Here is a 67121-nt window from a genome sequence, read left to right as displayed (position 1 = left end):
GATGTGACAGGTGATATTAATTCATGCATCACATTTGTTTGCTGCAATAAAAGACAAGACATTTGTTTATTATTCCAACTTCATGGGCGACGCTGTAGTTCTGAACCCTTTTTGAGTAACGTTTGCTCAAAAACTGCAGTACTCAGCTGTTAGGAAATTATTTCCCCCTTTTTTTAACTATGTTTTTGAATGAATGGAATTGGTGCTGAATCTTAAGAGGATTTTAAAAATTAATTGGATTTGGTTGACTGTGAGAAAAGTATAGAATAACACCTCACCATTTAAGACAAAAGCAGAAAAGTGTTTATTTAATCCCTGCAGGCTGTTACAGTATTGTTTTTATGTCCATGGGTCTTTAGGGATGTAATGTCACTTTATTTTAATGTGGATAAATGCAGATTTTTTTTTATTTTATTGCCACTCTGCATTTGCTTCCATGTTTCTATTCGGACTCCTGTTTGACATTAATTTCTTATTTATTTTTGCCGTTTGTTTCTCGCAGGTTACTCAACCGGGTTCCTGCGGGCGCCCCTTTCATAAGTCTGTGTTTTATAGTGCGGTGCGTAGACGCTCTGGGCTTCGCCGCTGCTATGACCTCATCTTTCGCCCTGACAGCAAAAATATTCCCGAACAAGGTGGCAACTGTTTTGGTGAGTGCAGACAATTCCTGTGACGCGCAGACATTTTTGAATCACGAGACAAACAGAGAAAGCATTATGTTTAGGGTTGTTTTGTTTCTCCCATTTCTCCCAGTGTTATGGAAACGAATACATATCTACTGGCATGTGTAGTAAAAGCTGCATATTTTCTCTGTTTAGGGCAGTTTGGAGGCCTTCACAGGGCTTGGTCTTATTATGGGCCCGCCGGTGGGAGGATGGCTCTACCAGTCATTTGGATATGAAGTGCCTTTTTTACTTCTGGGAGGTTTCCTGTTGATTATGGTTCCTTTCAACATATGTGTCTTGCCAAGCATCGGTAGTAGTTTATCCTTTTCATTTCTAGTCATCTAATCAAATGTTTTTCTCTTGGATCGTAGCCATGAGCTGTACTTTGTGCTTCTGTGTGAACAGAGTCAGACCCCTCGAAGGGTTCCTTCATTCCACTTCTCACCAAAGTGAAAATCATGCTGATCTGCTTTGTGGTGTTCACTCTCAGCTCCGGCCTGGGCCTCCTGGATGCTACGTTGTCCCTGTTTGCTATGGAGACGGTAATATCCTTTCCTCTCATTGTGAAAAGAGTTTGTTGTGCCTGACGTCAACGAGTCTCTCCCTCTCTGCTGTGTCCAGTTTAATCTGTCGCCGGGCTACGTGGGGCTCATCATGCTCGGCTTGTCGTTACCCTACTGCCTGGCGTCGCCGCTGATTGGGTACATTACTGATAAATATCCTGTGAGTATGAAAGAAAATGGGGTAATTCTGCCAGAATTTTAAGCTTGTCATTTTTGACTAAATCCTGTGTGTGTGTGTGTGTGTGTGTGTGTGTGTCAGTCCCTCAGGGGTTGGTTCATGGTGACAGGAGGGACCACCTCAGCGCTGGGCTTCTGTCTACTCGGCCCCGTCCCTTTCCTTCACATCCCGAGGTGAGCGTCCAACACGAAACACATGCAACTCCACTTTAAAAGAACAACCCCTACAATTTATTTGGACAAAGCGTATTCTATGCTCTTATTATCTGTCCGTTTAGAACGGAGCTACAGCCAGCAGCCTGTTAGCTTAGCTTAGCATAAAGACTGGAAACAAGGGGAAACAGCTAGCTTGGCTAAAGGATAAAAGGACTCTAATTGAGTATTCATCCACTGTGATAATGCTACTTTTACTTATATAACTGTGTGTGTGTGTGTGTGTGTGTGTGTGTGTGTGTGTGTGTGTGTGTGTGTGACCAGTCAGCTGTGGTTGCTGATCACCATGCTTGGTGTAATTGGCTTTTCTCTGGGCATGACTGGCATCGCCACGTTCCCTGAGATCATCGCATGTGCATAGTGAGTGTCCTCGCTGGTCGTAGTGCTAATAGTAATAATGAATAGTTATAGTTATAATAGTTATACTGGGAGTGAATCACATGCTACACTTTGGTCTTTTCTTTGCAGCGATCAAGGCTATGAAGAGACGCTGAGCACTCTTGGGATGGTGTCTGGAATGTTTGGGGCCTTTTGGTCTTTGGGGTAAGTCTTACTCGTTTTTCAGTTGCCTAGAAAATGCAGTAGATATTAAAACAATGTTCTCACTTGGTTCTTATTTGCTGTTCTTTGTTCAGGATGTTTTATGGCCCTATTGTGGGTGGCCTTATTACCCATCACCTGAGCTTTGAGTGGGCAGCTGCAGTCCAAGCACTCTTGGGGTTTCTGGCTGTAAGTATGAGTCTGTGAAGTCGCTATGGTTCAGGTCCATCTAGGTGAGAAAAGGATGCACGAAGCAATGAAAAGGGGCATTCTCATTTTCTGGCATATTTGCAGTCTAATGTGGGATTTGAAGAAAAAAATCTATTTTTACATTTTATGACCATCCCATCAAAAATGTATAATTAGTGGAGAGTTGATGCTTTACACGCGTGGCATTGAAAGGGCGTGATGATGCGTGTGATTGTTACACACACGTTACTCAACGAGCACTCTTGTCCTCAGGCCTTTCTCCTGGCTGTGTATTACCTGTGTCACCCGCCACCAAAACAAAGGTAATCATCAACCTCAAATGAAAATAATCAGGTCAACTTGTCATGTATTAAGATGCCTCATACTGAAATACTACTACGTGGACCCTGTTTCCCTGTTTGACGCAAAACACTCACTTTTGTGTTTGAATTGTAAGCATTGGAGAAGCTGGTCCAGGATCAGATGAAAGCACTCCCCTCCTGGCTGAATGAAGACCCCACCAACGTGTGGAGGGAGGCCATGCTGAACAAAACAACGTCTCATTGTGTCAGCTGCTTGTGGCTATTCGCCTCCAAATTATACAAATTGTTTAATTATTTCTGCCAGGAGAATCATGTGGTGGGTTGTGTGTGTGTGTCATTGTGTGTGTGTGACACACACACAATGACACACACACACACACACGGGCGACCCACCTGTGATTCTGAGTGCACCTCTCCAGCTATAATTAATAGCCTTTAATGTTTTGTAAAGTATAATTTTTTGGCATTGCATAAGTATTTAAGTAGATTTCATATTTTACATGATGATGAATGAATGTAACACGATTAGTCGACCAGTGGAAAGGCCAGACCACAAACTAAATGTGCCTTTTGTTCTGAAGCTCTGATGTATTAACGATCTTGTGATGTTTGCTGCATCACATGACCTGGATTTATGACCAATTTCATTCAAAACCTAATAAAATCTGTGGTAGAATTTACATGATTCATAGAAAGCGATTAACAAAATATTTGGAAATGCAATTGTTTTTTTTAATATAGCTCTGAAGAAGTGACTTATACAAACTTTGTGAATCTCTTACAGGCTAACCAAACTACAATATAACATCTTGTTTTCTATAGCATCAGTAAAAATGTACACGATAGTCTATGCAATCAATATGTAAAATGTACAAGAATTCTTTGAGCAAAGACATTTTATAAACAAATCTTTACATTACATAGATCAACCTGTATTTAGTACAATACAGACTTACTGACTGTTCAAATATAAAAATAAAAAACGGTAAAAACAGTCGATACAAAAAGTGTAAAACGTGAAAAGAAGAGAAAAGGTCAAGACAGTCAAGTTGAAAACAATGACCTCTGTGAGATTATGTGTCGGGCTCAAAGGCACCATTAGTCCGGCCCGTGGGTCTCTTTGGGAGGGGTCTGTCTGTCGATCGGCCTCTCCTCCTGGTGCTCGTCATCACCGGAGCATCCGCATCCGAAAATGTGGCTTGAGACGAAGACGAAGGCGCTCCTGGCTTTTTCACCTTCTTTTTCCTTCTAGTTCTGTAGGAAAATCATCCAATCAGAATTCACTTCTAAAACCATAATACAACACGACGGTTATAAACCTGCTTTTTAAAAGAAACAATTGAATACGTATTAAGAAAAGCGACGTTTTGGAGCCCCATGCAGTGGAACTACGACCCCGTGAATGTAGTCGGAGGAGGAGGAGGATTTAAGCACAGCGAGCCACTCACTTGGCATCAGTCAACTCAGGCTCGGTGTCGGAGAGGGTTGGCTCAGAAAGAAACCGAAGTTCCCCAGAAGAACTAATTGCAGCGGACACCTTGGAACAGTAAGGAAGAAAAGATGAAATGACAGGAAAAGCCACCGTAGCATACATGAGTTCATAGTGGTGTATCTCCATGATCGGGATGATATATCGTCACAAGTAACCTGAAAACAGCCGTCCAGCTCGCGATCATGGAAGAGGAGAGATAAATGGAGCCGATTTTTAAATATAGAAACCGAGAAACCTTATGATAGATGATCATCATATTTAATTTGATTTGATTTGAAGGTTCCACGAGGCTGTACTTGTGAATTGTGAGCAAGAGACAGATTGAGGTGAAATCTAATTTAACCAAAGAGAAACAGGCACCATAGACACTAGAGAGAAGCCCTACACAGCCACACCCACTTCCACCTTTTAGCCGATATACACTGATGAAAAGAAAGGATTCGAATGGGAGGACCCTGCCTCTCCTCACCCTGGTTGGCGTTGCCCTCTCGCCCGGCCCTTCAGACAAGGCCGTGTGCGCCTCAACAGACTCGGTCACCTCTTCATTGTAATCTCCTACGATATAAAATAACCCATTTCAGAATTTCATACACGTCATGCGCTCGGCATCCATCACAAGACATCGCCATTCACTTACTCTCGTTTGCTACATGCGAAGCTAGGAAATATCCCTGCTGCCCATTGGCCAGACGCCCAAACCACCAGCTGTCGTTGTCTTTGTACAACACTTGGATGACATCACCGCGTTGTATGGTGAGCTCATCAGAGCGATTGGCTCTGTAGTCACGGAGTGAGACGACCTGGAAGAGGAAGGCAGCGGGTGGAGAGGTGGCATATAAGAGGGGGCGCTAGCATGCGACTCAGCTGGGCAGCTACGATGGATACTTACTAGTTGAATGGGGGCCGAATCCGTTTCCACGTGGACGCCGGAAGAAATGTAGTCAGGAAGGTTCTGATGGAGAAAAGAACAGAGATGTAATCCTGTAGATTACATTCTAATGTGCACAGTCACATCCATCTGTTTAACATTCAGCCGACAAAGAAAAGAATCACAAACAGCAAATCAAGAAATATACTTTGAAAACTGCTAGACCGTCTATTTGTAATGTGACGCCGCTGGGACTGTGAAAACAAAAAGGCCGACGTGGTGAATTAGCATGGAATCACGAGTCTTCATCGCTCAGAGCGTTCACTGGCTGCCGAATGCGTCTCCTCTCCAAAACAAACTGATCCCAAGATTAAAACCGGTGAATGGAATATAACTGAATAAAGAAGTTCCACATTAAAAAGCAGTTTTTGGCAGATACAGCTGTTTGCTCAGCTTGTTTCACCGATAACTTAAGATACAGACGTCTGATGATTCAAATCCATCATCCGGTAAAAATATATAATGAAAAATGACAGATCTAAAAATAGTGTATGGTAAAAATGTGGCTTAAAAGAAATTCCTGAGAGCTCAAAGTTACTCCCACAACACGGTTACCTTGATTACACAATTCTTTGGGTTTGAAAATATGCTGAAAGCTACATATTATACTTTTAACAGCCTTACCGCCTGCAGTCTGAAAGGTGACGCTCCTTTTAGACGCTGACCGACTGGACTGAACCCACCTGGAGTTACAAGGAAGAAAAAAAACTAAACCAGGCCCAAATATCTCATAGTGGACTGTAACACAATCCAGAGACTTCCAGACAAGTGAGGTGAACCTGCTTCAAGAGACTAAACCAGAATGCAGGAAGTATGATCTAGCTCTACCTTGTTCAGATAAAGTCTAATTTGCCTGCTTCAGTTTCACGAGGAACTGAAATTATTTTTACACTTCTCAGCTAGAAGTACCTGAACATTGTTCTGAAGTACAGTACTTAAGTGGAGTAAATGTATTTAGTTACATCACACCACTGCTGGAGCAGCCTCTTCATTTTGCTCTCATAGTGCACCAGATTGAATCCCGTGAGAAACTATAATCTTGCAAAAATATTTGACCTATCACAGAGCAGCGGTGAAGTCCTTTCGTGGGTTAAAGACAAATAACGGTGTCGATTAAGCCACTCACGGTTTTGGCTGCTCAGAGCTGCCTGAGGGATCAGCTGCTCCGCCAGGGCGCCGGAGAGCTGCAGCTGGGCGTGTGGCGACAGGAGCGACGGAGGTGGTAACGAAGCACCTAATCCCGTCTGGAAAGAAAAGGCTGCATTGTTTGGTTTCAAAGGAGCAGTAATGTTTCAAATTAAACTCATGTTAACGACTGTCCGCTTGATGTATACGTGGCCTCTGGTGAGGTCAGGCCTCCTAATGCAATATAACATCAAGATTGAATTGAGAGTTTAAAAAGTTTAATGTGACAAAAATACACAAGGCAGCCAGGATAATAAAGCAGCTCAGTGAAAATGCAATACCCTTCTGTAATGCTATGCTAATAAAGATTTAAGATAGAATAGATCGAGGTTTTAAGAGGTGGGTTTCCTTCCTCGGCACGTGAGAGGAAACCTCAGAACAAGCTGGTTTGACCTCACCTTTATTTAAGTGCACTACGGTGTGTTTACAAAGGCGTACGAATCAAAAACTCACTGTGCCAGAATCTATCGTGAAGCTCCTCCCTGTGTGAGTTCTGCTCATTCCGTCTGCAAACCAAACACACAGAAACAGAATATCTTCCATGCAAACACAGAGATCCAGATGTAACGCACCACAGCATGTTCATTATATAAGAATAAAAAGATATATATAGTACCTTGCTCATAAGTGTATCCAGAAGTTGAAGACCTCTGATGTGGTTCCTAAAATGATTTGAAAAGGTGAATTTTGACATATATTGAATTTCTGTATTTATATATACTTATCAAAGTAACAGAGGGAGAGTATTTACGGTGAGTACTGAATCCAGTTGCTCCTTAACAAACTGCATTTTCAATGCAAGTCTCGTTACTTGGGCAAATTGATCCATGGTTGAAGCAGCGGACATGTCCTGCAGCGCTGGGGGGTCAGGTGTGGTTCTGGTGGTTTTGGGGACTGTAGAAGCCGATCTGCTCGTAGCTTTTATATTGTGCACGTCCAGCTGGGAAACTGTGTGATACAGCATCACATAGATTGTATTTTAAATGTGTGTATCAACTGAACGGCTTTGCTGACTGAAATAACATTCGGAAAAAACGGCTCTCGTCAGATGTTTTCACGAACCTTTGCGATCGAACAGGTACACGCGGATGGGCTGGCTCTGACCGAAGGCACTGAAGGCTACCATGTTTTCGTGAGGGTGGAACGACACGCCGTGGAGAGCGGTGGGGTAACACAGCTCAGAGTAGACCGCCACGTGGTCACCTGAGAAGACAAGGACGACAGAGAGCTGGAGCCACAGGGCGGAAGGACTACTTTCAAAACCCACAGAAAATGAAGATGAAAATCTCACCTGTGTCTGTGTTCCACACGTATGCCATCCCGTCTTCACTACCAGAGAAGATGAAGTTCCCGCATGGCGTGAAGGTGCTATAGATTCTCTCTCTGTAGTTTGTGGCTCCGATGTACTTCTTTACAGCCAGGCTGAAGGGGCCAGACACATGATGGATATTTCAAATTTGAACAAAGCTGCATGTTTCATATATTCCTCTCCAATCTATCCTGCAGACTCAGCTTCTTTTTGCACCGGGTCACTAAAGCGGCTATATGTTAAGTCACAAAACCAGCAGCGGCACTCAAAATGCAGAAGAGAGGTCACAGCTTCCTGTGAATACAGAGAGTGCTTCTTAAGTCATGTCTTGTCTTATTTACATTCTCAAGTCCATCATCCTCAGGACACTGTCTTTGGCGTGAATGAGCAGGCACCGCCCGTTTGGATGGAGCTGCAGCATGTTGATGGGGACGCCACTGAGGTCACTCTCGTCAATTTTCTGCCGAGACAAAACATGCATTTCTTTCCAACGTCTTTCCTACTGCTAAAATAAGAAATCTAAAGCATATTGTATATGTATCAAACATGACAAATGTCTACTTTACCATCTCTATACACCAGCGATGACATGGCGGATGACGCTTGCTGTCATTTACTGTAGTTTTCCACACGAGGATGAGGCCTGCGTTGTCTGCAGAGAACATTCTCTTTCCTGATTACAACAGATGGGAAACCAGTTATACGAAGGCACGAGTACAACATCCTTCTTCACATCATAAACAGAGAACATCCTTTGCTTTACAATAGACTGTAAGAGCAGAAATACTAAATATAATCCCCCTCAGAAATGTACTTAAATGCACAGCATGCTCACAAACGAACTGAAAATGTACGTGTGTGTGTGTGTGTGTGTGTGTGTGTGTGGGGGTGAAGGCAGCAGCAGCAGCTTATGATTAAGAGATTAGCTATGAACATTTTTTTCTTCTTTTAACTGAGCGTAATACTGGGAGATCTCTCAGGTCCTCAGAAGTAGAAAGCAGCCTACTCTTTCTCTGAATGCCGTTGACTGTGTGGAGTTTGGTTGATGACTAATTGTATATCAAATTCCATCTTGATAGCAATTCTCAGGTAAATATTAAAGCCTCAGAATGCATTAGGTGAGAGGTTTATTTTTAATGATAAGGTTCACACACAACATTGAAAACACGATACCTTCAGAGTCAAAACAGACTGAGTTGATGAAACTGTTGTGGCCCTCAAACTCCTGCAGCAGCTGGCCGTTCACATCGTCCACGTCGAGCCTCCACACCCGTATGAGGAAGTCGTAGCCCCCGGTCACCACCAGGTTCTGGGCTGTGGGGTGGTACTGTGCACAGTACACAAAGGACGGATGAGGGAGCACCTTCTGGGCCGTTGCCTGAAGCCTCTCCACGTTCCACTCTCTGACGGAGGAGAGCAAGACAATGTAATAATGCAAAAAGAATTATGTTCTTTAAATAATACTCTTGGGTCAGTCAATCACCACTACAGCCCAAAACATGCTGTGTCACTGGTAACAAGTGAGCCACTCAATACAAATGGTTCTTACTCCCCCTAGAGGCGCGACAGCAAACAGCTATTACAGCAATTCAGTCCCCAGCAGTGACATCTAACTGTGACATCAACTCTTTCACTCACTCCCGATGAGTAGTGTTTATTTTTCAAGCCAAAAAACTCACCTGACAGTTCCATCAGAGGAGGCAGACAAAATGCTCCGGTCGTCTCTGGACCAGCAGAGATCATAGACTATTTTGAGATGACCACCGAAGGCAGCCAAAACCTGGCCGGAGGGAATCTCATACACTGTAAATGAATGGGATGTATAAATATGCATGGAGGTTTTGGAGCCCTGAGGTCATCCCCAGAGCTGCTCATGTATAAACAGCCAGTTAATTAGCTGGATATTTCTGCTTGGGGTTTTTTTTTACACAGACATGGTGTTGCTTACCTACGACAGGGAAAGCATCTCTGTCGGCACAGGCGGCAGCCAGCATGGTGCCGGTATGAGAGAAGAGCACGGTGAGGCAGCCCATCTGACCACCACGGAATGACTGCATGGACTTGTTTGGAATCCGACACACCTTTAACAGAGAAACTCCGGTGTGTTTGTACAGTCAACCAAGTGTCATTATTTCTGGTTTACATTAACAGTGACATGCCCATGCAGAGAACGGGGACTGTGGATCTCCCGTCTCATTACATTGGCAATCCATAAGGAAGGGATCACTTCACAGCCTCTATGGACAGGAGGAATTGTCACAGTGCTGATGCAGTGAAGAATGAGTAGCTAAGACTAATAATAATGAATAATAATAATTCCTAGTTCCACCAACCTGTCCAGGCAGCCTGCTCCATGTCAAGGCTGGTGGCTTGCTGTCTAGAGGCTGAGTCATGCTTCGCTTGGTGACCTCATTCTGCAGTTCGCTGTAAGAGGTGCTGCCCCTCTCCTCCTGCAGCGCCATCATGGAGCGAATACAGGGGTCCACCTGCAGAACAAAAACCATCTCAGCTCCAACATACGACCCAATCCGCTTGGCTTTACTTTAACCTATAGTACAGATGCAAAACAGAAGACTTCATTATAAAAGATAATAACATAAAATAATAATAGTGGCCATAAAATGGGCGACTGACTTACATGCTCAGGGAGTTTAATGCCTTTCACTGTGATATAAAGGGTGGATGCGTATTTGTCTCGGGGGTACCTCCTCCACCACTCGGCCACCTCAATTGTTTTAGGTTGTCTCTTTGCCCGAGGTGGAGGACGGAAGAGCTGGAGGCGAAGCTTGCTGTCGATATTCAACACACCATTTGTGCCTACAAGCTGAAGGACACAGTGAAGATTGTAAAATAACTATTAATAAGAGCAATTAAAAAAGTATAAAGTCAGACCAAGCCAAACATAATACCTTGAGGAATGCCCATGCAATCTTTCTGAATCCTCGCTCACGCTTGTCAACATCAACATTTGCTCTTGCTTCTTCCATGGTGATGAAGTCCAGGATCTTTACGAGAAATATATATATAGAAAAAGAATGATTGACGGCTAAACTGAAAATAAACAAATATGTCTGAGTGAAGTTTCTCTTACTTCGAAGAGGAGTATAACCCTGGGGCTGTCGTCGTTTTGTTCAACAAAGTAACCGAAGCGTTCGTTGAAGATGATCTGTTCCTGCCACTCAGGGATGATTGATTTGTTTTTCTTGAAGTCAAAAGGTTGAGTCATGATGGGGAGAATGTGGTCGACGTTCTCTTGCTCATAAAACGAGGAGACCTGCCGATGGCTATGAAAACAAGACAAAGACTTAATGTTCAAGCAAATACATGCTGTAAAAATGCAGAAAGTCATAAAGATGGGACAGTAAACTGTGACCATTCAAAGGTTTTACCACCTTCTATTCCCTTTGAAATTACCCAGTAATAAACAGGATTACTGGATTAGTCTGAGTGTCCATTCTCACCAGTCTTCTTTCTTCACATACTGTCCGGTGACTTCATCCACCACATGTATCTTCACCATCGGGTGTGAGATCAGCAGGTCCGACTTGAGTCGATCTGTTTTGTGGACGTACACTCCCAGCACGAGGCTGTCATCAAATGTTGGTTTCTGTGGAACTTCTGCCTCCGTTTCACTCTCTTCTTTGACGACTGAAAAATTAAAAAAATTAAAAAGTAGAATGAATCAACGCTGTACAGACTTTTCAAATTATTTCCTGGTAATAGCGAGGCTGACAATTAACATCCAGTTACCATGCTTTTTCTTCTTCCTTTTCTTCTTTCCTTTGGATTCTGCTTCAGTATCTACGTCTGCATTCTGGTCAGCATCTTCCTCTTCATCCCTAGATGACCAAAACGTATTAAATCTTACTTCAACATGCTGCTAAAAACTATAGCCTGTAGCTTGATTACTAGTAGATATACACACCCGTTATCCGACTGTGTGATCACAGATTTCAGCTTTTTCTTTTTCTTCTTCCCAACATCATTATTAAGCGAAACACCGTGGGAGACAACACTCTCGTCCTCAGTCTTGGATCCCGTCTTCTTTAAAGTCCTCTCCTCCTCCTGTACAATCTGCTCCTGGTATTCATGCAGCAGCTTGTCCTCTGCATCCTCCACCTGATTCTCTGGCTGAGCCTCTGGATCTCCTTTGCCTTTCCCCTTCTTACTTTTTCGCTTCGGTTCCTTACCACCGCCGACATCGTCTGGCTCCAAAGCGACGTCAGACTTGGAAGCATCGGCATCCTGGAGGTTACTTTTGGCATCCTCGGGTACTGGGAGGGAGGGAAGCTCCCTCTTACTTTTCTTCTTGCCTTTGGCTATTGGAGGCTCCTCTTGGTTCCTACTGTTGTTGACATTAACCTTTTCTGCTGTTTCCCTCTCTCTGCGCTCATTCTTGGTGTAGCGAGGGCTGCCCTGTTCAGGGTGATATGTGTTCTGGAGGATGGTCTCATCACCTTCCGTGTCCTTCTCAAGGTTGAGATTCTTTTTGAGATTCTGAAGCTAAAAGAAACAGCAGAAGGGAGAGCAAAGAAATGTCAGTCCATATGTTTCCTTTGATTTCAAACCAACTGTCATTTTAAACTATTACAACATACCGCAATAGTCTCCTGAGTTTCTGTGTTTTTCTTCTTTAACTTTTTCTTCTCTGATTCAGAGTACTTTTTGAAGACTTCATTGAATCTTTCCCGGGTCTTGGCCCGGTCTTCACTTGCACCTGTGAAACGGTGACACTGTCATTAATGCTCGGCGCCCCAACAGAGTGTACTAATACTACTACTACTACTACTGTATAATAATATGACGTTGAAGTACTTTTGCTTGAGTATAAATGGTGAAGATTAAACAACCAAATAGTGTAAACAATAGAAAAGAGTTTAACCTTGATGAACTATATCATTAAAAACAATCCTCATATATAAAATATGATCAAACCCTGAAATGAGGTATTCTGCATTATAACAACTTTTACTTTTGATACTTTCCTTCTGTACTTGTATTGCAGGAGGGGCCTTTGTACGCTGTGATATCACTCATTATACAACAACATAGACAGAAGGAAACTCACCAACCGGCATCCTCATGCAGCGCTATGTCTCTCATGCTGAGAGCAGAAGGGGAGTAAATAATCCAGGCAGGAAGCTTCCATCCTTCAAATACAAAACAGGCAACCCGTGAACGTTAACCGTGCAAAAACGGGCAGCTAGTGTAGCATGGTTGGGTGAAAGACTGTGGAACGAACCCGTGTCGCGTTTCTGTGGTTTCTGTGTGAAGCTGAAGCGGAAACGATCCGTGAAAAGCGACGGAGTGAGACTCTAAAACGTTAGCTTGCTAAGTGCTAACGTTAGCTAGCACAGTAGCAATGCTAACTACATTTGATACAGCGCGCTAGGATTTAGCTTCTTCAACAACCAGCTTGAGTGACCACAAACGCGTTTTTAGATGACGCTGTGGGTTTTAAACGAAGCTGGGTTTTTAACGAAGCTGTTTTTTTTTAAACGAAGCTGGGTTTTTAAACGAGCTACGGCGCGTATTTACCCGCAGTGATTATTGTTCTTCCTTCCCAACTTCACCGACGACGCTGCGACGGTTTCCAAGTCAACCACTTCAGGGATGAGGGCGGGTCGTGGCGGCCATGTTTGTGACGTAGCCGACAACAACAACACCGGCGATGGCTGAGCCGTCTCACAACCGTAACCATGGCAATAACAAGAGCTGTCATAAAATAAACGTTTAATTTTTTACCCCTTCAAAATAGTCTCTAAAAACGGTTTAACGTGACGCAGCTGCAAAAAAAACATTTTAAATTATATTGTCTATTATTTTACCAACAAAGAAAGAGCAAATTACAATTACAACAATTATAATGATACTTTAAAAAAAGAAATAAACAATGTAAGCTAACATAATAAACCACTTTACTTTGCAACTGAATACGTTGTACAAAATGGACTTCCATACATTAAATGTAAAAAAAAAAAAAAAAACGACCTTTACCTGGCAGTCACGTGACGAGCCAGTGGGCGTGTCTGCGTGGAGACGTGTGTGACAGGCACAGGCAGGTGCCGTCGTGCTGCTTTTCCACTGAAGATGTGGCAATGGCCTCTGGCTTCTGTGAAAATTGCTCCCGACTGCTCAAAGAACTTGCTCTCCATTTGAGTAAAGTTTGGCGAGAGTTTGAGCAAAAAGTAAGGGAGGTTTTTCGGGAACTTTCTCGGTGCACCTGCTGCTGCAGGAAGCCACCTGGGAGGAGCTGTCTGCAGGGGAGGACGCAGGAGCTGCTGTCTTCACGCCTGCTGCATGGTAGGAACAGTGTTTCCTTTGTTGTAGACAGCTTTCTGTGTCGTGGAGGCCAAACACACCTGTACATAGTAGTATTCATCATTCACCTGTTTCGTCTCTTAGATGATGAACGTCCACTACTTGATCAGGAAAGTCTACGAGCACTGAGCAGACTTGCAACCTCAGAAGACACTGATCTACAAACTACTGCAGCCATGTGTTATTTACATCTCAGTCATCATCGTGAGTAGAACTAACAAACATATGAGTTTATGTTGCTCGACTGTCTTCATGTCTTGCAGATGCGAAGGACGGGACTGTTGTTTGACGGTCGCGTTCACCGTGGAGATAAGCTCTCTATCGAGGGTTTCATGCAAATGTTGAACTGTATTTTTCTTTTGTCCAGCGTTTGCAGATAATTCCCAGCATGCGTGTGCTTTATTGTCAGGTTGACGTCATAATACATAGATTTATTTTTGAAATCCTGCAGTATGATACACAAGCCCATATAAAGTATGATTTGTATTCCAATATTCTCTTTTGTGAGATCTCTGTATTGATAAGTACAGGTTATCCAGCTGTATGCAAACGTAGGACCTCATGCTATTCTGCATAAACGTGGCAGTTGACAGATTCCTGTGTTAACTTTTTGCTTTGTCTTTCTTTCATTTTATTATTTTGTATGTGCTGCAGTGAAATCCCCCTTACCGGATGCCTTCATGGAGCCAGTCATGTCCTTACTTCTATCAGCGGATCTCGAGGTGCAAAAGACCATCTCTCTCTCCTTAGTCAACCTGTTAGTCAAGAAAAATGGTAGGTAAGAGATAAAAAATCAAGGTATTTAGGGTATTGTCTTTTGTGGATTCATAACCCTCAGAGCCCGTCTTTATTAAAGTGTTTTAATTGTTTAAAAACGTAATGCATCCACATGAAATCCCATTATCTCTGGATCAGATGGTCATATTTACTGTCCATGCACTCTTGATTTCAGTGTGCAAAGAGTTAGTGATTGAAATGGGGATGCTGGTGCCCATTCTGGAGTTGTTCCAGTCCGGTGATGCCACCGCTCAGTGCCACTCGTGTGCCTGCGTCACCATGTTGGCCTCCTCAGGTTCGTACAGACAAGGAGGACCTTTATTTCAAGTCTTAAGGAGACATTTCATGTTCATTTTCCAGGCTTATACCTTTTTTTTGGGGGACAGGGAAACAAACTGTTTCGCTCCGTCTTAGCAAATTTCAATGGAATTATGTTGCTAGGCAACAGGTTGGGTCCATGTTTACTTCCTGCCAGTTTATGTAATTTGCATCCACTGCAACCAGAAATAAACTGGGAACAATTTGTGTGCATCTAAAACTGTGAAATTGTCTATTTATTGTGTAGTTGTAACGTCACAACCGCACAATAAATCGGCTCATCTAAAAGCACCGTTTCTGAATATGGGCTGTGTGTATTTCTCCTTGGATTGAGGTTTTTTTTAATCCTTTCACAGTATTTCTATGCCACATAGACCTGCTTTATAATAGAATAAAGACTCACTTTGTAGGATATGGGAACGTTTAATAGCAGAACAAAAGCATAACCTTTTTGGTGAAGTTGTAGTAGTATAGTTTGACAGTGCAAAATGCATTTGGTCAAATGGAGAAAAACAGTGTAATCATGTGTGACTGCAGAGACACAACATGCCATTGTAGTTCTGTCTGGACCAGCTGAGCACACACGTGGAGTTTTTTTTCTTCCCTTTTAATACAGAATCAAACTGGGAAGCTATCATGGCGGATGGAATCATGCCACTGTTGGCTTTAGCGAAATCCTACGACCCCCAGGTGCAGCAGAACGCCACCTGGGCTCTGTCACATCTCGCACAGTCAGGTGGGGTCATTTTCATAAAAACCAGAAGCAGCAGTTATTGTGTTTTCAGTGTTACTTTGCTTCAATAGGACGTGGAAATAATTTCAGATTGGTCAGCGAGGATCTTATGCGAGGCGGGAGCCATTCCCGTCTTTGTGCTTCTGCTGCAGTCCTCGGATTCAGAGGCTCAGTTCTACAGCTGCACCGCTCTGTGCAGCATCGCTGCTGTTCAGGAGAAGCACCCAAAGCTGCTCGCTACTGGGGGTCATTTTTTGTTAAAGTCTCTTCTGACCCTCGTGTCTTCCTCTGTGCAAAAGGTAAATGTGAACGTTGGTGGCTGATGAGTTTGAAGTTGAATCAGAAACGATAAAAAATCTATATTTTTTCAGAATTCAACCCAGGCATGCAGATGCCTACACATTCTCTCAAAGAACGGTAACTATGAGCAACGGGGCCAGAAATGGATAATATACCCGAAGCAGAGTCTGTTTGTCATTTCCTTTGGTGTGTTTAGTTCTGATCCAGGAGCAGCTGATGGAGCTCGGCTGCGTGTTGCCTCTGAAGGCGCTACTGCAATCCTCTTCTCCTTTGTGGGCGGAATCGGCTATAACGCTGCTGTCCGCGCTGTCGGCACACCCACCAAACAATGTACGATTTCCTACAAAAGTGTCCCGACAGCATGCACACAACTGCTCTGTACGTCGTATCCCTGATAATGTTTCCGGTTTAATCCAGGAAGTCCTGGTGAGTGACGGCCTGGTGGAGGAAATCGGTCAGCTGCTTCATCGTCACACAACCAGCTCCGTCATATTCACACACAGCTGCAAGATAATCACTGACCTGTGTCGCTCCAGCACGGGTCAGCAGGTACACCGAGGCTACAATTATTGATTTCATGTCACATGTTTGGAGTAGATACACGATGTGTTTGTGTGTCGTGCTTTAGTTAAAAACATTTAAAGTGGTGTTTAATCCTTGTCATGTAGGCTGTGATGGAAAGTCTGTGTTTACCAGGACTCCTCAGGGCCCTTCTGTCTCCACCCCCCTCAGATGAGATCTGGCTGCATGTGACGTCATGCTTGCATCACCTCATGACCCGGGGTGAATGATGAATTAGCTTTTGTCCTGCTGAATTTCTAACAGATCCCTCTTTTGTATGACATTTTGTTCCTTCTATTTCAGATCAACTTAAGTCCACCTTATCGGTGACAATAACGTCGGAGCAAGTTTCAAGACTCGTGAAGTTGTCGGGACAAACACAACCTCCTCAGGTGTCATACAACAGCGCGTCCATCATTGGCAAACTGGAAATGACTGGTAATGTAAAGTATTGACAGAAAACATCACATAATGTAGTTTTAAAGTCATTAAATATTGTTATATTCTGTGTTTTCATACTATCCACTTAGGGGAGGTAGTCCAGTTATTGAGACCTCACTACGCCGCCATGTTGGAGTACCTGTTGGCGTTCCTCAAAATGAACGATTTTAAGTTCCAGCAGCTTGGCATAGTTGCAATATCCAACCTCAAGAAAGGTTTGTATTTGGCCTCCCCCTACTTATTAAGCACCCGAGGGTACTGCAGCCAATTATGCTATCATACTAGATGTCCCTAAGCATATTTGAACAAGTCAGGCATCGCAAATTCTGAGCCTGCTTTGTGCCTTCTTCCCTCGACAGACGGAGACTTCTCCGCTCTGCTGGCTGGCAGTGAGCTGGAGGCTCAGCTCTGGAAGGTGCATGCGCAGACGGAAGAAACCAGGCGGCTGCTGCAAACCATCCAGCCTCTTTCTCCATCTTCTGTAAACCCTCCGCTTCCTCAGAACAAACACTGAGAGATGTTAACAGTGTTTCCATTCATGCATCGTGTGGACAGGCAGCATTTTTATATGGTGTTTTAATTTTTATGTTTACAGTCCACAAATTAAGTGAAAAACAAGGCGAGAGATGCGACATAGTATCAACTTTAATGAAATATGGCATATATTTGAACAGCTTAACAAGTGATAGTTATAGGCAATACATAAACTATAGGATCAAATATTGACGATCCGATACATTTTTTTTTATATGCTTTTATAATGATAATAAACTCACTTGAACTCTATGCCTCAAACTTTGCTTTGGTAAGTGCAATAAAGGCTTTGTGCATCGTGTCTCTAAAACAACACTCACAAAACTGAAGCAAAGTCTTTGGAACTTAAATTCCTTAGCAGCTTAGAAACATGTGATTGCTATACTTCACAAAACCAAAGGGTAAGACAGGAAGTGGACTTTCGCCGACAACCTAAACTCTTGTTTGTTCTTGCAAACAGCCACTTGAGCCATCCTTATTCCACAGTGACAAAACTGGGGAGGGAAAAGTGCATCGATTGCAAGAAATATCACGATTAAGCAGATAGCATATGGCTAACATATGTTGTGATTGCTAGAACGGCTATTCCTAGTGTTTCACAGAGGCAACACTCACCCGCAAACTATCATCACCACTGTCTACACATAGTCGTTATTAGTTCAGAAACCTGCTGTACTGCAGAAAGTAATAAATACGTTGCCCAATATTTGTGCCACTGGTTACACGGGAAAAAGTGACCAAATGCTGACGTCCTCGGTGAGAAGCGAGGCTGTGATCTTCCATGCTCTATCAAGGTGCTGATTTGGCTGTACTGCTGCAACTCCTGCGTCTCACGGAGAAATCGCAGCTCTCCGACAAAGTCTTTCAACGTCTGCTCCCACTCTGCAGGTGATCAGATGACCTCTGAAGAATGCCCAGCAGGGAGACAAAAAAAGAAAAAGAAATATTAAATCAAAAGTTGCAGCGCAGCTCAGGAGATGAAATTAGTGATAAATGTTCAGACTTTTCCTTAAGGGGTATAGTTTACCGGCAAAGGAGAGGCCGTCCGCAGGCACTTTTAATGATATCAGCGTGACGAAGACCTCATAATAATCATATCTTGGAGGCTTCCAAACTTCAGTGTTTGGACAGCTGCTCTTTTTTCAAGGCTTATTCACAAGACTCACACAGCTCAAAGTTCAAGATGAATGAATGGTCTGAACTGTGTGGTCTGAAAACACTGCCATGCCTCTAAACAGCTGATTAGGAGCCCACATTGAGGCCGATGGAGCGTGTCAGTAAGTGCTACATCCATAAGTCTAGCCCAAACCTAAAGTTATCCGAATCTGTCTGGTGATCGGTGTTAATGCCCCCCCAACCCGAGGACAAGGTTCTCAGGTGATCTGCCTCACCTGCTCGTTGGTGGGCTTGGATTTCCTCCAGGCCGGTGAGGGTCCTGAGGGATCTGCGTTCTTTGAAGGCCACAACAGGTACCATGTCCTCCTCATCTTTCAGCCCCAGCTGTGAGCTTCTTGTCCCCGCTGGCAACTTGATGGCGACTTCTATAGAGCTACTGTGCACAGGCTCTGTGTTTTCCTTTGGTTGGGCTTCATTTGGCAAAATCCTCGCCGGTACAGATTTCTGTGTTGAAAGGGATTAACCAATTTGGCATGGACAGGTTCTTAGAAATGGAGCCGTTTAGTTATTAGTGGATACTGGATGTGCGTCATAAGAGCCCTGGGGCCATGTACTTTTACAAAAAAAAACAGTAAATGTCACCGTATCTGGAGAATCGGTCCTTCTGGTTCTCCGCATGATCTCCTCAAGTCGCTGGAAAAGAAAACCGCTTTTATTAAACTCTCAGAGTAGTCTCAGTGAAACCATTCAGGCTGAGAGAGACACCCTCTGATATAATTTATTGTTATGAACACAGATAATGTATTGTTGTATACATATATAGTAACCTATATGATGGATTGCAGGTTTGATTATTTAGAAACACCGTCTGAATGTCACCTTCTTCCTCACGAGGCGTGCTGCATCCTCTTTCTGTGCGAGTGCTTCTCGTTCTTGTTTCATTTGCTCTTCCTTTGCCCTCTCTTTGGCTTGTTCCTCCTCTCTCTACACAAACAGGGCAAACTGTGATTGATTGTTAAAAATAAATGAGAAAAAAACACTAAAAGCTCCCACAGGGACGCCTGTGATTGCAGAAACGGTCCCTTCTGTGAATGCCTACATGCACTGATGCACATGTTTGCATTTCCCACCTGTTTTTGCAGAAGGGCGGCTTCCCTCATCGCCTGAGCTCTTTCTTCCTCAGCTCGTCTCTGCTCCTCTTCCTCCCTTCTCATCTTCTCCTCTATGAGACGCTGAGCCTCGGCCTGCTGTCGCTCTCGCTCCTCTGCCCTCCTGCGTTCCAGATCTTCACATCTCCGCCTGAACGATTCATACATTTAGGTCCAATAACCGTGAACTGCATGTCTCTGCCTCATAGGTAGGCATTGTTACCTTTCAGCCTCCTCTTTTTGCAGGCGCTCCTGCTCCTCTCTCTCCCGTTGTAGTCGGGCCTCTCTTCTTCTTTCTGTCAGGAGACGTGCCGCCTCCTCTGGGTCTGTAGTCCCAGCTGAAGGTCTAGAGGTGACTTCTGGAGGCTGTGGAGCTGTATGAGGAGGCGTTTGAGGAGGACCTGAAGAGAAATAACAATTTCAAAACATTAAAATACCACTTTAAAAAGAGCACTTTTAGTTTGAAGCATTTATCGAGCTTACTTCTGTTTATAGCGTCTGTCTTTTTGTTGGGCAGGTTTGAACATGGAGCCTTCGGTGGATTTTCGTCCCTCAATTTCACTCGCTGACCTTCAGCTGATTTCCTGACCGGCCTGGAGTTACCAGGAGAGAGGGCAGAACTACAAACGGAAACATCCTCCTCAGGGACCGATGGGAGCTCGGGCTGCAGCGGGGCCGAGTTCTTGCTGTTTGATCTTCGGGGGGTCCTTTAAGATCCAGTAGAGAGAGCAGATGTCCCACTTTGTTCAGATCACTGTTACCGTCATGTACAGTGGATGTCTTTGAGCACTTACCGGTCAGGTGAGGGGGACGTCGTTCTGCTCTGTTTCACTTTGGCTGGTTTCACACTGGTGGCGACGGCTGGAGATCTGATAACTGAGTTCTTCTTTTTAGCATCAAGCTCTCTTGCTACTTTGATCTAAACCAATTAGAATAAAAAAGAAACAATTATCATATTTTTTTTTTTTACATGTTTCTCCTCTTTCAGTCCAAACATCGGAAAAAGTAAACACTGAAAAATTGACAGCTGGGTGATCCAAAGGAACACCTAGAATTACCTGTGCCAGATTGATGCTTCGTTGCTGGCTGTTCTTGGGGCTCGGGGAGGCAGATGGCATGTGGTGGACTGAACCAGACTTGTGCTGGGGTTTGGGAGGGGTTTTGGTGGTGGTGGTGGTGGTGGTGGTGGTGGAAATCATGGAGTGGAATGAAACTGCACGGCGACAAATATGAACAACTGAGCCAGTGATTTGTGCCATTATTATAGGAAATTGGATAAAAAAATATGACAAAATGGTAGAAACAGTGATGGAATTGTGAAGCAGCGCGTAAACAGAGAGGAAAATGAGCAGTTGGTTAGTTGTAGTAGTAGGCTGTCTTACAAAAGCACCACAAACAAGTAGCATTGCATTGCCATAATGTTAACGCAGGATTCTGTTAGCATGGAGGAGAGTACCTTCTTCTCCTGACTGACAACCAGCACTCTTGCTCCGGGCCAGATAAGAGCATGTGGGGGTAAGCAGCCGACTGACCAAGTTCTTCTCCCATGGTGACAGTGGCAAGTGACGTGGAACTATCCATATTGATCAGCATAAGGTTTTAAGTGCAGCAAAAACAAAGAAGATAAGGCACTCCAAGAACTGTTGCGTTAAGGCAAGTTACATGGAGAACAGATACGGTTAAGTATGGTGTTATGATGTTCTAAAAAGTTAAAAGAGAGTGAAAAAAGAAAGCACATTGTCCTCTACTAACCGTTCTTGATGGGTTTCCTTCCTCTCGGGTTTTGACCGTTGCTGACATGGACCCTTTGGCTCTTCTCCACCGTCTTACGCACTGCAGACTCATTTCGTTCCTTAATTTGGGAAAACAAGCTTCAGAGTCAGTGTTACTCAACCCAGAGGTTGGGAAAGCATCAGTTTCACTAAACACGTTGATTTCTACACTCAAAACCCACTTTCTCCTCCTTCAGCTTCTGATTGCGCTTCTCTTCCACAGCGGCACGCTTCATCTCCTGTTTTAGCCTCTGGCCCAGCACTTTCTTCTTTCGCTCCTGCAGCTGTTGTTCATAATATTGCCTGGCCCGCTGCTCCCGCTCCAACCTGCTCTGTTCCCGAGAGGCTGAGGGGGAAAAGTGATCCAGGATAAATTGATTCCTGCAGGTTAGTTTTATTCGAAATAATGGACAAGCCATTAACAGCGTCACATACCAATTAACCTCTGGTGCTCCTCTCTTCTTTCCCGTGCAGCTTTCAGCCTTTCATCAATATTTCCTCCATTGGCCACTGGAACGCCAAGATAATACGTTGTGGTCACTGGTTTGATGCCATAAATATGCGATTATCTTTGCAGAATGAAGGAGGTTAGAGCTGTATCAAACCTGCAGATGCTCGCACACTGGCCGTGTTGCAGATTTGGGCAGCCTTGTCGACAGAGGACAATGTTTTCTTTGGGCGTGAATTTGGTTTGATATAAACCCCATTGTCTAAAAGTGTGGGGGAAAAACAGCAAGTTATACGGTTATAAAAACAATATAGCGATACGTCTGACGTCTTCCAGGTTTCATTTTTGATCATCTGAAACTCAATATTTTCTATCTGTAAAGAATCTTTTATACCAAAAACAAATCAGCTTGAAAACGTTAGTAGCTAGTATAGTACTACAAATGGTAGCTACTGAGGACTGGGATGGCCTTAGGGTCAGCTGCACTTGAAAGAGCCATTATAAACTGCTGCCATTTAAAAGGCGAAGAGAACACGCTAGCACCTGATCAGTCCTCATGGAGATGAAACAAACAAACAAAAAACATCAAGACAGAGAGGCAAGACTGATGGGCAATCACATGTATACCTTTAGAATTAAATAAGGATATAATATGATTATGCTGTGTGTATTATGTCCACAGATGCTCCTATTTCCTTGTGTTTATTGAAGCCAATCACAGAATGCTAACGGATTTCTCAATGGAAATCTGTATATTATATTCCTGCGTCATCAATGTGATCAGATGATCCTGTGTTTTGTGATCTAGTCGTTCTGGCTTTGCCTCAAGGAAAGGCTGGTTTTTGATTAAACACCATACACATCGTTATTTTAAGAACAAAAAAGCATAGATGAAAAGCTACTAACCTCCCGATCTTTCAAATCCATTCTTCTTCTTCTGGCTCTCGATGGTACGAGTAGAAAGGGGTCCCTGCGATGGAGGGATGTCCCTGTGTTTGTTCTGCACAGCCATGCTAGCTTTTGAGGCTGGAATGCCAATGCTCGCACTCTAAAGCCCCCTCCTTTCTCCCCTCCTCCTCTTCCTCCTCCTCTTTAGAATTTCTATTTCAAGATGCCTTTGGGTCCTCACTTTGCAAGTGGGCTGTGCAGAGTACTGCCCTCTGCATCAGCTGCTTGTTGGTCTGTGCCTTATTAACCAAGAGAGAAGCATGAAAACAAGGCATCCAGTTATCCCCCCCACCCTGTAGGTTAGAGATACATTAGGAGGTTAGACAAAATATACTCCTGTCCCCTTTAAGGCTATGGATGTCTGGAGGGATTGTGTTCCTCGGTCAGTCACATCTATAAAAAGGCAACTCCCCCTTTAAAGATCTCACCCTTGTGTGCTGCTCTGCTTTACTTTCACATGAAATAGCTGTGTCACTTTAATGCCCCCACCACACTGGCTGCTGGTTGGATGGATGTGGGCAAAGGGATGCAGCGTTTCATGGAGACGGAAGAAATGGAGGCAAGGCTGAAGCCTGTCTTCATGAATAATTACCATGACAACTGTGGTGTTATATTCAGTGACATACATTGCTTGTACATGAACTAGCTCTGATGGAGTCGGTGCTCTGAATAGATGAGGCAACAATTTGATGTCTTTCTTTTTTTTTGTACTCATCCCTCCCTGATAAATGATCTGGTATGGCCACTAGATGGGGGTCTTTCTTCCTGGAGAACAAGCTGAAGTCTTTGCCTTTGAATGGCTTCAGCTACATTCACATAAATCACCTGTGAGCGAATTAATGATATCTTTAAGTATAGCCAAACCATTGTTTTTAACAAAGTTGTTTCAACAAGAATGGATTTCCATGAAAATGTGTAGATTCCCAGAAGATTAATGCCACCAGCAGGCCAAATCTTTCACTTATCCAATGAAGTACATCACAATTATAATATACTATAATGATGAAGAGTTTGGACATAATGCTGGTCTCTGTTACTGGTTTCCATCTCCCCAGAGGGGCCTGTTGCTCAGAGATACATCTATGGTTTTCCTACTTTCCCGGAGTCTGAAACTAATAAATGCATTTAACATAATCATGACCCCACAGACATCCAGGAATTGAGTGAAACTAAGCACGTCTCTCTCTTTTTGAAACACCCCCAAGCAGCTTTCTCAGGGTTGAATGTTTTATTTGTCTAAGTCAATGAATAAAACCCTCTTTTCCCCGGGGAGTGCATCAGGACAGACATAGGTCAGCCACAGTGCTGTCTGTTCCCCTCTAGCACCAACCCACTGTCTAGTCAGCAATGCCCGGCCTTGGCCTTGTCAAAGTGATCTCCCAGGGCACGTTCACTCTACTGTGAGGTCTCACCGAGGGTGGGACGCTGTATAACTGCCATCCTCTGCTGTCTGCATCCCGCTCCTGCTGCAGTCTCTCACCGATGATGCCGCCACACTCCATCCAACCAAAAGGCACCTGCACATCTACACTACACCTGCCTGCATGCCGGGGTTGCCCTCAACCCCAACATGTGCTGGCACCCATAGAAAGGAAACACTACGTCCCTGCCTCGCCAGTTTGAAAAGGATCATTAACATCTCCCTAAAATGCCTGGTCTAGCCTCTCAATGCCATCAGACAAATGAATAACAATGAAACTCTTTCCACCTACTACAACGGCCACAGCAAAGCAACTCATTCTGCAGAGATTATAGATATTTCATTGAGCAACCGTCTACGCGAACGGTGACGGCTAATGTGTTAGCTAATTAAGCTAACTGCGAAGCTACATAACGTAATCTTTCTTTGTGTCGTTAACGTGAGACGTTGTTTCCGTAGAATGTCGGTAAAAGTACACGCAGTTCTCTGGGCAGTGTAAGAAACATGTGGCGTTAACCGGAGAAGTTCCTTTAGCATTAGTCACGTCATGGCTAACATTTACCCGGCTGTAGAGCTAGCTAGCTTAGCATGGAGTACAGTATAATGATATGATGACATAGCTGCAGTAGAGGCAATTTCAAACCATATAATAAAATAAACAATTAACTAATTGATTGTTAGGAAGTGCCTGGGGTCCCTTGAGGTCAGGCCCTTCTATCCCCCCCCCCCCCCCAACAATAACAAGGCCCTCTGGCTGTGTTTCAGGGATGAAGCTCGCCAAACTGCCTCATCTGAGAGTTTTGAGAGAAGTGTGTCATAATGACACAAGACACCGCTGTCAGCTGGTGAGCCCACAGAGTCACTGGAGCACAAACAAGATGGTGATAACCGGTCTACAACCAACAGCCAAAAAAGGCCTTTGGACACTGGACCTACATGGGATAAGATTGCATGGTTGGTATCAAGTCATTGTGTGGTTCACCCTAGACGACATTGTCAAAGGTGTCAGTTTAAAGGCTTGGTTGCTTGCTCATGCGTAGAACTATTTTTTATTGCATAAATATATATATATATTACATTTTGTTATGCCTGATTTTGCACCAGAGACGTCTGAGAGTCTACTGACGTGGATAATGCTTGCACAGAATTGTTTTTTTAATCAAGTTTATTACTTTTTGTTCTTTATCAAATCAGAAAAGTCAACCATGGGACATTGGTTTAGTTGCTGCTGTCAACTTCAAAGTGTTTAAAGTTGCCATTCATGATAACACCCATCGGAGAATACAGTCAGTGTATTAGACTACAGGGGCAACTCGTAACTTTGCACCATTGCTGACATGGTTTCCCGGCCATCCTGCAGGAACTAGGATCTCCTCCACCCCTCGTAGCCGGTAGTGAATCATGTAATTAAGGGCAGAATCCCTCAGCAGAGTGGTCAGGTTGGTGTCACTGAGAGTATCACACACTTCCAGCTTAGCGGGCAGGAAAAGGTGGATCCTCTACAGTTCTAGGTGAAGACAAGGAAAGCAATTGAAGTAGTTGTATGAAGTAAAACATGATGTTTAGTTTGAAACATATCTACTCACTATCGGTTTATATATGTATCATTCAACGTAGAAGTTTAAAAGGCTAAAAGTTCCTTAAGTGTAGCAAACAAAGATATTTTTACAATTTAATTATAACGATAACATATTTCTCTGTTTTTCCCTCAAAGCTAAATCTATTTCTTTTGTTGTGAACAGCGATACCTCCACATAATGAGGATGCCACATGCAACCCTGACTGGAGCGCTTAAATAATTTAGAGCCTAGTTTCATCGGATACCAGCAACTTAAGACTTTGACGTATGGTTTACAGACTGGCTGTATGTGTAATTGATGAGATGATGAGTCGTACTTCAACGTTCAATATAAGTTGCGTTGAATAGAAGTTGCTAAAGCATGCCTCAATTTAGTGAAATAATGCAACATAATCCATACTTTTAACACTGGGAAACAGAGACCAATGTGTACAGCACGTGTGATCAAATGAAAAGGTCAGTTTTTAGACCTTAAGGCTCAAACCTGAAGGTATTTGAAAACACAAGGCGTTGCAAATAGGACGGGACACCATTTGGTGATACCGTGACAAAAAGCAGTGTGTCTGCACGAAGACCCAGTTTGGATCCGCACGCTATGAAAGATTAAAAGGGAGCATTCTTCCAACTTGTGAAAGAGATACTGGATCTCAACGGGCTTTTTTTACCTGGTTAAATAAACTAGGCTGGCCTGACATTTTGTTTAACTCCATTACATTCTATCACTGTTTACATGGCAATTTATTGATTACCTCATGTTCACACATTTCAAAGCTTTTCCATGATGTCGGTACCAATATATACGCACACACTTATGCTTTACAATGATGACTCAAGATGCACATTACTCCTTCATTAGTTTAGTTAAGATGAGGCTTTTTGAGCTCTATTGTGCAGAATCACTATGACTATTACAATTTATCCATTGGATTAATGGGATGGCCTCTTGTCTTACGTAAACATTGTTGGTTGGCTTCATCCTCTTCAAGCACAATTTAAGACTTTTAAAAAGTTTCATATTTTCTCTTGTTTTGTGCACAGCCAATGCAGATTGGCAGACTGCTCACAGTGACGTCTCTCAGCAGTCCCTAGTTATAGTTACCAGTCTCGGGTTCAACACTCATGCACTATTCATTGGCGTATCACATCACTCCTGCCCAACTTCAGACTTGGACAAACCCAATTCTTTTCTGTGCAACTTTACTTTGAAGCCTTATTCCCTGCCGCTGTGTAAAGGTCTAAAATGTTTACGTAGTGTTGCTTCCATCTCGGAGACAGAAATAAGTTGCGGTTTCCGTTGCAGGGAACCTCTTGGAGCTACTCAGAGGAAGGAGAAAAGAGCATTTTTTCTTGTATGGTATGTATTATAACATTGTATTATTGTGTGAGAACGTCAAACAAAGATCAACTGTAACATGCAAACCTTTAGGCCTCAGTGTTCTGCAGCATACTTGAAAGGGACTTGCTCAGGTTAATTATTTGCTCAGTTGAAATGTATATATATATATATATGAATGTTTTTTTTCATTTGGATAACAAAATAAGCAGAATCTTGCATTCAAGGTTTTTTGCTGTTTGCATGCTTTTTGGTTATCCTTAATGTCTGCAACATGCAACTTATAAGGGGGTTTCATTACTTTGCCGGATGCTGTGTTCTGACTAAGTTCAAGCTTTGGGACATGTGTTTAAAATGTATGGTGCACAGTTTAAATGTGTTCCACTTTGTTTTCTGGTTGTTTTCACTGTTAATCGCAAATTTGAGCATGTAGAGAAAATGTAAATAAAACAACAACTTCATGTCAAAATAGGTCATTTTTAGATTAAAACGGTGTTTCTGTGGAAGGAGCACTTTGCAGACTTATTATTTTGAGTATATTGTTTTTCACAATGCATGTGAAATTAATCCTATTTAATTGATGTATTAAGGTCAGCTGATTTGAATAATTAAACGCCCCTTTTGAAGGCTAATCAAGGGCTTAGTAGCATACAGACACCCCTCTTAACATTACAGCATGCATGCTGTACTTTAGTTCTGTCATGGCACTTTGAAATATGTTTCCTCAGTCAAAGGTTTTGGTTTTGAATACATGTGCATTAAATATTTTAAATGCTTTTAATAATTTAGGCGTTTTCCAGTTGCTCTTGGATCCTTTTGTGGATTATTATTAATTCTAGCTGTTGGCCTCCTTCTGTCTATAAGACGTTGGAGTGGAGTTTCATGTTTTAGTCTGTTGTGGCTGTCAAGACAGAAGAAGTGAGATTTGTAGAACATGCATAGAAAATGAGATTAATATACATAAAAATAGTTTACTTGTTTGGTTGTTAAGTAATGGAAAGTTGTTACATGTAATTACATCAGCAAAATCTACCCCTATGTTTTCCTCATAAAAGAGCAGATGTCTGTTAAATTGTGAATCCCTTTATGTTTCTTTCACAGAGCACACAAAGAATTGTTTTGAACCATGAAGCGCAGTAAGCACCGCGGACACAAGGAAGACAGAAACGGAGGTATCACTAACTAAGATGGATGACAAATAAGACAGGAAATCCTGGCTGATATTACAAACTCCTGTTGGCTTACGGCCCACGTCAGCCCACTAAAGAACATTTTGTCAAACTCATGTTTTTATCAAGTTGTTGAGCTGTAAATGGCATCATAGCATTTTAGGCCCTTATTAACCATCTTAAATCCAGAATGTATTACCTTCTTTCTGCTTTTAAATGTAGTGTATGGCGGTTTCTTACATGTCAAAGCTCCCAGGATGTATATTTCATGATGAAACACACAATAAAACACAATGTTTGAGCAACAACATTGTAAGCTTTTCATACGATCTCCAGATGAGCCAGCTATTCTGGAGACGGAGGATCTGGATCGTCAGGGCATGTTCATGGGAGGAGGCCCAGATCCAGACACCATCTCACTGGCCTCAGTCACAGCCGTCACCACCAATGTATCAAATAAGAGGCAAGCCTGATTCTGTAGTTTATTAATTTAAAAATTAATTTAAAAAACACAAAGGAGCGTTAATCATGTGAATCTGATGAAATAGTATCTGACACCTCATCTTCTTACAGATCAAAGCCAGACATAAAAATGGAGCCAAGTTCTGGAAGACCAGTAGATTACCAAGTAAGAGCAAACTTACCCATCATTTTATCGGCCCAGTTTAATTTGTCTAGTGTGCGGTGATGAATTATTGACTAGTAGTTGTGGAATGTGTGAATGTGTTTGTATTTGTGCAGGTTAATCTCCTTTCTTTTGTCTGACACACTTGATTTATAATCATTCACTTAAAAAAAAATCACTTACTTGATCATTTCCAGATCAGCGTGACAGTGATTGAAGCCAGGCAGCTGATCGGACTGAACATGGATCCACTGGTCTGTGTGGAGATTGGAGAAGATAAAAAGTACACCTCAATGAAGGAATCCACCAACTGCCCATACTACAACGAAGTGAGTCTGCTATGACGACATATTGTATCGACATTCATTTCAGTTTGGGGGAGAAAAACGTGCTCTGTGTCTAAATATGATGTCCTAACATCACCATTGCTAACTCTTTTCTCCTCCCAGTACTTTGTGTTTGACTTCCACGTCCCTCCGGATGTCATGTTCGACAAAATCCTGAAGTTGTCTGTAAGTTGTTTGATTCACAACAGCGTAACATAAAAGGGATTCATATCATTTTCTTGTCTGCTGCAAGACACGTGTATTTAATGTTTTATGTCCCTGAACCAACCCTTAGGTAATTCACTCCAAAAACCTTCTGCGTAGTGGAACACTGGTTGGAACTTTTAAACTGGATGTTGGCACAATCTACTTCCAGCCTGGTAAAGAATCGCTGCAGATCAACTTCTCTCATCATGAACTATCAATCGATGAATCCGTCTTCTCGTTTGTCTTGCAGAACACCAGTTTTACCACAAGTGGGCCTTGTTGTCTGATCCTGATGACATCTCAGCGGGTTGCAAAGGCTACATTAAGTGTGATGTTGCAGTTGTGGCCAAAGGAGACACCATAAAGACTCCACACAAGGCCAACGAATCAGATGAAGATGACATAGAGGGGTAACTCGATTTCTATTGTGCACGGTTCTTTATTCCAAAAATATAAATTGTCTCTGAGTCGACTTTACAAAGAGATTGCTGAGCTTTTTTCAGAATTTAAATCCAGTATTTGTGTTGATATGGTGATGAGTACATCATCGTGATTTATTTATTAATGGTGCATATAAAAAAATCCTGCTACATTTGTTTCAGCTCAGATGTTAGTGTCTTGTTTGTTAGCTTATTTCACGTGCGTGCCATTTCTGCTTCAGTAATCTCTTAATACCAGAGGGGGTGCCTGCAGAGCGACAGTGGGCTCGTTATTACCTGAAGATCTACAGAGCCGAGGGACTCCCCAGGATGAACACCAGCATCATGGCCAACGTCAAGAAGGCCTTCATTGGAGAAAATAAGGACCTGGTTGATCCTTATGTCCAAGTACTCTTTGCCGGGCAGAAGGTGAGTAGTAGTGATGATCCGAACCATGCATTGCGCTCTGTTTTTGTATCTGATTCATCTCGGACAGTAGAATCCCTGAGTTGTGTTGTTGATTGTAACGTGTGATTACAGGGGAAAACATCGGTTCAGAAGAGTTGCTATGAGCCTATCTGGAACGAACAAATTGTTTTCACGGAGATGTTTCCACCACTGTGCAAGCGCATGAAGATCCAGATCCGTGACTCCGATAAAGTGAATGATGTTGCTATGGGAACACACTTCCTGGACCTACGGAACATTTCCAATGATGGGGACAAAGGTGATGTACCATTTGCACACGACAATAAGTAGTGCCATTCGCTCCGTGATTAGCTAATTATCAGATCCGAATGATGTTAATTCTTTACATCTCAGGGTTCCTTCCCACTCTGGGTCCTGCCTGGGTTAACATGTACGGCTCCACGCGTACCTACTCCCTGATGGACGAGTATCAGGAGTTAAACGAAGGGCTCGGAGAGGGAGTGTCCTTCAGGGCCCGTCTGCTCATCAGCCTGGGTGTGGAGATCCTGGACCCCTCCTCACCTGACATTTCCAGCTCCACTGAGGTCCAGTTGGAGGGAATACCCAACATCTCAGAGGTGGGTCCCTGTTTGGATGGGCAGCCATGCAGAGGAGGCCTATTGTTACTCCTGCTGACAGGGCATTGTGCTGCAGTCGTGAATTATTAATTGTCTTTATTTAGCCCACCTGGTGCATTATTAACATGCTGTTTGCATTAATGTGGCTTCTTTTTTGTTGGTGGACAATGTAAGTCACACAGCTAATCCAGTTGAGCACCCCGGGATCATAACTCCGAGTCCTCGGGGACTCAGTTCTCACTGTCCGACAGCTTGTATTACAGAGCCGTCACTACCACGTTGTTTTTTTATATCATAAGTGTTTTTTACAGCTTTCATTGGTGAATTCAAGTGTCTTGTTTGGTTTCTAACTTTTACAGCGTTTACCCACTTTTCACACTTTATTGTCTACTTCACAGACTGCTACCGGGAAAGTTGAGGAGTTTTTCCTCTTTGGGTCTTTCCTGGAGGCCACAATGATTGACAGAAAGATTGGCGATAAGCCCATCAGCTTTGAGGTCACCATAGGTATTTCCATTACCTCTTCTTTTGTCTTACTTAATGTCTCCCACTGACCCGTCTTAAGCCTCAAATCTGAGTCTGAATTAACGTTAAAGTGTTGTAATTCATGTAAGCAGGCAGTGTTTGAGACCAAGTAGTATCATCAGGAGTTGAATGTACATCATATTTAAGGGTGTGACTGTTAACATTGCTGCTGTGTGCCAGGTTACTATGGAAACGAGATTGACGGGGTTGCCAGGCCAAAAACGCAGGGGAAAAGGGGGGGAGGAGACGGTGACGAGGAGGAAACTGAACTGATCCACAACTCCAGTGAGGATGAGCTGGATGAGGACGGAGACCTGACTTCAGTGGCAACTACTCCTCCCATGAAACCTGTCATCACTGACCGGTCAGAGCTAAAACAAGATCCTGTGCAAATATACATATCTTACTAAAACAGAAAGATTATTCAGTAAATCTTCACATATTAGTCTCTTCATTCTGTTAGATGTGCTTCAATCAACATCACAGTTTAATCAGCTCAGACTTTCTTTTGAGGAAATGTGTTATTTGCATCCTCAGAAACTACTTCCACCTGCCGTATTTTGAGAGGAAGCCATGTATCTACATCAAGAGTTGGTGGCAGGACCAGAGAAGGAGGCTGTACAATGCCAACATTATAGACAACATTGCAGATAAACTGGCAAGTCATGTACTTTACCGATATGTCGTTTTTTTAGTATTGGCAGTTGAATGCTGACTTCTTGCTGAATGATCCTAAACATCTTCTATTGCTGCCACAGGAGGACGGACTGAATGACGTGCAAGAGATCATCAAGACAGAAAAGAGCTACCCTGAGCGCAGACTGAGGGGCGTCCTGGAGGAACTCAGCCAGGGTTGCAGGTCCGTAGCCACAAACGTAAACCTAGCAGTCGTGAACGATGAGTCTAATAGATCAGTATGACCTTTGACTCTGACTGAGCTCCACTTCTTTCAGTCAGTTTCTTTCGCTGGCAAACAAGGATCAGAATCAGTCTGGCAGAACCAAACTTGACAGGGAGAGACTGAAGCTGTGCATGTCAGAAGTGGTATGTCAATTCAGGGGGGAGCTGTGTATCGTTTTTTTTTACTTGTTGATTGTTAATATCGGCACCGTCTTGCTGAATGCTGGGCTGTTTCTGGGTTTTTAGGAAAGCATCGGCCAGCAAGCTAAAGCGATGAGGTCACAGGTGAAGAAAAGCACAGTGAGAGATAAAATCAAGCTGGCTCAGAACTTCCTCACAAGGCTGCGCTTCCTGGCAGATGAAGTGAGATCCACAATATTACGTCTACCGTCCACAAATGCTTTTCTTTGTTGCACATGCTTGTTTCCTTGTGGTCATTCCATGTTTCATTGAGCGTCTTTTTATTGCAGCCTCAACACAGCGTTCCTGACATTTTCATATGGATGATAAGTAATGGGAAACGCATCGCTTACGCACGTGTTCCCTCCAAAGACATCCTTTATTCCAGTACAGGGGAGGAGACAGGAAAGGACTGTGGCAAAGTCAAGACAATCTTCCTGAGGGTGAGTTTATGCAAAAATGTAGGAAGCTAATCAATCAAATGGCAGTTGATCCAATCTGACACGTATTTTGTGCATTGCATCAAATCCCCTTTCACTTTGTGTGAATGATTAAATCATTTATTTCCCCCTCTTGTAATAAAGATCCCTGGTAAGAAAGGCTTTGGGCCTGCTGGTTGGACAGTCCAGTCCAAGATAGAGATTTATCTGTGGCTGGGTCTGACCAGACAGCGCAAAGACTATCTGAGCGGTCTACCCAATGGATTTGAGGAAAACAAGTTGTCCAAAGGACCTGGCATGCCATGCTCACCTCCCATCAGCCTCACCTACATGAGTAAGACCATCAACCAATTCATCCATCTTAACTGGACGCTCATATAAAAGCTTCCCGAATAAAATGAGATTTCCTTTACAATATGTTAAGGTGGTAATCCTTCAGAACTCCTGGTTGCTTTGGTTTGGTGACACCTGATTTACTGGTGTTCATGTGGTTCAAAGTTATAAGTGCTAATTCATTAATGTATGCATGTGTGCATCTGTCAACAGTGAAACAGATCTTCCAGCTGAGGGTCCACATGTACCAAGCTCGCAGCCTGTTTGCTGCTGACAGCACAGGTCTGTCGGATCCCTTTGCAAGAGTCTTCTTCTCCACACAAAGCCAGGTCACGGAGGTGAGCACGCTCCAAGAGCTTTTTAGGAAAGTCAACTCCCAGCTTAAGATATATTGAACGGCACATCCTGCATTTATCGAACGTTCTCTTTCCTTTCCAGGTCCTGGCTGAGACTCTGTGCCCCACATGGGACCAGCTGCTGGTCTTTGAGAATGTGGAGTTGTTCGGAGAGGCCAGCGAACTGAGAGACGACCCTCCAATTATCGTCATTGAAATCTATGATCAAGACACAGTGGTAAGGGTTGTTCTGAAATAGAGATGCCTCTGTTTTCCCATTCAGATGAATGTGAGCAATCAGTCCACCTTCACCCAGCTTGTATTACCAGATAGCAACTGTCTCACCGTTCTCCTCCACCCGTATCATCCTAGTAATTTAAGAGTCTGCCTGTCTTTCATTTGAAACGTAAGATTAAACGTGTCACTTTATGAGTTTGTCGTTAGCAACGTGATATGAATTATCTATCTGAAAGAATGCTTTTGCTGACTGACACTTCTATATTTGCTCCTGTCAATAACACCATTGTTTTGGATGACCCTTTGGATAAGTAGAGTGTGGATTCTGATGGCTTGATGTACTGTAGACGCACTGTAATGTGCAGAGTAGATTGTTATGAAAGGCATGCAAGAGGCATAAGATACGTCCATAAGGAGAGATGAACTTATACCTGATGCATTCCTTTAAGTGACATTTTGTGCTTTTTGTATGTGGCCAACAGAGAATTTCAAATCTTCATAACCACTAACTGCAAGAGAGAGATTTAATATTATATATATATATATATTAAACATTGAGTAATACTTCAATGATCTTTTCACATAAATACATATATCTGTTTTGCAGTCACTGGTTATTTTAGGTATGTTGCTTTTGTTTATTTTTTTCTTTTGGTCTCTTATCTTCAGTGGGTTTTTTTTTAACCAAGTCTGCCTAGAAACATGTGCATCTCAAGGCATGTTTCTTCCTGCTGACAGGACAAATCAAATAACTCACGATTACACCATCATAACATGTTTTATAATAAAGCTATTGTAATATGAACACCGATGGATTGGGTATGTTAGGCTCTTCTTTCAAATATTCAAACTGTAATTCATGTTTTAAGGTTCAAACATGAATTATGCTTCCAGGGTAAAGCTGACTTCATGGGCAGAACCTTCGCCAAGCCTGTGGTCAAGATGGCGGATGAGCACTATGGTCCCCCGCGCTTCCCTCCCCAGCTGGAGTACTATCAGATCTACCGCGGGAACTGCTCCGCCGGAGAAATGCTGGCAGCCTTTGAACTACTGCAGGTCAGCCTGTGTGATACTGTTGTTCACCACACTCAAGTTGTAATTATGTCGGACTAAGTGATTTATAATTCTTCCGTGTGTCCTCTGTTAGATTGGCCCCAATGGGAAAGCTGACCTGCCTCCCATAGACGGTCCCACAGACATGGACCGCGGCCCAATCCTGCCTGTCCCTCTGGGGATCAGACCAGTGCTCAGCAAATACAGGATTGAGGTGCAGATTTAATTTGAGCTTTTAACAGAAAATAACAACAACACAACCACTGACGACCCCCATCCCTCAGGTTCTATTCTGGGGCTTGAGGGACTTGAAGAGGGTGAATCTGGCCCAGGTGGATCGGCCTCGTGTGGACATTGAATGTGCTGGAAAGGGAGTACAGTCGGCCCTCATCCCCAATTACAAGAAAAACCCCAACTTCAGCACCCTTGTGAAGTGGTTTGAAGTGGTATTTAATCATTTTAATTACTTTTTTAACATCATCTTTTTAAATTAAAGTGTTTACATGACATCCAAAAAAGTAATTTCTGGGAAATGATTCTCGTCAATCGAACTAATTGGTTGATTTTGTGTGTCAGGATTTGCCTGAGAATGAGTTGCTCCACCCGCCACTGAACATCCGCGTGGTGGACTGCAGGGCTTTCGGCCGCTACACTCTGGTCGGCTCCATCGCTGTCACCAGCCTGCGAAAGTTCATCTACAGGGCAACAGACAAGCAGGCCAACAACTGGTCCACTACAGGTACGGACTAAAGCCTGGAGGCATATTACATTGTAGTGCATTCATTTTACATTATTGTTACGAAGGAACGACATACGGTAATCCAAATTGAGTGAAGACAGTATCCGTTTACACCTGAAATAACTGGCAGTTATAGAGATAAACACATTCTCATTCATCTTTCAGAGGAAATAATTGTCGTCAACTTGGAACCTGAGCCTGGTTTTAAGAAGATGGACACTGTGGTCAAACTAGACTCTGTAAGTTCTCTTTTTTTGTCAATTTTGTGTAACCTTCATTCAGAGAGTAAGATCCTGTTTGAATATTAATCTACATAGAGGACACAGTTAAAACAGGCAGCATTTCCATACCAGAACCCTTTCAAAGAGTCAGACATTATGCAATCTGCTTTTCTACCTAGTGCTCTGATGCTGTGGTCAAAGTTGAGGTAAGCAAAGTACTTTACACTTAATTAATCAAAATTGAAGGATTTTTTGTTGTTGTTGCAAATCTTCACTGAGAGCATATTTAATGCATCTTGAATAAAAAGGACGACGATAAGGACGGAAAGGGGAAAAAGAAGAAGAGGAAGAAGGGCGATGAGATTGAAGAGGAGGAACTAGACGAGAGCATGTTGGACTGGTGGTCCAAATATTTTGCTTCCATTGAAACTTTGACAGAGGTCAGTAACGGGGGGGAAAAACGGCTATTTTGACTCTTCCTTGCTTTACTGACTGCAGTAGATGATACAGTTGAGCTACAGAGTATGATGGCAGCTGACATTAAATGCTGGAGAATGTGGATGTTGATAAATCCAGTTGATAAATGACTTTCCCGCAGGCTCTCAGGGCTCAAGAAGCTGCTCTTTCAGATTCAGAGGACAAAGATGACGCGGACATTGCTGACGGCGGAGGTAAAAACCAGATCGGCAAACAAGACACACACAAGACGTTGTTGTGTCTTACTTACTTTGAAACGTTGTTTTATGATCCAGCTTGCTTGCGTGTACCTTTTTGTCAACCGTAAACCAAGTGTTAGGTCATAAATGAAAGCGCCACACATCTAACCCAAAGCCACAGTACAAGCATGTAGTTACCATGTGTTATAACCTCACTAACTCTGATTGTTGTTCTCCTCTACAGTGCTGTAGTGAACCATGTAGCCCTCCTAGCCCCAGAATGCCTCCGTGTAGATCCTGACATGAATCTTAAATTTCCATACGTGGGACGACCGCTTTTTTTCTCTCTCACATATTTGCATATTCGTTGTATGCTTGCCATGAAAGTTGTCAATGTAGAATTACAGACAGGGCAATTTGATGAGTATTTATTTTCGTGATAGATCTGAAACGCGTTTGATTCTGTGCTCATTAATGACATGACAAAATATATCATGTATGCAAATTCATTATACACTATATTATATGGTGCATATTAGTGTAAATATACTTTGACATGACTTGACAGTGGATGATGATGACAAGAACCAGTCACGTCTTTACACAGCCTGGCGGATCCTGCCCCCCCCCACCAAGTATCCCCACTGAACTCTATACTTCACTCGTATACAGTTCAATGGCATGCTTGTTGTGTACACAGCTGGTTTTGGCAACTTTCATGTGGAATTCATGTCTCGAGTGCTTTGCTCCCCCCCCCCCCCCCCCCCCCTTCACTCGTCCCCACCGCTAACCTGTACTCAGATATCAAACCCGATGACTCTCCTGTGAAAGGCACCAAGAGAGGAAAAGGAAAGAAAGAAAAGAAGAAGCTGGGAATCGATCACTTTGAGAAGAAGAAGCCAAAGCTGGATGAGCTGAAGGTACTCTACTCGTGTGTGTGTGTATATATATACATATAAAGTGCCACATTCTGAGAAAAAGATACCACTGAAAACCAATTGTACGTTTTGTTAAATGTGTGCTCTGAAACCAGGTGTACCCAAAAGAACTGGAGAGTGAATTTGACAGCTTTGAAGACTGGCTCCACAGCTTTAATCTGTTTCGGGGAAAAGGTGGCGATGACGACGACCAAAACGTGATGGACGAGGACAGAATTGTTGGAAAATTCAAAGTAAGAACCAAATGTTTACAGTACAATACATATTTTCTTCTTCTGTTACATCAATTGTCTGTATAAACCATTGACATGTATTGAAAACGAGTCAATAGTCATAGATTTCTCTTTTTGTTTAGCTAAAACAATAGTCAATTGCTGGTTTTTCCAATATATTTTTTTTGCAATATAACAATTCTTTTGTTTGACGGTGTCCCTTCAGGGCTCTCTGTGCATGTACAAAGTGTCGGACGACATGCTCAGAGACTCCAGCTTCGACTCCACCATGGGAATGTTCCAGAACATTCCTCACAACGACCCCATTAATATCCTCGTCCGCATCTACATTATTCGGGTGGGCTATGTGTTTCTGCACTTGAAGGATTTATAATTGTCATTATACAATACAGGACTGCTGAATGCATTTTTCTTTTGGTAGGCAACTGACCTGCATCCAGCTGACATTAATGGGAAGGCTGATCCATACATTGCAATCAAACTGGGAAAGACAGAGATCAGAGACAAAGAGAACTACATCTCAAAACAGCTGAACCCTTTGTTTGGCAAGTAAGTATGAATGTTTAATACGATCATTACTAACTGTGTATGGTCTTACAGGGTTGGACTATATTATGCACGTTCTAAATGTCCTTAAAAACCGGACAAATGCTGTTTCTCTCATCCTATCAGATCCTTCGACGTGGAGGCCACGTTCCCAATGGATTCCACACTCGCGGTGTCAATTTATGACTGGGACCTGGTGGGAACCGACGATCTGATTGGAGAAACTAAACTTGACCTGGAGAACCGTTTCTACAGCAAACACAGAGCCACGTGTGGTCTTTCATGTAACTATGCCATGTAAGAATCAGAAGACCAACCACACACACACCATTGAATGGAGTGTCCTAATCTATTTCATTAACAATGTTTGTTTCTATCATGACTGCGTTTGCTCTTTTCTTTAGCCATGGTTACAATGTGTGGCGGGACCCGATGAAACCGACACAGATCCTTGCTAAGCTCTGTAAGGACGGCAAACTGGACGGGCCTCACTACGGCCCTGGAGGGCGAGTGAAGGTGGAGAACCGGGTCTTCATGGCGCAGACTGAGATAGAGGATGAAAACGGTGTTAATCTCACTCAAATCCTTCTGTTTCTCTCAAAGGAAAAAAATACTAAAGTCATATTTGAATGATTAAACCGCCTTTTGATGATGTTTGTCAGGTTTGAAGAAGCAGACAGAAGAACATCTGGCTCTGACCGTCTTGAAGCACTGGGAGGAAATCCCACGGGTCGGCTGCAAACTGATCCCAGAACATGTGGAAACCAGACCACTGCTCCACCCCGATAAACCAGGAATCGAACAAGTATGTCAGTCAGTGTACTCATGCTGGCTACACTTCAGCTAAGTACACCTTTTAATCATCAATCAAAAAAACAGAATGCATGGAGTGCTGCTTGGGTGTGGAAAAAGGTGTCCCTCTGGTGCTCTTCAGTTTGGGGATCCAAGTAGAACTTTGAAGAAAAAAATATCTGAGGCACTCAGGAAGGTAAATGATAGAAAGCCTTTATTGGTACAGGGCTAATCTGATTAGATATCAGATTTTTACCTTCCTGAGTGCCTCAGATATTTTTTTCTTCAAAGTTCTACTTGGACACCTTTTAATGAATTCATACTTTATTCCCTTGTGTTCCGTTGCTTTTAGGGGAGAATTGAGATGTGGGTGGATATGTTCCCCAAGGATATGACTGCACCCGGCCCCGCTCTTGATATTTCACCAAGGAAACCAAAGAAGTATGTTCTAGTTAAAGCTTTTACATACACCACATATATATGTATGGCCAGCAGCCTTCAGCTTTTATCTCAATACATGTTTGCTTTAAATAAGGAACTGTCATTTTTGTTTGTGTCCAGGTTTGAGCTGAGGGTGATCATATGGAACACAGATGAGGTCGTTCTAGAGGACGATGATATCTTCACTGGCGAGAAATCAAGTGACATATTTGTGCGAGGGTAATTATCCGCCCTATATGTCTTTACATTTTGGGGCACAACTACACCCAGACATAACACCTTGAAACGCAGAATTATCTGATTCTTTTTTCCCTCCTGTAACAGCTGGTTGAAGGGGCAGCAGGAGGACAAGCAGGACACAGATGTCCACTACCACTCCATCACCGGGGAGGGCAACTTCAACTGGCGCTTCGTCTATCCCTTTGACTACCTAATGGCTGAGGAGAAGATCGTGATCTCAAAAAAAGAGTCCATGTTTGCCTGGGATGAGACTGAATACAAGATCCCAGCTCGTCTGAATCTGCAAGTGTGGGACGCTGACCATTTCTCTGCAGATGACTTCTTAGGTGCAGTAGACCGTGCAATTAAAACAAATGCTGCTTACGGGGAAACAAAAACTGTGTGTTGTTTTTGGTTGAGACATGGATCTGTCTATTAACTCCTTGTTTATTCCACCGTGCCAGTTAATCTTTCTTGCATTTTCCGAGTTAAACGATGTCCGTTTTACAGGTGCAATCGAGCTGGACCTGAACCGTTTCCCGCGGGGCGCTAAGACTGCCAAGCAGTGCACCATTGAGATGGTGACAAACGAAACGGAGATGCCCACGGTCTCCATCTTCAAACAGAAGAGGATCAAAGGCTGGTGGCCATTTGTGGCCAGAAATGAAGATGACGAGTTTGAACTCACGGTAGGTCAAAGTTATCACCATCTACGTCTAAACAATTGACGTTGCATCCCTCCTCACTCCGCAGGTCTGCAACCTGCTGCATATATCCTACACCTGGAACACCTCATGGTGACTGAGTGTCTTTTTGTTATCTTTTTAGGGCAAAGTGGAAGCAGAGCTGCACCTCCTGACAGGAGAGGAAGCAGAGAGGAGCCCAGTTGGTGAAGGACGCAACGAACCAGAGCCGCTGGAGAAACCCAAGTATGAAGGATGCTCTGCTGTCACCCACAGGACCGCTCTTTTGATCTATGTTTCTCAATGAAATGCCAGGATACAAACTGTTCAGCTGCGTCAAGTCCAGCTTAACTAAAAATGACAAAAGCAGGTCAGAAATAACAAAATAAATACTATGATAAAAAAATGATAATAAATACATGAATAACATTTAAACAACCCCAAAAAAATGTGAATTCTCAAACATAAACCGAGCATAACAATATTATAAAACTATTATAAAATGACATAACAAAATAATAAACTGATTTCCGGAATATGAGGAAAGACATTTTTAAGAATTTACTTCAACCAAGTTCTGGACTTAACCTAGGATCTTCTTTCTTTACATGGTAAGTTGCTGTTTCATCATCTCTTTTGTGTATTTCTACCTAGAATCAGTTGTCTAAATACTGTAATTGTTTCTCTGTCTTAACCTTTATTGTGTCCTAGTTCCAGTAATGTCGGCTATATTTAAATTTGGTTTAGAAAGAGAGCAACAATAATGGTCCATAATGCTTAAAGTCTTTGTGACTGAACATCTGTTTTTGTCCTTGCAGCCGGCCAGACACCAGCCTTCTGTGGTTCCTCACTCCCTTCAAGGCCGTAAAAAACCTGGTCTGCCATCAGTACAAGTGGCTGACCATCAAGATCGTCACTGCTCTCCTGCTGCTGGCCATGCTGCTCCTTTTCCTCTACAGCATGCCCGGTTACATGGTCAAGAAAATATTGGGAGCTTGAGATGTTGCTCAGACAACCCGTGCAGAAGGTTGTCGCTAACAAAATTTGACATCGTCTTACCTCTAAGCAGTGTGTGAATATGAAAATAAAGTATCTGAGAAAGATCGAACTGATCTTAAAGGTCAGGTTTGTTAAGTCTATCTTATTACAATACGCATGAGTCCATATGTACGTTGGAAGGGTTATTGGTGGCTGTAATCGTTCCTCCTCTCCATACTGGGGCTGTGAGTTGATGCCTTCCTAACACGACTCCACTGAAAGAATGTGGGACGAACAGAATGCTTCTCAAGGTTTCTTTATGACCGGTATGGACAAGAGGAATGATTATGATGATTCTCAACATACAAGCAACCTTTTCAGTCCTGATCCCGACACTACTGATACATGCATATCAGGGCTCAGCACATATCAAATGTTTTCTCTTCATTCGACCTCTGTATAAGGAATACGATGCCTTATGTGGAGGTCTTCCCTCCGGTGCTATGGGGTTCTTTGTACGACCCTCCTTCTGTGTATTGTAGGTTGTTGATTGTCTTTGGCACTTTTTAATTGTGTTTACTTCTCTGTGCTCCACCAGCCGTCCAGACATCGCCCTCCTCTGGTTCCTCATCCCGTTCAAAGCTGCGAAACACCTGATATGTGACCAGTACAGGTGGCTGACCATCAAGATCGTCACTGCTCTCCTGCTGCTGGCCATCTTGGCTCTGTTCCTCTACAGCGCGCCTGGTTACATGGTGAAGAAAATGATGGGCGTCTGAGCTCAAACCAGCACATGATCACTTTTTCCAAGGGTGTGCGTTCAGCAATAGGTTTTGTGAATGTTTTTGCAATATACCATTTGTCAACACATTGCTAGTGTTTGGTGTGCAGTTTTTCTTGTTTCTAGAAAGTGGGTTTTCTTTATTCCCATTAAATTAATGAATTAATGCTCACCTATGAGTAAGCTTGTGTTGGAGTTCATGACATCTCGTCATGTATGTGTTTATGTATGATATTTCACATTTGTGCATAAATTGACATCTGAACCATTCAGTTTTCTGGTTGTCCCGTCTCTTGTCGTTGTTTGTGTGCTATGTATGTGAATGTGTTTGGAAACTGAAAGAAGACTACGTACTGTACGTTAGTAACGTATCCTCAGTTATGAGTCTGCATGGACTTGGGAACATGCGGACTCGGTCTAGTGGCATTTCAGCTCATAGAATCAACTAGAAGCAAGCTTTCTTTTTTTTAAATGACAAATAAAAGGAATAGATACAACTCAAACAGTTACTTGGTGACATTCAAAGTTAAATCAATCCAACCCTGTATTCATTTCAGTACAATACATCCAACTGATTCTTGTGGTGCTCTAAAAAGTGATGATTATCTTTTATTTAGAAGTCAAAGGTTAAAACGCTAAAAAGTATTTTTCTCAGTTAATCACAACATTACAAAAGACCATTGTGGTTTGTTGCCTTTCAAACTAGTTAAGTACATTATTTCATCAGAAATCCAGTGACTGCAGTCGGGAAAGGCCTTGAGATTTTTCAAACCTGGTTGAGAGGAAATGATCATTTCCTCGGGTTGCATCAGTACTTTGTTACCGCGCCACTTCTGACACAAAGGTTGCATATGGAACTAATTGATTTTGTAAAATTAGATTATCACATTTCTAACACGGTGTTTGTCTCTGTGCTCCACCAGCCGTCCAGACATCGCCCTCCTCTGGTTCCTCATCCCGTTCAAAGCTGCGAAACACCTGATATGTGACCAGTACAGGTGGCTGACCATCAAGATCGTCACTGCTCTCCTGCTGCTGGCCATCTTGGCTCTGTTCCTCTACAACATGCCTGGTTACATGGTGAAGAAAATGTTGGGCGCTTGAGATGTCTGCTGGCTTTTTACTATATCGCACACAAAGAAATCATTTCACTTGGAAGTTGCCCTTTTGTTCTTGATTTTTTTTTGTTCTGTAATTTGACAGAAGACAACAAATTGTAGAATATAAGAATCAGAATGGCTACAGTAGAAAATAAGCCAAGCTTATTCTCATATTGACATGTAATCACTAAAATCCATTACTGCAATGTAGTGGTGCAAATTTGTTATTATTTCACAATGACATTGACTTTTATCTGGCTTACATTATTATTATTAGTATTATTATTGTTGCTCTTGTGGTTGTTGTGGTTGTTGCAAGGTAAAGCCGTCACCTTTGTGCTGATTTCTTGTGAATCAACAGTTTGTCAACAGCGTGCAGTATTTGTCTGACATTTGACTTTGTGAATAAAGTAAACAACTACAAACCTTTCTAATGCTAACGTAATCTGTCCAGTCATCTGTTCACCTGTACCTGCCGCATAAAGCTCTCCAGTGTTGCTCCGTTGCTTGCGACCTGTCAATCAGAAGGTATATCATCGAGTTTACTCTAAATGGAATATGGGATATAAATGGATGATTTACAAAAAGGATATCAAGATGTATTTAAGAAAGCATGAATCTAAAGATTAGGACCATAAACTCATGTTTAAATTACAATGTTTACTGAGTGAAAGTGATCACACGAGAAGTTGCATCGCTTTCTCACAGGCTTATATACAATCTGACGTAGTCGCCCTCTAACGGCCGGTAGAGAGAATGCAGCTTTAAAGGTACTTCCGCGTTGTCTTGAATGGCGGGAGAAACCAACCCTCTGGTTGGTTGATATCAATTTCGCTCGCGATGTGATTGGCTGTCCACTTTGGAACGTTCTGGTCTCAATGAGCTAACTTCAAACGCTAGAAAATCGCGTTATACAGGAGCTAGACAACGTTAGTGACGGGAGGCAGAGCTGGTTTGACGCGGTTTGCAGTTTAGATTGGATTTTGTAAGTGAAAACTTTTAGCGTGGTATCCCTGGAACGTTTGTTAGCTCGGTTAAGAAGTGAATAGCATCCAACACGGGACACAACGGCAGGCAAAAAGCAGCTCTGACTGACTGGTATCCTTCCGCGGTTGATTGGCGGGTTACCTGGCACAGGTAACTGCTAATCTTTGTGTTAAGTAATTTAAGCTACCCCGACTCCCCGAAACAACTACAGGCAGTGATACAACCCATTAAGGTGTTCATTCGTGTTCAATTACTCGCAGACGGAGCAGCGTAAGGTTAATCAGAGATAGTTCTTTGGTGTAACTTTCCCTGCCCTCTCGTTGCAGCTCCCAACACACAACCAATGACGCTCTGCTGCCATCTCCTGGTCGTCAATGGAGCCAACAGTCTGCTGGTTAGTTCTTCAGATTTTCAACCTTCGTGTTCATTTTGCAATGTGCTATTCGTAGATAAGATGTATGTGCTTGGTTTGGTGTCCTAGCTTTCAACGACTTGACACCGGTAGCCCGACGAACGCTTTGTAGTTTGATTAAAAATAAATAAAAAAGTAGCCGCTATCGTGAAAGGATCGTCTCCTCAAGCTGTCCTTCCAACAGGGGACGGTCGAGTTGGCAAACAACCGTTTAAAAGTAATAAATGGTCCACGATTGCTCTGGAAACCGTCGGCCTTGTGGTTGAGCAGGAAAAGCGTGTCTGGAGGATGCGGGCATCGATCCCGCTTCCTCTCGCTTGCTGTGTTCTCCTAATTCCGCCAAAGTAAGCCCAAAATTAGCCAATCACGTTTCTTCCCTTGGGCTTACTTTTGACCAATCACGTTTCTTCCCTTGGGCTTACTTTTGACCAATCACGTTTCTTCCCTTGGGCTTACTTTTGACCAAATCACGTTGTCCTACGGATTTCGTAGGAGAATCTTTCTGCTGTATTCCTTGGCGTTGACGTTCCCGATAGCTTCCAAACGGTAAGTTGTTGTAATGTGCCGTCATATTGATGTGTTTAATAAGTGTAGGCACCGTACAGACTTTGGCAACAAATTTCTTTAAAGGACTGCCATTTTATAATAGCACCTGCTACACAACACATCGATTCTATAGCACCTGCTAAATAATGACGGTAATCTATGGGACAAAAAATACATTATTTTAGCCCTAAACACAGACCATTTGAGTGTTGACACGTTTTACAGGGTTCAGAAAGTGCGGGAGACGTGGGTTCAATTCAAAGAGTATTTATTTGGAATGGAAAACTACCGGCGACGGACCTGAGAAGGAAAACAGATTTCATATTAGTCCAAGGAATTTCATTTCACAATACTAAAATACTTAAAACTACCAATATATAAAGAGCAAAGGGCATAACGTGAAATACAATAGATAAAATGGCTACAACAATAGGACAGGTTACTCACACAGGGAGATTCTATCACAGACCCCACCACCACCACATGTGCACACCAATCACTGCAACCACTTCAACTTACACTGCAAGGACAAGCAACCTACAATCCAGTGAAGTGACCACTACCCTTCACACCCATCACTCTGCATGCAAGGAGGGGTGCATATCCCACGATGACTCCCCGCGGATCACCCCTCTGCCTATAGTTCTGCCTAGTTCACTAACACATACCTCTTCAGCACAGGACTACAGAGCTCAATCTGGATCACCCCAGGACAGTCACACCACAACTAAATATACAAAAGGCCTCATTAGTTTTCCCATAAGGCAATATAACACATCGTTCTCCTTCAATCTCCCTTACCTGCATAGACCTGCAACCCTGCCACACAACCAGGCCTCAAACGAAGAGGCACCAATTGCCCACACCTGTCCTTATAAAGGCGGGGAGCTACCTCTGGCCCCGCCTGACAGGGCGGTGCTTTGAATGTAGATGCCAGCCCTCACATATATAATCGTTTGGCATGTCTATGTGTGTGTTTCATTTGCTAGGCATGCTAGGGACACGCTGGGATGAGCGCTATCGCACCCCTGGAGTGTACACAGGCAAGAAATAATTCCTTATTCAGCATGAGAGAGAGAAACGTAATTAATTTGTTCTTAAATAAGACTATTCATTATTAATCAAATGAACCTTTAATGTAATAGATATTATATATCCACGAGGCCAGAGGTATCAACATCGGTGGATTATCCATCACCGACCCCACGATCATGAGTGCTATATTGCTTACAAATATTCATAATACTCTCTATTTTCTGTTTTGTTTTTGCAGGTACTACTATACTACTAATCAATCCATTTATTAGGGAGAAGTCATTGGACCGAATGGGGTCGCTGGGTGGGACAAAGTCCAGGATCTCGCTGCTTACCTGGTGGGTCTCCGTGAGGCATCTTACCTCACTGAACCGCAGGTGACCCAGGTCATCCAGCTGTGGACAGCTCTCCCTGACTGTGACAAGATGCGGGTCAACTACCAGCCTCGTCATCAGGAGCGACTGCCACATGGCCGTTTTAAAGCTCCCAAGCGGTCTGGAGTCACGCCGGGTGTGGAGAGCGTTAAGCGCTGCTTGATAGGACATCCTGGGGGGCCAGCTCAGTGGCCCAGCACCAGCCGCTTGGTGGAGGCCATGTGCAAAACGCTGTGCACTTTGCACAAGACAACCACCAAGAAGGCAGGAGTTTCCACCCCCAGATGGTCCAAGATTCTCCGCGACTACCACCACATCCGGGATTTAGTGCTCACCTGTCCAAGGGTAATGCAGGGGACAAAGATCCAGCTCTTTGAGATTAATCAACGGACACTCGTTCAATGGTAGGTCAGGCACATTATTTAATTCAATTCAATTCAATTTGATTTATAAGGCGCATTTTTAATGCACAAAGCAGACTCAATGTGCTTCACAAGAGGTATACATAGTTACAGTAAATACAGTTATATAAAAAATCAATTAGGAAACAATCATATGCATGACATCTTCACCACATACACACTTAAACTCATACATGCACACCCATTCACACATGGACGCATGCACACACACAGTTGCTGTTTAACAAATGATTTACCACAAAGTGTCTGAATAGTTCTCTATTGAATACATATCTAACACAAATGATCTTCTCTCAGGTTTCAACGCCATAATAAAAATCAGGAGCTGAGTGTCCTTTCTCAGGGAGTGGCTCCAACCAACCCGATTCCTGTGGCACCTGTCCAGCTTCCACCACCGAAGGAGCAAGTGCCACCTTCTGCCCACGTGCCGGACATGGCAAATCCCTCGATGAGTGGTTGGCAGAACAGAGAGCAGCGAAATAAAATCCTGTGAATCTGTGGTCCCTGGGCAGGGAGTTGTATATATTGTATATACTTGTATATAGTGATATAGTGTAGGTACTTTTGTGTGTATATAGTGTACTTGTGTGTATATAGTGTTCCTTTATGCATACAGTTTTTTCTGAAGTGTGCGTTCATTTTTAATACTTGTTTGTTTTACATCTTGTTTTCCTAGAGAGAGAGAGAGAGAGAGCACAATACTTAATATTTTGTTCAGCTACATTAAATCTGATCAAAACAACATTTAAGACTCTGTGCATCATTACAAAACTCCAATACTGTCTCAAACTTTGAAGACACATTTTATTGTAATTAACAGAAACAGAAATAAACATAAGTAATTGATAATTGTATTTATTGTAGCGCTGTGCAGATCGCTGGTTGTGCAGATCGCTGGATCGAATCCAACTCACGACAGGTGACGGGAAGACTACATAACTCAAAACGTCAAATAATGCACAGGAATATCGCCAGAATATTGCTGCACGGAGAAATATATTTACCGTAATTGCATCATTATTTTTTTTCCCGTATTTATTTCCCGTGTTTTTCACTTGCGTGGGGGGCTCAAAGATTGGCCCCCTTTCTTGTTTTAAAAAAATCGTATACAAGATCAGTCAGTCAAGTGTTGCTGTGAAAACGAGTCCCGGCTTTTCCCGTTGATTTGTAGGATCCGGTTTGGGTGAAGGGGACTCCGCTCTGCCGCTGCAGTACCGCCGTCGGCCCCAAAACAATCAATAAAAACCAGCAGACGTTTGTTTCTTTTCGAAAATGAGGAACGCTTCACGAATTTGCGTGTCATCCTTGCGCAGGGGCCATGCTAATCTTCTCTGTATCGTTCCAATTTTAGTATATGTGCTATCGAAATAACACGATAGTTCAATGGTCCTACGAGATATTTATAGGGGTCTGAGACCCGAGCCGCCTTTGTCATGGTGCCACAGAGCGTAGAGACCAGAACGGGACAGAGACCGGGTTCAGGGGCTTCATCTAGACTCAAACAGGCGGTTTACAGAGATCGGGGTGCCGGGCTGTGAGTCCTGTATCTAAAGTGGAACCAGGACCGGGTGTGATCCACATTAGGATCCGCCAGCCCTGCTGAGGGACACACGGGGGCTGATGGGAATTATATGCAAATTAGTTGTTACGTCAGACAGCTAGGATTGGTGGGCTGGAGCGGAGAGACCCAGATACTTCCTCACAGCTCCTCGTCCGGCAGGCCTCCCCCAAAGTTCCTGTTCAGGGTCGGGGGATTAGGGAACCACAACCAGGACCGTTGGATTCGAGTCAAAAAGTCACTTTTATTTTAGTTTTTTACTTCATGACGGTTCTTCCTACTTCCTGTTTTGATCCAGAGACTGCGGGTGCAGTTCCACAGCCTCACCAGCAGGTGTCAGCGTAATACGTAATATTCCGTTATATTGTATGCGGAGAAATCGCCAAACCATACTCCATTAATAAATCTCTTGATCTACGATTGTTTTGCGTTTACATAAACAGCTCTCACCTCGACAAACGTGAATTGGGATTTTATTAACTCGGGAGTTTAGACTCGGAAATTCGGCACTCATCCAACACACCACTGAGCTCTCATATTAATCATATCACAACTTTGAGTGCCCTAATTCCCTTGTGTTTTAATAATGATCTGTTTCTGTATTTAAATTAATGTTCTTGTTCCTCTGTATGTTGAGTACATGTCTGCAACGTTTCTATATTTTAATGTCTTTGTTAATAAATGTTGGGAGAAAACCTCTCTTACTTTCCTTGTTTGTTTTTTATTTTGTCCCAGTTCATTTCCGGCTACAAGATAGAAACGGATATGAATTGAACACGTCATTCCGTTCAAACGGTCTATATTTAAAGGCTACAGCAGTGTGAGACACAATAAATAAATATCTGGTAGACGAACACGACGTTTAACAGCACTTCACCTTTTAAAGTGGCGTCCCTGTGTGCCCAATACAGATCCATGTCAGAGCCGGGCTTTTACTCCGAAGGATGTCACCGGAAGTTTTACTGTCTTACTCTGCTGTTTAAAAAAAATCGTATACAAGATCAGTCAGTCTGTGTTTAACAGCATCTCTTGTCTGATTGTTCGAGTGAAACAGAACTCCGTTCAAAAATAGTTGAATTATAAAACAACCTGCTGCTTTACAGTCGAACCTGATCGTGAAAACCAACTGGAGGACTTCCCTGAACCGACACCAAGCTGCTCTTTAATTCGGCGGGACTTAAGTGTTGCTGTGAAAACGAGTCCCGGCTTTTCCCGGTTGATTTGTAGGATCCGTTTTGGGTGAAGAGGACTCCGCTCTGCCGCTGCAGTACCGCCGTCGGCCCCAAAACAATCAATACAAACCAGCAGACGTTTGTTTCTTTTTCAAAATGAGGAACGCTTCACGAATTTGCGTGTCATCCTTGCGCAGGGGCCATGCTAATCTTCTCTGTATCGTTCCAATTTTAGTATATGTGCTATCGAAATAACACGATAGTTCAATGGTCCTACGAGACATTTATAGGGGTCTGAGACCCGAGCAGCCTTTGTCATGGTGCCACAGAGCGTAGAGACCAGAACGGGACAGAGACCGGGTTCAGGGGCTTCATCTAGACTCAAACAGGCGGTTTACAGAGATCGGGGTGCCGGGCTGTGAGTCCTGTATCTAAAGTGGAACCAGGACCGGGTGTGATCCACATTAGGATCCGCCAGCCCTGCTGAGGGACACACGGGGGCTGATGGGAATTATATGCAAATGACTAGCACGTCAGACAGCCAGGATTGGTGGGCTGGAGCGGGGAGACCCTCTTCACAGCCCGAAACGCCGTTTCTCAAACTTGTAGTTTATTTAGTGTCAGACAGAATGGATCATCTAGATCTGGATCCATGTGGATTCTGGTGTGAAGCTGCTAACAAAGCTAGCTTCATAATTCAAGGTCAACTTTACAGCTAAGTGTTGAAGTCATCTTAGTAGCTAACTAGCATTGGTAGCATGGTAGCAACCTGTCAATCAGCAGGTAAGCCCCGCCCCTAAAGCATCCCCTGCTTTCTGGTCTGGTGGACTCTAAATGGACCATAATGTAGGCCTACTAAATTAACGTCATGCTGGATTGAAGAAGACTTGAAACTAGAGATTGAGACCATAAACTCATGTTTACAATGTTTACTGAGATAATACATCAAGAGAGAAGTAGGACCATTTTCTCATAGACTTCTATACAACCAGAGAGGAGTCGCTCCCTAGTGGCCAGCAGAGAGAATGACAGTTTAAGGACCTCCAGACCCTGAAGTTGCTGTCTGGTTTTGACCAAATGTATCAATGCATTGTTTGTGTAAAAGCTCTTTCTTTATTTGTTGTAATGTTTTTTTGTCATTATCATTATTTATATCATTTATTATATGAATATTGTCGACCAACATCATGAGAAGATGCTACACAGCAGCCCTGAAACCAGTTTATATGAAGACGTTTTAAGGTGGACGTCATTCCACCTTAAGAGAGTCCACAGAGTCTTTCGCTGACCTCCCACAGCTTCCGGGCCACGGCGTCATCCCTGGCCCAGGGAGTCACTTCCTGCACATCGCAGCAGGAGAAGTACCGCCCGCTCAGGGGTTCGATTCCCTCCTGCAGGCAGCAGTGCAGCGTAGTCTGGGCCCCGGTGGCTGGGTCGAGAAACAGCAGCCGGGCCACGGGCTCGATGAAGACCTTCTGCCACAGGCCCACATGCCGGGACAGCTCGGTCCGGACCACACCTGCAGGACGGGAGAGACTCGTTTAACGCCACCTAAGACCACGCCCCCTTCCTCCAAAGATCCCCGGGACTGGGTCTGCAGGATTCCTACACCTTCTCCAAGGTCACATTCAAGCACCTTGCAAGCATTTCAAGGTGCATTTTCATGCTTTTCCAGCACCTCCCAGCTGTGGTAAACTACATACGTGTATAGATATATATATATAATACATAATACTCAGTATTCAGTATCTTCAACTGTAACTTTATTCTAAATCCAAGCACTTTTCAAACCTTGAAAACACCACACTACAATTCAAGTGTTTTCAAGGACTTTCCAGCACCCGTACCAACCCCGAGTGTGGGTACCTGGGTGGACGCTGTAGCAGGTGACGGTGGATCCTTGGAGCCGCTTGGCGAGCTCGTAGGTGAAGAGCATGTTACACAGTTTGCTGTTGCAGTACGCCTGGAAGAACTGCCAGCTGTACCTGCCGGTTCCCAGATGTTTGTTCACCGTCAAAGCCTGAACAAACAACAACAACAACAACAACAGGTTAACACTAAAGAAAGAGTAACTGGCTGCATCCATGGTGTGTGATTGGTTTGTTCCAATCAATGTGAGCGAAGACAGTGAAGGTAAAGTTGACACACCTCGATATGATCAGCTTGTTAACTAATACTGAAAGGACTTTTAAAACGCTGGTTTTCTGAATGGAGTCTGGTTGATGGGTGCTAGGCTACGCTAACATTGTAGCTGCTCCATCAACACTCCAAATAAGGTCATCTAGACATAAATACAGCAGAGACCTTGTTGTTTGGACCACAGAGAGTCTCTGGTTCCTCCACATAGTCTGGTCTGGTCTCTGGACTAATGTGAGCTACTATCTATACCCCTGGGGGACCACAGACAGTGTCTGGTTCCTGACCCTGAATGCATCATGTTGGTGTTTCTGAACGTGGACTCGTGGTTCACCTGCAGGTCTATGTGGCCCCAGCGGTACGCCATGGAGGACAGGGTGACCACGCGGCCCCCCCCTGCCTCCTCCAGACGCTCCAGCAGCAGGTTGGTCAGCAGGAAGTGACCCAGGTGGTTGACCCCGAACTCGATGCCGAAGCCGTCTTCTGTCCGCCCGTCGGCCACCAGACCTGCAGACACATTTACGTTTGACTCGTTGCACCTGAACACAACATCACCAGTCCAGCCAGCCAGACAGGCAGAGACAGCCAGACAGACAGGCAGACAGACAGACAGGCAGGCAGACAGACAGGCAGGCAGGCAGACAGAGACAGCTAGACAGACCGGTAAGACAGAAGGACAGACAGACAGACAGACAGGCAGACAGACAGGCAGACAGACAGACAGACAGGCAGGCAGGCAGACAGAGACAGCTAGACAGACCGGTAGAGACAGAAGGACAGACAGACAGGTAGAGACAGACAGACACACAGAGACAGAAAGAATGGTGTGTGGTTGTGTACCGGCGTTGTTGATCAGCAGGTCCAACCTGGACTCGGTCTTCAGGAAGGTCTCTGTGAAGCAGCGGACGGACTTCAGACTGGACAGGTCCAACTGCATGAAGACCACGTTGGTACTTCCTGTCTCCTGGAACCAGATCAGCCTCAGGTGAAGACCACGTTGCATGTTTGCTATCAGCATGGTCTCCTGTCAGAGGGTCTTGCTCTCGGATCCTACCTGTTGTATGTCTGCGATGGCGGCCTCGGCCTTGTCCCGGTTTCGGCAGGCCAGGACCAGTCTGGCCCCCCTACGGGCCAGGTCCAGAGCCGTGGCTTTCCCGATGCCGGTGTTCCCTCCTGCAGGAGCAAGGCATCACAACGTCATGGCCTGGAGCCACGCTGGTGGTCCTGTCCTAGTCCTCCAGACTATATATATATATATATATATATATATATATATATATATATATATATATATATATATATATATATATATATATATCTTTTTTCCGTGTTTTTCGTTTTATTTTTTATTAATTCTCTTTGACAATGTTGAAATGTATGTTTATGGAGGAGTCACAATATACCACCCACTCTTTAAAATAACAGCCTTGGACCCCCTGACTTCCTAAAGTCAGCGCATCTGTCGGTTAAGTTTCACTTTGAGTTGTGAATCAGTTCATTTCTGAACGTTTCTGTCGACTCATTCATTATTAACCTCCTCGTGTGTGTGTGTGTGTGTGTGTCAGCCCCGCCCCCCGGTGAAACCATATCCACACACTGCTCAGAAACTCACCCGTGATGATGACGGTCTTGCCGGTCATGGACGCGGTCCCTCTACATGTGGATCTCCTGAAGAGCGTCTGTGTGAGGAAGACGTATACTCCCAGCAGCAGGACGGCCAGCAGCAGCAGCGCGGGGAGCATGGTGGCGAGCAGCGGGTCTGGTCCCCGAGAACCCCCGGCTGCCTTTTATGAGACTCACCTGTTGGACCGGATCCCCCTGGACCCAGCCCCTAAGACAGGGGGATCCGGTCCGACCAGTCCTGCACGGTTCTCACCGTCAGAGATGACGTTAAAGTGAAACTCCCGCTGCAGCGTGAACTCTCACCCACTGATGCAGCCTTCAAAATAAAAGCCCCGGCGACACGTCTACGTGATATCACCTGGAAATGGAGGACAAAAGAATATATTTAATTGTATTAATACTTAATCATTGTGTACATGCATTAATGATATTACATTGATATAAAATCATATAAAATAAATACAAAATAAAACGTCAATTCAAATGTATTTTATTCTTATTTAATATTGTTATTATGGTCTTTTGTATAGCACTTTTAAAAAAACAAACAAAAAAACTGTGCAATGTAAACACATAAAACAAGGAATTTACTGCCAAATATTTTTGCCAAACACACTTGAGAGTTACATAATATAATGTTTCATTAATGATATTGTCCTGAAGTGGCTCGTGGATAGATTGATATTTCCATAAACATATTAAAGTCTCAAATCTAATGTTTAACATCTGGATATATACAACAAAACTAAATAATTATATATGTGCAACACGTTTCTGTTTGGATGAAAATACACGTGAATTGTGTGTTTTTGTAACGGAAACTTAATTAAATCAACTGAAAGAAACTATAAGGAGATCTTCATCGTCTTTGCTTCATTAAGAGAAGTAAGACCAGGATCCGGGTCCGGGTTCAGGTCAGACCACAGAACCCTTCGCTCAGCTCCCACAGCTTCTTGGCGGCGGCGGCGTCTCTCGCCTTCGACTCGATGTCCGTCTTCGGCGCACACCGCTGGAAGTAGTGGCCGCTGAGGTGCTCAATGCCTTGCTCCAGGGCACAGTGGAGCGTGGTCTGAGCTCCGGCCTCGGCGTCCCCGGAGAACAGGAAGACGATGGGGGTCAGGCAGGTCTTCCACCAGCCGCTGGCGTGACGAGCGATCTCGGTCTTTATAAATCCTGGATAGAGAAAACAGGAAAGAGTTCACATCGACATGGATATGATCGATAATGCTGTCAAAAGATTTACATTTATATTTATATATATATTCACGTGTGTCAAAAACATTAGAATATAGATATTTTTTTATATTCTATAGCAATATATTTAGTTCACATATACGTGAGCCCATGGCGTCGAAAAATAAATATCCAATTAATTGTAAGAAATGACAAAAACAAAATATTTACATTGTCATATACTAATTAACACTCCATCAGATTTAGATATAGTGAAATCAAAACATAAGACGTCCAATATTTATATTTAATAAACTGTCTTCAAACATTACAGCGTTATGGAAGACTAATACTGTCAGACGTACATAATTAGTAATAAGTAATAATGAATGAATTAATAAAAGTGTCAAAATGCTCATCTTAAGGATTTCCAGCACCTGAAACCTGTCTATCATGTGTCATTATATAACATACATTTCAAGCACTTTCAAGCACTTAATTCTTAATCCAAGCACTTTTCAAACCTTGAAAACACCACACTAAAATTCAAGGGTTTTCAAGGATTTCCAGCACCCGTTCCACCCCTGAAATCTTAGATTGTTATTTCCGCAGTGGCTGGTTCGATTCCGCCCGCTGACCTGGGTGGACGCTGTAGCAGGTGACGGCGGTGCCTCGCAGCCTCGCGGCGAGCTCGTAGGTGAACAGGACGTTGCACAGCTTGCTGTGGCAGTACTTCCTGAAGAGCTCGTAGACGCCGTCGCCCGAACTCACGTCCCTCTTCGTGGTCAGACAGCCGAAGTCCACGTTCCCCATCTCGTAGGCCTTGGAGGCCAGGGTCACGACGCGGCTCGGCCCGCTCGCCTTCAGCCGGTCCAGCAGCAGCGCTGTCAGCAGGAAGTGACCCAGGTGGTTGACGCCAAAGATCATGCCGAAGCCATCCTCCGTCCTCCCGCCGCTCATCAGACCTGAGAACATGGTTAACTGTGTTAATGCGGCTGTTGAAGTTCAGGTGCGAGTCCAGGACTACACCTACATTTCAGCATGTAGATATTGAACAGAAGAGGCCCCAGAATGGAGCCTTGGGGAACTCCACATGTAATTTTTGCGCGCTCAGATGTGTAATTATCTACATGAGCTTCATTTGCATAAAAATGTATGTCAATTCAGAAACATGTTTAGCTTAGCTTAGCAGAAAGACTTACATAATATGGACATTAGGTGGAATAGGAAATAAAGGACTTTCTCTAAAGTTTATCTTAACCCCCCAATGTCAGAGCCTGACTCCACCTACTGCATCATTTAGAAAAGCAAGCTAACATTAGCTAGTAACCGGTGTAACGTTAGCATGGAAACATGGTGGAATTAACAAGCTAACATAAGCTAGTAACAAACGGACGTAAGTGTGCAGTTACTCTTTAATAATAACTCCAATCGTTAGCATAGCGTATCGATGTGGTTGTTTTTGTGATGGACATGGCGTCGTGAGGACGGAGGCTCACCGGCGTTGTTGATGAGCAGATCCAGTCTGGACTCGGACTGGAGGAAGTCGTCAGCGAATGAGCGGACGGACTGCAGACTGGCCAGGTCCAGCTGCATGAAGACCACCTGGCGGTTCCCCGTCCCCTGATCCCGAGGAGAAGCAGACGTTTGAAAACATGATTTACACCCACAGGAGAACTTGCAACACTTTGTTTGTTTGTTTTCTTTTAAACCTTCACCTGGATGATTTCCTGGACGGCCGCCTCAGCTCGCCGTCTGTCCCTGCAGGCCAGGATCACCCTGGCCCCCCTCTGGGCCAGGTCCATGGCCGTGGTCTTACCGATGCCGGTGTTTGCTCCTGGAGAGGAAGGACAGGTTTTTATTATTTGGATGGATTTCCAGGACGTCTGATTGGACACGGTGCATTTCCATGCTTTTCCAGCACCTTCCAGCTGTGGTAAACTCCATATTTGTACCAATCCAATCCTCAGTATTCAGTCTACTTATTCTGTCACTTGTTCATCACATTAAATGAGATGTTATTGTCCTCTAATCAACCAACATGATGTTTGGAGACAGCTTTTTACAGAAGGACCACAAATGAAAGGAAAACTAATTCCACTAACAGATCCACAGAAATATAATCACCAACTATTTTCATCATCTGTTCATCATCAAAAGTCATTTTTCATAAAGAAATGTCAGAAAATGCTGTTTTCAGTCCCTCAAATATGGAGATCTTCTTTTCTCTGTTCTATCATCACATAGAACACACATTTCAAGACCTTTATTCTAAATCCAAGCACTTTTTAAACCTTGAAAACACCACACTAAAATTCAAGCGATTTCAAGGATTTCCAGAACCCGTACCAAGCCTGTCTACCAGGATCTTGGTCATGAACCTTGTGCTGAGGCTGTTGAATGAGCCTTGAATGGAGTGATGAGGTCCTGGATTGGGTTCTTCTGTGGCCGAGCGGATGATGTTTGTGCGTGTGTTCGATGCTCACCGGTGACGATGGCGGTCTTCCCGTGTAACTTTGCAGCACTTTGACATCGGGGCAACTTGAGAACGGTCAGGCGAAGTAGAAGATAACCTCCGAGCAACAGAACGGCTGACAGCAGCATCATCATCATCATCATCCTGACTGGAGACACACGGTAACGCGTGGCAGTGTGTGTGTGTGTGTGTGTGTGTGTGTGTGGACTCTGTCTTGGCGCAACTCGTTATCAGCAGCTCCAGGCCCTCCCTCCCTAAAACGCCTTTCCTTCCACTCAGCTGTTATTGCAACATACACTTCACATGTTCAGCGTCCTGCACCAAAAGATCTGAAAACAGCAAACAAGCTGACATTTAGTACCTAGAGTAGAGAGGACCAGTATTGGTACTTCAGAATAATATCACTCAAGTAGAAGTACAAAGTAGCAAACAATATCACTTTCACCAAAACAATAATATTCAATCTGAACAAAATAGGGTAAATTAAGAAACAGTAATAAATCCTCAAACTTGCTCAATTAAGTCGTTTCAAACATTGAAACATTGAAATTCTGTCACTCACTTCCGTCTGAAACCCGAACCTTTACTCTCTGCTGCGAATGCAGGAAGCGTTTGCTGCCCCTAGTGCTCCGGTCTGGACTTTGTCATGTTTTCACTAAGTGGCCCCGCCCCTGGTGGTCTGAAGGACTACCAGGAGGAGGGAGGGTCACGGACCCCCGGGTCTGGGTGTCTGCAGATAATGTTCCATTCCATTCCATTCCATTCCATTCCAATGAAGGTGAAACATTCTGTGTTACAATACTTAATCTACTTTAGTGACATTTGAACCATTGAATCCTGAGATTAAAGCACAAAGACGTTCCAGACCTGTTGGACCTGGAGATCTGGAGCATATCCAGGTCTGGGGAACCACATCTGGGGCCAAGTTGACAATATGTTGGTGTTAATTTTTTTTTTAAAAACCCCACAATGAATAAATCACAGTCATGTGGAACAACATCAGAAACCAGACTGTTTTCACACCAATTTCATCTCGTTAGTCAGATATGAACGTCACGTCAGCGCCCCCGTGTGGTTCACATCGGCCATTTATTGCTGTGAACTGGATTCTGGCAGCAGGACACGTTTATAGAAGGAGAATAACAGCTTATTTTGTGATTAACCAATGTTCATATTAAAACATTGGATTTTGTATTTGAGGATTTTACTGACTCTTATTAAGAATTATGCAATTTTACTTGCTTTTTTAAAATAGCTAAAAACTTTCTTTTAAAATAAGTGTTTAGCTCATTTTATGTCTATATATACTGTATATCTATATATCTATATATATACATACATATACACACACACACACATCATAAAATTAGCTAAATACTTATTTTAAAAGTCAAATTGTAAGGAATGTTGGTATTTTCCTTGATTTATTATTCATTCAAATGTTTATTATGAGAAGAGCAAACAAAAGCAAAAATTTAAAGTATCTGCGTTAACGTGAGTGTATCTGAGGACCTCTATGTTAATGTGAGTATTTTCTGATTGTGGATTCAAACAAAAGCTCTTGAAATCGACGAATCAAGCACCGACGGGATGAACACGCTGTATGGCTGATTTCCAGATGAATCAGTAATCAGTAACTCCGGGGTTAAATGAAACTGCTTTGGCTTCGTGAAACATCCCTTTAATGCGTTTTTGGCATCAGTAGTTCACAAAAACCACAAATTATATATATATATATATATATATATATATATATATATATATATATTAATATTCTATACACCAACACATGACTACAAAATGTTACAAATATGTAATTTTATATACATAAAATTGAGAGAAATAACAGTTTGGAGGGATTAATAATAATCACATTTTTCTAAAAGGGATACCAGTAGAGGTGTGTCATAAAATATGATTACATAAAAATTGAACATTTATCATTTCTGTACAATAAAGAAAGAAAAGAATTTGCCTGCTGTGTGGTTTTAAAAACGTAGTCTCGTTTCCCTGCGAGGACCGAGCACGTCCTCGGCATTTTTCAGGCTCTATTTCCTGTAAAGTCTCAATTATCAAAAAACCCCCCCAGCGTCTCTCTGGCCTCCTCACAGAAAGAAAACAGAAGATGCAGCTCGGTGCAGGAAAGAAAGCGGTTTATAATTCATGCAAGCTGATTTATTTGTCGAGCTAGAAAGTGATGAAGGTTAAAAGTTGGCTTAAAACAAAAAAGAAAGCAAACCGGGCCTCTATCAACAGGTTTGGCTCCTAAAATGGAGTAAAAAAGGTATTTTGTTTCCCCACATAAAAAAAGGAATAAAAGCTAAAAGTAGTCCGATCACTGCACACAACCGAGGTCGTCGCTTGATATAAAAGAGATAAAAACAGAAACAGGAGAAACCAAGCACGCCTCTTCATCCTGGGGAAGAGTGTCCATCGTGACTTCAAACAGGATACTCCCAGCAGCTTTGGAAAGGAGGAGGCTGGAGAGACGATCCCCATCCCGAGAGCCCTGGCAGACGGGGCCGGTGGGTTGGGAGGTGGGTGGGGGGCGGACGGGTTCATTGGACGACCTCAAAGTAGTGCAAGATGGCCATGATGTGCTGCGGCATGAAGACGTAGCCGGTGTAGACGGCCATGCCGGCCACGGAGATCAGCAGGGAATCTGGAGGAGGCGGCGTTAAGGAGGAGCAACAGGAAATGACGGGCCAATCAAAACGTCTGCATTCGGTTTACACACACACAAACACTTTATTCAGGGTTCCTACCTCTTTTCCAAAGTCAAATTCAAGCACTTTTCAAGCATTTCAAGGTGCATTTCCATGCTTTTCCAGCACCTTCCAGCTGTGGTAAACTACATATTTGTATCCAATAAAACCCTCATCTGAATCAAATGGCTTCCGTTTCATTAGGTTTCTACGTTTCTTACAGAAATGCACCCTGGGAGTTGTAGGCGACTTCTCTCCTCAACTATTTAGGGCAGCGTCATGTATGTTCAGGTAAATGTGACTAAAACATTTGATTCAAATAAAAAGCGTTTCTAAGAATAGCTGTAAGAACTGTAATGGCATTATCGGGTGTTTGTATCGGTGTCAGCAAGAACCCAAATTCAAATTTTATTCATAATGTCATATCACAACAGAAGTCATCTCAGGACACTAGTTAGGAAATGAGTGCATCCCTAAAAATTCTGGTTACAGATAAGAAGTGTTGTAGCCCGATTGTCAGCCAAATGAACCGGTTTATCGCAGAATAATATCCAATATGTCTGAGCAGCTGAGGGGAATTAGCTTGTAGAACAAACACACAGCCGACCCTCAGGGGAGACACCAACTGTAGGAAGACCAGCCACCATGAACCAGAAAACACCCAATTATGAGCCGTTTTAAAGTTTTAGTTGAGCAAATATATTTATCATATGCTTATATTATTTATTTATATTTTATTGTATTTTTGTTGTTGTTTACCTCATCTCTGCTAATGTGTTGTATTTGTGAATCTGACTATATTTATATTATGCTGTCAAAAGCACTTTGTATACAGTTGTTTGTAAAAAAGGTGCTATATAAATAAAGTTATCTAAAATAAAACTACAATTTGGCGTAAATGATGTCGACTAGCGCGCGCGAGTCACCTGACTGCGGAGGAGGAGCTCCGCCCCCCTCGCGGCCAGCTAAACCTCGACACCGCCCATCAACTTCGAGCACACGCTGAACTCCGTTGACAATTCTGCGTATTTAACACGCGAGGCACAGCTACGACGATAGTGACGTTACAACGACGTTTTCACAGCACCATCCGACCCATTAATACCAAGTATTTAACTCGGCACGTAAACATAAAGCCATTAGTGTTACACATAAGAGTTTTCTCCCCCTCCCCTTTCTTCTTCCGCCAAACAGTTCGGCGACAAACTTGCCGAGAAATCCAGTCAATGGCGCAAATCCTCCTTCAAAATTCTACGGATTTACCCATCCTTTACGTACACGTTAATCCACGCACATATCTTTTAACTTTTAATGAAACTACACGTATGGCCTCTTAATTCGGCTTCATTAAAAAAAGTTAAAACCTTAGCGTGTGATTAAAAAAAACACCTTAAGTGAAGTTAGAGAAAAGTGTAGCGCTGCTGGCGTTCTGGCTAACGTTAGCACCATTAGCTTTCGCCTGTTTGGCCGGCCCCGAAGTAGCTTCATGCGGGCAGAAAAGGATACTGAACACCGTCCTCTCCCAGGGCTCCAGCATGTAGAGCGCCGTCACCAGGATGTACTGGTAGTAAAACCAGGACAACTGCTTCCAACAGTCTCCCAGGGCCATGGCTCCAACTTCACGAACGCCGACGACTTCTCGCCCTTACTCCCGGTCGGGGGGTCTCTTGTTCCGGGTTTGCGTATGACGTCTCATAATAAGGTGTTCGTCTTTAAGCCAATCGCGTCGGGGCGCAACGGCTCTGACGCAGGCGAAGGGGGTTCCAATATCCGGATTTCAAAATAAGAGTGTTTAGAGTGAAAACGCTTGCGTTATCAATACTTTTTAGTTTTCTTTCTTTTAAAAAAAAAATGAACCAGAATCTTTGACACACGTATCCTATAATTGTTTAAATTCTTGACTTGAATGTACTGGAACTCTTTTTTAGTCCCAGATGTATTTATTTTATTTTTTTCCTCAATGTATTGTCAGTCAATTTTATGTGGAGTACATGTCTGATCTGCTGTATATGTTAAATTATTAAATAAAGTTAGTTAATTATTATATATTTCTGGCTCGTGGTTTACTATTTATATCTTCAGATAAATAATAATAAAACAAAAATACATCAAGCCTTCAAAAGAAAAGCACTCAAGTTTATTTACAATCTTAAAAAAAAACAAAAACAAATGTCAGCCGGCTGGTGATACTTTACTTTAACCACGTCTATTAAGCAGCACTCATTAAAACATTGAACGAGTGGTTTAGAACTCCATATAATGTAGTTGTAAGCAGCTTATAAGGTCACTTTTATGTGCTTATTATTAAAGGGATGTTTTGTAGTGTTGTTGAATGAGGTGTTTTCATCCACAGTCAAGTCTGTTACCTACAGTAGAGAACCGGAGCAGATTTATATTCAACACATAGAACAATCAATATGAGTTTAAGTGTTCCCCCATATTTAGAACCACCAGATTCCATTGACAAAAACAGCTATTTGTAACCTCACAGAAGACAGGACCTGCTCGTCTACTGCTGCCTCCTTTGGTCAGTTTGTTTGTGATGCTGTTGTGACTTTGTAGTTTTAGAAGGTTCAGTTTAGATTCACCAAAGTGGTGAAAATATTATAAATATGTCGTAAACACTTAAATACTGATTTTTTTAGGCGCCTTAAATCCGTCCACAGCTAAGGCGAACACAGGAAACACCGGCTGTGGAGAAGACACCCAAAACCATCCCTTTAATGTGCAGCATTTATCAACAACTATAGCGACATATTCTATAGAATAGGAGGGGGGGGGGGGGGGGGGGGGGGGGGGGGGGGTTAATGTTGTTTGAAAAATTATCAAATTATTAAACATTTACATCTGCTTATGACTTATATTACAGTGTTTTGAACCATTTACTAAATATTTTTTCTACTTTTTATGAACGCTTAATAGGGCGGTTAAGGTTCAGAAAACCGGGAAGCCGTAAACAAAAATGTTGGAAGTATCCAAGTAATGAGTATCAGCCGGTATCGGTCCAGCGATGAGCACCAGTGCCGATTTCTGCCCTCATATTTCAGATCGAAGTTGTGCTGCCGACGTTCCAGAACGTTTTCTCCTCGTTGAGAAAGTGAAACGGCCGAGCATCGATGCGCTCTTCAGCCAGAAGGAAAGAGTCAGCAAGCCTCTTCTTCTTTTTCTGGCATAGCTTTAAAAAAAAAAAAAAGCTGCCGTGAGGTGAAGAATCAGAGAAGCTCGTCTTCGTCAGCAGTGGCTGGCCAGGATGTTGAAGAAGTGGTAGACCTCTTCTCGGTCGAACACGGCCACCTCGGTGGAGCACTCGCTGCACTGGACCGGGTGGTAAACCTCGTCGGCGTCCATCCCCGCCGGCGTCGGCCCGGCAGCCTCGTCCGGTGGCGTTTCTCGTCCAGCCCTCCTCCTCTTCCTCCCCTTCCTCCGCTTCGTCTCCTGCTGGGTTTGGTAGCGCAACACCTCGTCTTTCTTCACCGTGCAGTTCATGACGAACATGGCGCGGTACTGCGTCCGGTACTTTTCATGCCTGAGTGGAAACAAGAACAGGGTTCCTACACCTTCTTCAAGGTCACATTCAAGCACTTTTAAAGCAAGCTTGCCTGCAGTTCCATCTACCAACAGAGTGGCCGCTAGAAGCAACATATCTCAAATCTAACGAACTGCCCCATTGCTGTAATGATGGATTCTCATTAGTTGTGACTTTTTTCTAACCAACAAAAACACACATTTTCTCGTGTTAAATATCTTCATACCGAACAGACACACAAACGGACCCCCGAGGTCTCACCTCTGACAGTCCAGGCAGAGTGTCGTCATGCAGGCGGGACAGTTGAGGATGGCGTCGCTCGGGGGCAAACCCTGAGGCTGACTGGGCGTCGACCGCGACGCCACAGCCGGTCGCTTCCTGCTGCCGTTGTACCTGCGCAGGAAGGACACGAGGCGACTGAGTGACTACGAGGAGAGAGAAAACAAAATCCAACCTCTCGCCCTCGCTGCGACTCCTTCTGAGTGTCTTACTGTCTCCTCCTGGCGTCCACCCAGGCCTGGTCCCTGTCGTCCTCATCGGGGTCGTACAGCAGCTCGTCATTGGTCATCATGACCTTCTGGCGCCGCCGCCGGCTAGCAGAGCCGCCTGCCGAGCACACGAAAGCAAAAAACTGAGCCACGACTTCATCGTTCGGAAGGAAAACTTGTGTCTTGGAAAACCGTCATGCTTACTTGGCGTGTCCTCCCCGTCTGAGTCAGAGTCGAAGTACACCTCATCGTACATCTGAGGGTTAGGAAGACCAGGAAGACCAGGAAGACCAGGACCACCGCCTCCTCCTCCTCCTCCTCCTCCTCCTACCAATTAAAACATGTTCAAACGGACCACAGGGTTCCTACACCTTTTCCAAATTCAAGCATTTCAGCCGGGACTCAAACTGTCCTCTTGTGGATTTGTTCACTCATCTAGCATCTCATTAAAACACCACACCTGCAGGGGAGGGGGCGTTACCTGAAGTAGATGGTCCCCAGGTTCCCTCCAGGGTCTTGATGGTGGAGCTGAGCTCCGCCTCCATCTCCTTCTCAAACTCATCCCCACTGGACGACTCACTCTCCCCCGTCAGGTACTCTCTGATCAGCTTCTTCTTCTGCTCCGGAGTCCCGTTCAGCAGGACGTCCAGCTCGTCCTCCGAACTGAAATACAGAAGAGACAGACTTTTCAGGCACTTCAAGGTGCATTTCCATGCTTTTCCAGCACCTTCCAGCTGTGGTAAACGCCATATTTGTATCAATCCAATGGTCAGTATTCAGTCTACTTATTATGTCACTTGTTCATCACATTAAATGAGATGTTATTGTCCTCTAAACAACCAACATGATGTTTGGAGACAGCTTTTTACAGAAGGACCACAAATGAAAGGAAAACTAATTCCACTAACAGATCCACAGAAATATAATCACCAACTATTTTCATCATCTGTTCATCATCAAAAGTCATTTTTCATAAAGAAATGTCAGAAAATGCTGTTTTCAGTCCCTCAAATATGGAGATCTTCTTTTCTCTGTTCTATCATATATGACATCACATAGAACACACATTTCAAGCACTTTATTCTAAATCCAAGCACCTTTCAAACCTTGAACACACCACGACCTGTACGAACCCTGGTATTAATTAAAAATGGACATGGTGTCTCTTTGTGTCTGACAGTTAAGTTTATATTTACAACCAGATTTCACACAAAACAACGACGTGTGACAAGACTTTTTGTCCTGTAAAGCAGCGCCCCACTGCCGACTCAGGTGAGGAGTGGTACTGCAGCAGGGAGACAGCAACAGAAACACTTGAATGTTGGTGTTTTCAAGGATTTCCAGCACCGGTCCGAACCCCGTGTCCAGTCCTTGAGGACTATCTGTCATCATTGGTTTTTTTTTATCGTAACACATCAGAAATTATGACTGAATAAAAACCGAAGCGTAGAGGAAAACCAGCCTGTTGGTTTGTTTACATGTTAGCTTCCGTTAGCTCGTTAGCCTCATGGTGCTACAGTAAGAAGCTACACGGGTTGTTTCTTGTTTTAAAGCTAACTGTTTGATTTTAAAGACCCGACCTGCTCGCGGCCCTCTCCTCGTCGCTCGGCTCCTCGATCTCATACGAGTCAACCTCCGGCGGTTTGTTCAGTTGGTTCATTTTAACGACGCGACGCGACGCGAGTTCAGCTACGAGCGACGAACGAACCACTTCCGCCTCTTCTTCTTCTTCGCTCGTCTTTAGCGCGGTGGAACGGAAGTGGTGCGGAAACACTACTGCCGTCTAGCGCGTGGAGGCCGGATGTATTTGTTTTTATTATACATGTAATATTTAGTTTTTAAATGTAATATTTATCATATTTTCTTAAAATTTAAATGTATTTTAATTACATTTGTTCATAATATTACATACATCAAGCAGTACAATGTAAGAGAACATTACTCCGACAGGAGGGGATACAAATCATGTCTGTATTATTATTATACTATCACACGTTGAATTGCCTCGGTGTATGAATTGCTGCTATATACAAATACAGTTTTCTTGCCTTTTTAATTGTAGTACAGATACTGTGTTCAAATATACTAGTAGAAGTAGCCTACTGATTCTATTTCTTTACTCGAGTAAAAGTGAAAAAATACTGAAATGTATTCAAAGTAAAAACTAAAAAGTATTCCTATGACGGACATTTATACTGGCTGTTGTTTATTTTTATTTTTTTTTAAGTCTATCCGAATCTCTCTTCATATTAATAAGAAAAAGAAGAATGAATTATTTCCCTTTAAATGCATTACAAATAAAGTAACACGCCTGTTTATGAAAAAATGAGGCGTAGAAAGCACAGACACTTTTTTTATAATGTAGGGAGGAAAAGTAAAAAGCTGTGAAAAGCTTCATTAATCTAAAGGCCGTCCTATTTTTGAAGAAAAGGCTGAAAACGACATACCCAAAGTAAAATGGTTACTGTTTTTGAACCCCTATGACTACAGGCACAAAGCTGAGCATTCCTGAAAGATAACCCTTTGAATTTTCTTCTGCAGGTGTCAGATTTACTCTAAGTGTTACTGACACTGAGTTACTGCAGCTCAAACATAGTGGAAATTGCATTTTTTTTGCCTCGCCTAAATTATTTTTCTTTTTGAATGAAACAAGTTAGCTGTGGCTGTTATATATAGGCCATAAAGTTGAATGAAGCCACAGCCACAAGCCTGACCAACAACTGGTAGAAAGTAGATAAAAAGACACCCAAAAATGAGCTTTGCAAGTGCAGTGTTGTAGGGCAATGTCAGACGGAGCTGCATCTGGAACAAAGTGTTCCAGATGAGATTATGGGTATTTTTAGGTATATAATTCTACTTTTTGTTGTTGTTTATTTCACCAGTTCTACAACTACTACTAATAAAACCAACATTTTTTTAATGTTTCTTTACATAACAGCCTTCTGTAATGAGACGCTGCATAACTATCATATCTGCAGGTCACAGTCTGACCTTTCTGAGCTGCTGCGCTCTCAGCCTCAAGCCCCCTCCCCT

The 67121-nt window shown here is 43.3% G+C and overlaps 8 protein-coding genes across 15 annotated transcripts in view; 3 read left to right on the top strand and 5 right to left on the bottom strand.

The window, feature by feature from the left end:
- slc18b1 (solute carrier family 18 member B1) overlaps window positions 1-3323 on the top strand; it is a 5344-nt gene extending 2021 nt beyond the window's left edge. Inside the window, exons 5-14 of the mRNA XM_084013574.1 lie at window positions 503-650; window positions 819-975; window positions 1071-1207; window positions 1287-1388; window positions 1488-1579; window positions 1883-1978; window positions 2087-2161; window positions 2254-2347; window positions 2621-2670; window positions 2805-3323. Of these exons, the coding sequence (XP_083869700.1) occupies window positions 503-650; window positions 819-975; window positions 1071-1207; window positions 1287-1388; window positions 1488-1579; window positions 1883-1978; window positions 2087-2161; window positions 2254-2347; window positions 2621-2670; window positions 2805-2859 (1006 nt within the window). The 3' untranslated portion in view covers window positions 2860-3323. The remainder of the gene's footprint in view (window positions 1-502; window positions 651-818; window positions 976-1070; window positions 1208-1286; window positions 1389-1487; window positions 1580-1882; window positions 1979-2086; window positions 2162-2253; window positions 2348-2620; window positions 2671-2804) is intronic.
- Window positions 3324-3386: 63 nt separating this feature from the next.
- ahi1 (Abelson helper integration site 1) lies at window positions 3387-13187 on the bottom strand. 3 transcript variants are annotated; one of them, XM_084013695.1, is made up of 27 exons: window positions 12827-13185; window positions 12653-12734; window positions 12183-12301; window positions 11510-12087; window positions 11335-11423; window positions 11046-11232; window positions 10676-10868; window positions 10494-10589; window positions 10223-10408; window positions 9918-10070; window positions 9533-9665; window positions 9264-9387; window positions 8758-8987; window positions 8151-8257; window positions 7926-8044; window positions 7567-7697; window positions 7338-7478; window positions 7027-7223; window positions 6892-6937; window positions 6729-6781; window positions 6217-6334; window positions 5715-5773; window positions 5052-5114; window positions 4800-4962; window positions 4632-4717; window positions 4119-4207; window positions 3387-3924 (listed from the first exon to the last, which is right to left on the bottom strand). In XM_084013695.1, the coding sequence occupies exons 2-27, from the start codon at window positions 12666-12668 to the stop codon at window positions 3744-3746; spliced, it is 3657 nt and encodes a 1218-aa protein (XP_083869821.1). In that variant the 5' UTR covers window positions 12669-12734; window positions 12827-13185; the 3' UTR covers window positions 3387-3743. The 3 variants fall into 3 exon arrangements, with proteins under 3 accessions (XP_083869821.1, XP_083869822.1, XP_083869823.1); XM_084013696.1 differs by having other exon boundaries at window positions 13123-13162; XM_084013697.1 differs by lacking the exon at window positions 4119-4207 and having other exon boundaries at window positions 3779-3924; window positions 12653-13187.
- Window positions 13188-13639: 452 nt separating this feature from the next.
- LOC311015973 (uncharacterized protein) lies at window positions 13640-17821 on the top strand. Its single transcript, XM_084013416.1, has 13 exons — window positions 13640-13887; window positions 13990-14109; window positions 14560-14679; window positions 14858-14977; window positions 15617-15736; window positions 15824-16032; window positions 16105-16150; window positions 16230-16363; window positions 16451-16582; window positions 16702-16816; window positions 16898-17032; window positions 17125-17250; window positions 17395-17821. Exons 1-13 carry the CDS (start codon window positions 13683-13685, stop codon window positions 17547-17549), a joined length of 1737 nt encoding a protein of 578 aa, XP_083869542.1. The 5' UTR covers window positions 13640-13682; the 3' UTR covers window positions 17550-17821.
- On the bottom strand, window positions 17594-23350 carry map7a (microtubule-associated protein 7a). Of its 2 annotated transcripts, none has more exons than XM_084013415.1 (15): window positions 22960-23350; window positions 22211-22315; window positions 22041-22115; window positions 21788-21951; window positions 21586-21685; window positions 21290-21406; window positions 20892-21046; window positions 20628-20752; window positions 20317-20540; window positions 20057-20234; window positions 19816-19984; window positions 19565-19669; window positions 19328-19378; window positions 18961-19189; window positions 17594-18472 (listed from the first exon to the last, which is right to left on the bottom strand). In XM_084013415.1, exons 1-15 carry the CDS (start codon window positions 23063-23065, stop codon window positions 18462-18464), a joined length of 1914 nt encoding a protein of 637 aa, XP_083869541.1. In that variant the 5' UTR covers window positions 23066-23350; the 3' UTR covers window positions 17594-18461. The 2 variants fall into 2 exon arrangements, with proteins under 2 accessions (XP_083869541.1, XP_083869540.1); XM_084013414.1 differs by having other exon boundaries at window positions 17595-18472; window positions 20892-21070.
- A 3798-nt stretch (window positions 23351-27148) lies between these two features.
- LOC311015779 (otoferlin) lies at window positions 27149-42638 on the top strand. 3 transcript variants are annotated; one of them, XM_084013219.1, is made up of 42 exons: window positions 27149-27354; window positions 28435-28505; window positions 28839-28965; window positions 29076-29130; window positions 29325-29456; window positions 29577-29639; window positions 29749-29833; window positions 29911-30070; window positions 30322-30508; window positions 30620-30806; window positions 30902-31125; window positions 31524-31632; window positions 31831-32014; window positions 32188-32308; window positions 32409-32509; window positions 32604-32694; window positions 32797-32913; window positions 33021-33173; window positions 33315-33504; window positions 33717-33841; window positions 33942-34076; window positions 34970-35131; window positions 35223-35342; window positions 35413-35574; window positions 35705-35867; window positions 36033-36106; window positions 36268-36294; window positions 36397-36528; window positions 36687-36759; window positions 37546-37664; window positions 37778-37915; window positions 38121-38252; window positions 38337-38464; window positions 38588-38758; window positions 38866-39026; window positions 39124-39266; window positions 39606-39694; window positions 39815-39913; window positions 40019-40260; window positions 40424-40602; window positions 40742-40842; window positions 42173-42638. In XM_084013219.1, exons 2-42 carry the CDS (start codon window positions 28460-28462, stop codon window positions 42351-42353), a joined length of 5388 nt encoding a protein of 1795 aa, XP_083869345.1. In that variant the 5' UTR covers window positions 27149-27354; window positions 28435-28459; the 3' UTR covers window positions 42354-42638. The 3 variants fall into 3 exon arrangements, with proteins under 3 accessions (XP_083869345.1, XP_083869344.1, XP_083869343.1); XM_084013218.1 differs by lacking the exons at window positions 27149-27354; window positions 28435-28505; window positions 28839-28965 and having other exon boundaries at window positions 29080-29130; window positions 33942-34073; XM_084013217.1 differs by lacking the exons at window positions 27149-27354; window positions 28435-28505; window positions 28839-28965 and having other exon boundaries at window positions 29080-29130.
- An 8263-nt stretch (window positions 42639-50901) lies between these two features.
- On the bottom strand, window positions 50902-58004 carry LOC311016270 (uncharacterized protein). Its single transcript, XM_084013871.1, has 13 exons — window positions 57932-58004; window positions 57380-57698; window positions 56612-56730; window positions 56393-56516; window positions 55532-55858; window positions 54642-54893; window positions 53954-53958; window positions 53710-53881; window positions 53152-53270; window positions 52938-53061; window positions 52432-52604; window positions 51828-51981; window positions 50902-51480 (listed from the first exon to the last, which is right to left on the bottom strand). The coding sequence occupies exons 2-13, from the start codon at window positions 57510-57512 to the stop codon at window positions 51221-51223; spliced, it is 1962 nt and encodes a 653-aa protein (XP_083869997.1). The 5' UTR covers window positions 57513-57698; window positions 57932-58004; the 3' UTR covers window positions 50902-51220.
- Window positions 58005-59140: 1136 nt separating this feature from the next.
- Window positions 59141-61753, bottom strand: sptssa (serine palmitoyltransferase, small subunit A). Its single transcript, XM_084013348.1, has 2 exons — window positions 61581-61753; window positions 59141-60031 (listed from the first exon to the last, which is right to left on the bottom strand). The coding sequence occupies exons 1-2, from the start codon at window positions 61681-61683 to the stop codon at window positions 59928-59930; spliced, it is 207 nt and encodes a 68-aa protein (XP_083869474.1). The 5' UTR covers window positions 61684-61753; the 3' UTR covers window positions 59141-59927.
- Window positions 61754-62856: 1103 nt separating this feature from the next.
- On the bottom strand, window positions 62857-65811 carry eapp (e2f-associated phosphoprotein). 3 transcript variants are annotated; one of them, XM_084013343.1, is made up of 6 exons: window positions 65669-65811; window positions 64549-64751; window positions 64293-64406; window positions 64092-64206; window positions 63862-63993; window positions 62857-63600 (listed from the first exon to the last, which is right to left on the bottom strand). In XM_084013343.1, the coding sequence occupies exons 1-6, from the start codon at window positions 65746-65748 to the stop codon at window positions 63306-63308; spliced, it is 939 nt and encodes a 312-aa protein (XP_083869469.1). In that variant the 5' UTR covers window positions 65749-65811; the 3' UTR covers window positions 62857-63305. The 3 variants fall into 3 exon arrangements, with proteins under 3 accessions (XP_083869469.1, XP_083869470.1, XP_083869471.1); XM_084013344.1 differs by having other exon boundaries at window positions 64570-64751; XM_084013345.1 differs by having other exon boundaries at window positions 64293-64400; window positions 64570-64751.
- Window positions 65812-67121: the final 1310 nt, after the last annotated feature.

The sequence above is a fragment of the Eutrigla gurnardus genome, assembly GCF_963514095.1.
Source record: "Eutrigla gurnardus genome assembly, chromosome: 7".
Lineage (NCBI taxonomy): Eukaryota > Metazoa > Chordata > Actinopteri > Perciformes > Triglidae > Eutrigla > Eutrigla gurnardus.
This window is presented reverse-complemented; position numbering and strand designations above follow the sequence as displayed.

What these genes read in the sequence shown, in the direction of transcription:
- LOC311015973 (XM_084013416.1), top strand. Translation starts at nt 13,683, where the DNA reads ATGGCCTCTGGCTTCTGTGAAAATTGCTCCCGACTGCTCAAAGAACTT. An exon ending in TGTCTTCCTCTGTGCAAAAG is followed by an intron (nt 16,033 to 16,104) that starts GTAAATGTGAAC and finishes ATATTTTTTCAG; the next exon opens with AATTCAACCCAGGCATGCAG. An exon ending in GCATCACCTCATGACCCGGG is followed by an intron (nt 16,817 to 16,897) that starts GTGAATGATGAA and finishes CTTCTATTTCAG; the next exon opens with ATCAACTTAAGTCCACCTTA.
- map7a (XM_084013414.1), bottom strand. Translation starts at nt 23,065, where the DNA reads ATGGCTGTGCAGAACAAACACAGGGACATCCCTCCATCGCAGGGACCC. An exon ending in CACGCCTCGTGAGGAAGAAG is followed by an intron (nt 19,379 to 19,564) that starts GTGACATTCAGA and finishes TTTCTTTTCCAG; the next exon opens with CGACTTGAGGAGATCATGCG. An exon ending in GGACCGATTCTCCAGATACG is followed by an intron (nt 19,190 to 19,327) that starts GTGACATTTACT and finishes CTTTCAACACAG; the next exon opens with AAATCTGTACCGGCGAGGAT.
- eapp (XM_084013343.1), bottom strand. Translation starts at nt 65,748, where the DNA reads ATGAACCAACTGAACAAACCGCCGGAGGTTGACTCGTATGAGATCGAG. An exon ending in GAGGAGAGGGCCGCGAGCAG is followed by an intron (nt 64,752 to 65,668) that starts GTCGGGTCTTTA and finishes TCTGTATTTCAG; the next exon opens with TTCGGAGGACGAGCTGGACG. An exon ending in AGACGGGGAGGACACGCCAA is followed by an intron (nt 64,207 to 64,292) that starts GTAAGCATGACG and finishes TGTGCTCGGCAG; the next exon opens with GCGGCTCTGCTAGCCGGCGG.
- ahi1 (XM_084013695.1), bottom strand. An exon ending in TCCTCTGATGGAACTGTCAG is followed by an intron (nt 8,988 to 9,263) that starts GTGAGTTTTTTG and finishes CTCCTCCGTCAG; the next exon opens with AGAGTGGAACGTGGAGAGGC. An exon ending in CCTGAGTTGACTGATGCCAA is followed by an intron (nt 3,925 to 4,118) that starts GTGAGTGGCTCG and finishes ATTTTCCTACAG; the next exon opens with AACTAGAAGGAAAAAGAAGG.
- LOC311015779 (XM_084013219.1), top strand. Translation starts at nt 28,460, where the DNA reads ATGAAGCGCAGTAAGCACCGCGGACACAAGGAAGACAGAAACGGAG. An exon ending in AAACCTGTCATCACTGACCG is followed by an intron (nt 32,015 to 32,187) that starts GTCAGAGCTAAA and finishes TTGCATCCTCAG; the next exon opens with AAACTACTTCCACCTGCCGT. An exon ending in CAAAGCTGGATGAGCTGAAG is followed by an intron (nt 37,665 to 37,777) that starts GTACTCTACTCG and finishes CTCTGAAACCAG; the next exon opens with GTGTACCCAAAAGAACTGGA.
- LOC311016270 (XM_084013871.1), bottom strand. Translation starts at nt 57,512, where the DNA reads ATGATGATGATGATGATGCTGCTGTCAGCCGTTCTGTTGCTCGGAGGT. An exon ending in CTGCTACAGCGTCCACCCAG is followed by an intron (nt 54,894 to 55,531) that starts GTCAGCGGGCGG and finishes TTCTCTATCCAG; the next exon opens with GATTTATAAAGACCGAGATC. An exon ending in CAAGACCGTCATCATCACGG is followed by an intron (nt 53,271 to 53,709) that starts GTGAGTTTCTGA and finishes TTGCTCCTGCAG; the next exon opens with GAGGGAACACCGGCATCGGG.
- sptssa (XM_084013348.1), bottom strand. Translation starts at nt 61,683, where the DNA reads ATGGCCCTGGGAGACTGTTGGAAGCAGTTGTCCTGGTTTTACTACCAG. An exon ending in CTGGGAGAGGACGGTGTTCA is followed by an intron (nt 60,032 to 61,580) that starts GTATCCTTTTCT and finishes CGCCTCCTCCAG; the next exon opens with ATTCCCTGCTGATCTCCGTG.